Source organism: Pinus tabuliformis, chromosome 3_1 (genome assembly GCF_031772625.1).
Source record: "Pinus tabuliformis cultivar Carrire ecotype Pingquan chromosome 3_1, CPIR1, whole genome shotgun sequence".
NCBI classification, from domain to species: Eukaryota; Viridiplantae; Streptophyta; class Pinopsida; order Pinales; family Pinaceae; genus Pinus; species Pinus tabuliformis.
This window is the reverse complement of record NC_142301.1, coordinates 109,507,731-109,579,819: the sequence shown is the minus strand read 5'-3', so window position 1 is coordinate 109,579,819 and position 72,089 is coordinate 109,507,731. Positions and strand designations below refer to the sequence as shown.

The following is a 72,089-nucleotide window of genomic DNA, read 5'->3' as shown; positions in this document are numbered from 1 at the left end:
AAGGTTAGGATTAATAAGTAAAATAATATCAATGGTTAGTTAAAAATAATAATAATAATAATAATAATAATAATAATAAAAAAATTAAAAATAAATAAATAAATAAAAATAAATAATAATAATAATATTACTAATTTATTTATTTATTTAAATTAATTCATTATATATATATATATATTAATTAATTAAAATCATATTATTAGGTTGTTAAGTGACAAGTAACTTAATGGTTAGTTTATTTTTAATTATTATTATTTATGGAAATTAGTTAAAAATATATAAAATAATTTTAAAGGTTGGTTAAAGAAGTAATTTATTTTTATTTAAATTATATACATATATATTAAAATCGTAATAATAGGTTGAGAATTTTCATTTATTAATTTAATAATAATTTATAATGGTTAGTTTAAAAAAGTAATATAATAGTTACTTATTAATAATCAAATATATTTATATATAATTTATAATAAAAATTATAAAGTTAGGATAAAATACTATAGAATAATTCAAAGCTTAGCTTTAAAAAGGTAATTTATTTATTTAATTAAATTATTTATTAAATATTGTTAATGTTGCATATATACATATATATTCTAAAAAAAAAAAAGGGAGGGGGAAGAAAAACCGACTAAGAAGAGAGTGTTGGAATCCAGCACCTACTGATTTTCCAGCCATCATCTCTATTGAGATTGCTCGGCTTCTTTTCAATCTCAATAGCTTCCCTCAATTTACGATGGTGGAACTGAGCGACTTTGGCAACAACCTTGGCCTCCTCAATACACACCTGATGCTTGGTCTTTTCCACATGCTCAGCTAATGCTGAAGACTTGGATCTCCCATGTCTCAGGTCAGCCGCATGTTCGCAGATCCTTTGACGGATGGAGCGCCCTTTTGTCCAGATCCTTGATGGTGAGGCTAGGAAATGGTTCAGAGAGTTACTCCATGGGTCCATAACAGGCATTGAAGCATTAGATGATGCATTTCTGAAGCACTGGGAGATAAAAAGGACTTGTTGTATTACCATACTGAGTTTGGTAACCTAAAGAGGGAAAATGGGGAATCATTGCCTGATTTTAATAAAAGATTCAATCGTATGTATAGTAAGATACTAGCTGAGGTAAAGCCTACCCCCAATTCTGCCAAACTCACCTATGCCAATGCTTTTGACTCTGATTTTTGCCTGATATTGAGAGAAAGAAGATGTGCCACTCTAGCAGATATGCAAGATGTAGCCCTAGAAGTAGAATCTAATATTATGGCTGTAGAAAAGCTCAAAACACATGCTGATAGAAGGAGGCAGAGAGGTGAGGCTTCTTCTTCCTCTACCTCATCTTCAGAGCCTAAATTAGATAAAATGACTAAGATGATAGAGTCATTGGCTGCTGAAATATCTAAGCTAAAGGTTGAGCAGAATTTAGGAAAGACAAGGCAGCAAAACACATTTGCTCCTAGAAATCCGAATCCATTCAGAAGAGTAAATGAACAGTTGCAAATCATTCAGAGGGGTAAAGAAACAAATGAAGAACAAAAGGTTAAAGCTCCTTTCCAGAATGTAGTCATGGAGGAGGAACAGTTTGAAGATGAGGATGAAATTCACTGCATGGAAGATAAAGGCAGTGCTGCATTTTTGACATTGGCCACATATGAAGAATCATTGCTGCAGGAACAAGACAGTCAGGAGTGGGACAGAGAAGCTGTTCTACAAACTGAGGAGAAGCGGAGATATAATCTGAGGTCAAATGCAAAAAATGTCAAAGAGAATCCTGCCCAAAGAGCTGTTGTCCAAACAGAGGCACAGAATATCAGACAGAGAAGACCAGCAGTTGATCCAGTCATCCTTAAAGCACCAGTTCAAGAGGTAAGAGGTTTTGATAAGTTACCTTCCTCTTTCAGCTTTGAGTCAGAAGTCCATAAATTAAAAATATTTGTGCCTCTGGTAGAGTTGGTAAAGAGTGAAGTGTTTAGAGAGCCTATCCTTGAAGCTCTTGAGCTGAAAACCACACAAACCTCCACCGACTCCGTCAATTTGCAAGATGACAAGCCTGCTGTTGTGCTTAGCCCCATGATTGAACCTGCTGATAATAATTCTCCGTCATTTTATGTCTCCTTGACCATTCATGACAAAATCCTCCACAATTGCCTGCTAGACACAGGGGCCAACCACAATTTGATGCCTAAAGCTGTCATGGAAGAGTTAGGCCTTGACATCACCAAACCATATCATGATTTATTCTCATTTGATTCAAGGAAAGTGAAATGCCTAGGATTAATCAAAGACCTGGCCATCACCCTAACTCAGCTACCCATGAAGAGTATGATGATGGATATTGCGGTACCAGATGTCCCTCCTAAGTTTGGCATGTTGCTGTCTAGAGGATGGATTAAGAGATTAGGTGGGACATTACAGAATGATCTATCTTATGCCACTGTCCCAGTCTTTGGAGGAGAAAGCAAGAGATTGTACAGAGAAGCACAGTTGGCATACATCATTAGTGATGAGAAGAATCCTAGTATTCATCCCATATATGCTATGGGCACTGATTTTGGAGCATGTATTCTCCAAATCAAAGAATCTCAGAAGGCCTCAATGCAACTCAGGAAACAAGCAGTTCAGGCCGAGGAAGAGCAAGGAAGTCAAGTTTGGGAGATGTTCTTTGATGGAGCATGTTCCAGGGAGACTGCAGGAGCAGGGGTGGTGCTGGTATCTCCAGAGCAAGAAAGCACACATCTGTCTTTCAAGCTGGCTTTTCAAGTCACAAACAATATAGCAGAGTATGAGGCTCTGCTATTGGGCCTTAATGCAGCAAAAGACAGAAGAATCAAGAACATAAAGGTGTTTGGAGATGCTGATTTGATCATTCAACAAGTAAATAAAACATTTCAGGAAAAACACCCAAGGTTGAAAGCATACAGAGATGAGGTATGGAGACTCATAAATTCTTTTGATAATTTATGTATTTCATATATCCCTAGAGCCAAAAACCAACTTGCTGATTCCCTTGCTATGTCTGCTAGCATGTTTATCCCTCCCATGCCTCCCAGAATAGTTTATGAAATCCAAATGAAATATAGGCCATCCTTGCCTGATAATGTCCAGCATTGGAAAGTTTTTGAAGATGATGATGAAATAAATAGGTTTCTGCAAGTCATTGATGAATTTGCTGAAATGCAAATTGACCAAGGAGATGAAGCCTTGGAAGAAAGCCCTCAATCCCAGCTTAGAAATAAAATTGGAAAAAATAGCATTGTCCAGCTTCCCAGCAATCATATTCCTAAGGGTTTAATTCCTCTAGAAAGACTGTTTGACCAAAATTATGTACCTTACAAGGCTGCCCAAAAAGAAGACCAATATGTTGTCTGTAAGCATAATATAGGGAGTCCAGGTCAGCCAAGATATGTAAATCTGTCCACTCATCTATCTGTTTTCCAAAATTTTGAATACTACAATTTAATGAAGCAATTCGCTGATGTGTTTACCTGGGAATATAGCGACATGAAAACCTATGATAAAAAGATTATTCAGCATAAAATCCCTCTAGAGAAAGATACCATCCCTTTCAAGCAGAAACTGAGACCAATAAATCTTATGCTCCTTCCTTTGATTGAAAAAGAAATTAAAAAGTTGTTGGCTGCCAAAATCATAGTCCCTCTTAGATATTCAAAATGGGTAGCCAACTTGGTGGTAGTGAGGAAGAAAAGTGGAGAAATCAGACTGTGTGTTGATTTCAGAAACTTAAACAAATGCTCTAATAAAGACAACTATCCTCTACCCAAGATGGAGCATTTGCTGCAAAAAGTCTCAGGAGCCAAAGTAATGTCTTTCTTGGATGGATTTTCAGGGTTTAACCAGATTGCTGTGCATCCAGATGATCAAGAAAAGACTGCATTCACCACTCCTTGGGGCACTTTTATGTATGCCAAGATGCCTTTTGGGTTAATGAATGCTGGAGCCACCTTTCAGAGAGCTATGGATATAGCATTTGTAGGAGAGAAGGATAAATTTGTCCTCATCTACCTAGATGATATAACAATATACTCCAACAGCCATCAAGACCATTTGCAACATTTGAAAAAGGTGTTCCTAAAGTGTAGGAGGTTTGGGATTTCAGTCAATCCTAAAAAGTCACAGTTTTCTTTAGAAGAAGGCAAGCTGTTAGGACATGTTGTTTCTGCTGCAGGTGTCCGAATTGACCCAGAAAGAGTAAAAGCAATACAGACTTTGGCTGTCCCAAGATCAAAGAAGGACATCCAGTCCTTTCTGGGCAAGATTAATTTCGTGAGGAGGTTTATACCAAATTTTGCAGAACTTATGAAGCATATTACCTCCATGTTGAAGAAGGGGTCAGAAATCAGATGGACTGATGTAGCAAGAAAATCATTTGATTCCATTAAAAAAGCTATTATGGAGGCTCCTACTTTAATTAATCCAGATTACAGCAAGGAGTTCCATATATTTTCGTTTGCCTCTAATGACACCATTGCAGCAGTTTTATTGCAAGCAGATGAAGAAGGCTCAGAGCATCCAATGGCATTTTTCAGCGAGACATTAAGGGATGTTGAGCTGAGGTATGATATTATTGACAAACAAGCGTATGCTCTTATCAAGTCTTTGAAAGATTTCAGAGTTTATATTCTTCATTCCAAGATAATTGCATATGTACCCTCTGCTGCAATAAAAGATGTCTTAACACAACCTGATGTCTTAACACAACCTGATGCTGCAATAGAAGGGCTAAATGGATCGCAAAGTTAATTGAATTTAATATAGAACTGAAGCCCACCAAGCTTGTCAGAGGTCAGGGTCTTGCTAAGTTATTGGCTGAAGAAAATTGCAGATCATTGGATATAGATTTCCTGTGCACAATTGCAAAATTTGGTCAGAAAGATGGAGAAGAAGAAGCAACTGAACCAGAGAAAAAGCAGCCGGTGGCAGAGAATCTAGCTTCTTGTGATTGGCATTCTGCAATAGTTAAATTCTTGCTGAAGCTAGAAATTCCTCCAGGTCTTACTCAAAGTCAAGTCAGAACTGTTAAACTTAAGGCAGCAAAATATTATATCCATGAAAATCTGCTCTACTAGAGGGATCCATCTGGAATGCTTTTGAGGTGTCTGGACAAAGAATAGTCAACAAAAGTTATGCAGCAGTTTCATTCCAGCATGTGTGGAGGACACCATTATTGGAAAACCACTGCCCATAAGATCCTCAGAGCTGGGTACTATTGGCCCACCTTATTTTCTGATGTATTTTAATTTGTTAAATCTTGTGACAGGTGCCAAAGATTTGAAGGAAATCAGCAATTGAAGTCCCTACCCTTGTAACCAATACATGCAAAAGGCCCTTTTCAGCAGTGGGGCTTGGATTTCATTGGAGAGATCAATCCACATTCCAATGGCCAACACAGATGGATATTAGTAGCCACTGATTATTTCACTAAGTGTATTGAAGCAATACCTACCAGAAAGGCTGATCATAATGTGGTCATGAAGTTTTTAATTGAAAATATCTTTACCAGATTTGGTTGTCCACATAAATTAGTCACAGATAATGCAGCAGCTTTCAGGGCAAAAGAATTGGTGGAAATGTGTGATTCAATGGGTATTAAACTGGTTCATTCCACCCCATATTACCCTCAAGGCAATGGTCTAGCAGAATCCTCTAACAAAAGCCTGATAAGGATAATCAAAAAGCTGTTAGAGGACAACAAAAAGAATTGGGATTCTAAACTCAAATATGCATTGTGGGCTGACAGAGTGACCATTAAGAAATCCACAGGGAATTCTCCATCCAGGCTGGTATATGGAACTAAAGATGTATTCGCAATTCAATTAACTCTCCCTGTGGCAAAATTCCTGCAAGAAGAACAGAATGAGGAAGAAGACATGGCACGAAGGATCATTGATTTAGCAGAGGTACATCAAATCAGAGAATAGCTGGTAAAAAATTTTGCAGCCCATCAAAAGAGGATCAAGGAATCTTTTGACAGAAAGACGAAATCAGATTGTTTTCAGGTTGGATATCTAGTTCTGAAGAGGGATGCACTAAAGGAAAAGAAAGGCAATCATGGGAAGTTTGATGCTTTCTGGACAGGGTCTTTTATCATTTCTCATATTCAAGGGAACAACACCTTCATACTGGAAAGTATGGGAGGAGAAGCAGTTTTTGATGACCCAGTTAATGGGCGGTTTCTAAAAATTTATGTGATTTAAGGTCTTTTGGCCTTAAAATTGTAAATATTTGATTTTATCAATCTTAGTGTAGGTTCAATCAGACTCCATACCCAATGGAACACTAAGAATTTTGCTAAATTGTTTTCATCATGAAGGCATTGATCTGCAGGTTCTTGAGACCTCACAGGGAGGATCTCATCCCGAGAAGGAGCCAATGTTAGCTCTCCTATAGCTTGAGGAGCTAAGGTAGACTCAGTTCTTGGTTTTGTTGAAATGAGATCCTTACTGGTTGCTTGAACCTTCCTGTTACACAGTAATTTGTCACTGCCTTTATACCAGTCTTCCCACTGTGTCATGAGTCCAAGTCATTCATGCTCATGCTCTCTGATGTTGCCAAATGACCCACTTTGCCAAAGTTTTTCCATCATCGCGACTGTTGTAAAAATAAACGCGCTGATGAGCGCTCCAAAACAGACCGAACGCGCTGCCATTGCGGAAGTACACGTGATCCCCGCGATGGTCAAATTTCATGAGACAACGCGACTATTTCTTATATTTGATCGCGCTAACATGACTTTCTCCGTTATGCAGTAGCGGTGTCAGCGCTCCAGTACAGTTATGTACCCGCGATGATCCAGTCTGGGCAAGTTTGTTCTAATAGCCGGCCTTCCAGATGACTCCAGACCTGGTTGTTGGCCTTGTAGATGTCGCCCTCCCTTCTCTGGCATGTCTGTTTCGTCATTTGAGCCACCTTCCTTGGAGATAAGCTCATCCTCCCACCATTCATGGAGACTCCTTCTCCTATTTAAGCCTCCACCATTGCTATGGGCTGCTAGTTTTTGGAGTTCATAGTGTCTGGAGTGTTGCTGATAGTGTGTGATCTTGATAGGTAGTTGGTGTGACAAGTGTGGGATTGTTAGAGAGCTTAAGGAAGGTTGTGAAGTGTTTTGATCTTTTGTGAACTTGTGAGTGAGAGAGTTTTGTCTTGGGAGATCTACCTTCAAGGGTGAATGCTTGAGGAACTTGCTGGCTGGACGCTCTTGAGAAGGATTTGACGTCAGAACTATGGTTGTATTCTTCTTTGTTTATCAATAATAGACGACTATCATTATGGTTCCACTCTTATTGTCTTTATGATGGTGTTTGAGTTATATCCTTTCTGACTGATGTATAGTTGCATCTATCGGATTTTATGCTTGTGTTTGTATCATTCTTTGCATGTGCAGGTGTTCGTGCACGAGGATCGTGGGGACTGTGACCGGCCAGAGCAAAGGAACAGGAGCGTCGACTCTTCTACAAGTACTAGCGTTGGAATCCAGGTAGGCCTTCATCATTGGTCTTTAATTTGCAATTAGGAACCTGCGTGTTAGTGTTGTTTGATTGTTGCTAGCCCCTATTTGGACTAGTAGGGATCGCCTCTGTCCGCAGAGGGGATTTACCTCCACCACAATTTGGCGACTCCACTAGGGAGTTTACCTTGTTGTTTTATTTGTAAACTTTAAGACGGAGCCTGAAGCACGGCCAGATATCCTTCGAAACGCTATTGCTCTGCATTAGCGAAGTAGATCAAAGCCACTTCAGTCAATCTCCGGTTTGGTTTACGAACTGAACGGCTTGGAGCTGGCCTTTGTCCCTTTTTGTTCATTCTTTCCTTGAGCTTTTTTTTGGTCTCTTTTCAAAATTTGGGGATTAGTTCTCTGTTTCTTGGTTTCCTGGTTTGGTCTGGGAGATGCCTTGTTTGTTTAAAAATTTACTGTCTTGGTTTGGGAGTTTTTGGCTTGATTGTGGTTGTTTTTTAGCATCATCGCGGTTTATAATTAAACAGTCGCGCTGTCATCGCGTAGCCCTTTCTGTGACCTCATGTTCATCGCGTTAATACACCAAACAGTCGCGACGGTTCTGTAAATCGGACCATCGCGGGAAAGGCGTGTACTTCCACGCTGACATCGCATTGTTGCTACGCGTAGTTTTTTATCAGCGCATTGTTGCAGTGTATCACCCGCACTGATTCCTATAGAATTGAATTTCTTCAATTCTGCCTCCTGAACCTGTTGGTATTGCTATCCCCTGCTGTTCTCACTTGGTTTATGACTTGTTTTTCACTGTCTGGAGATTGAAGCACTCTCTTGTGAGTTTTGTTGAGCGAATCTTGCCTTTTTGCCTTGTGACCTAGTTTTATTATTCCAAGTTTGTTGGATCAGCTTTGCTTGGTCACCCGTTTGTAAAAGTTCGTTTACTGCTTGCTATTGGTTTGATTGAGCCTTCCTCTTTGGCTTGCTTTTGCTTGGTTGTTTAAGTGATCATTGTTGAACCAATCCTGACATTGTTTCGATTTCTTTTCACTACCTGGACACAGATCACAATTGTTTGGGGTCAACCGGTTTTTCACATTTGTTTGTTATCGTTTCTCAAAGTTTGTTTAATGCACTTTGCCATCAACAAAAAAAATCTCTTTTGCTTTGTATTAGTTAATGAGAATTAGAAGCTTTTCATTTTGATTAGTGATTAGTGATCTTGAAGAAAAGTTTGTGAATTTCCATTAGCTGCATTAGGGAAACTATTTGTTGTTTCGTGATCATTTCGTTTGCGTGAAAGCCCTCAAACCCTCTTGTAACTAGCATTCATCGAATGGAATGACATATTTTGGCATATAGTTTGCATTTAGGGAATTTTGAGAGATTACATACGGTAAGGCCTGAAAACCGAAACCTAATACAAGATCAACCTTAAAATGAACTAAATGAACCTAAAAATGCATTGGAACATAACGCACACTGTTTAGAGGTCTAGGCTAGAGACGTGCTCCGGCGTCGTTAAACCTAGTCACTTTTGTTTCACTTAAGGTTGGGTGATTCCTCCTTCCGTGACGCAATAGTGGTCTAGCACGGATTTGAGCTCCCATGTACCGTCGAGTATATGGGGAGACCCCACTAGGTTATCATCCTTTATCCATAGGAAGCCGTGTCTGCCACCTTACAAGCCATAACGCACCGAACACAACATTCGGGAAGATTGACTGCCATACGAAAAGTCCTTGGTTTTCATATGACTGCCAAGGTGTATATGCAGTTTTACGGATTTGTTTGGTAAACCTTTCTGCCTAGCTCTCCAGATTAGTCACTTTCGTTCCTTTTCAGACTCTCTAAAAGAAAAGGTCCATCTGAGCACTTGTCACTTCAGGCTCGTTAAACACTCGAAGGCAACTAGAGTCATCTTTTGGTCCTTTTCTCGACTCTTAAAAAATGAAAAGGTCAAGTTATGTCCTTGTGTCTTAAAATTTATTCGGCCACGATTAACATTTACCCGGTTAGATCTTGTTTGCATTAGTTTGAGTAGGGTCCTTTCTCGTTAGTTTCACTAGGATTTTTTGAAGTTTTTCATCCTGGAGGAATCATCGATCCCGTCTCCCGTGCCAAGTGACCAAGGGTCTCCTTCTTCTATTGCTCCTGAGGTACTGGTTGTGAGTGATACTCTCCCTATTATTCCGAGTATCCAACCGATTAACTCTCGCGCCCCAGACGACGAGGCTTACAAATTTCACTAGAACCCCATTTGGGAGCCTTACGAAGACGATATTCCTTTTACCCCTCCTGGTGTTTCGACCCCAATGTCTTCCTCTGACATGGATGATACATCTCCCAGAGCAAGTGAGACACCTACTTTGTCGAGTATCAAAACTCCTATCCCGGCCACATCCCCGATACCCTCATGCTATAAGTCTTTGAGGGATAATATGGGTACTAGGATCCCCTCTTCAAGTACCATTAGGATCACCATATCACTCCCACTACGGGATCTTTTGTTTCACAAGTTCACAATACACCCGTCACTTCAGTTCCAACGGTTCCGACTGTTTTTGTAGCGTATTCAACACCGGTTGTTAGTGCCGTTACGACATCCTCGACTGTAACTACTATTGCTGGTCCGTCTCACGGCCCAGTAAATAGTGGTTAGCTGGCACAGACACCCAGATTTGTTCATCCTGCACTTAGTGCCCCACCTTCTTCTGGTTCCATTCCAGCAGGGGGGGCACATGATCAGTATTCGCATGCCGTCCAGAATCTGGGCACGCAAGGTCCATATCATTATTATGACCCTATAGGGAATCATTTGTATACTTCCTTGCCATCTCAGCCTGCGGTTGAGGTCTCAGTTCCATTGAGCGTCGCTTGGGGCACCACTGGTTATGGTGGTGGCCAAGCGCCCCGTCCGGATCAAGGACAGCCTTACCAAGGACCATCGTATCAGGGTCAGCCATCTTACATGCAGCCTTCTTATGGGCAGCAGTATTATGGGCAATCCTATCCAGGGCAGCCTGGAGGCCCACAAGGACAACCCTTCCAGGGACAACCTTCGGCCTATGGTGGTCCGTCTTTCACTTATCTTGGGCAACCCTCTGGAAATCCGGGACAACCTTATATGCAACAAGGAAAACCTGGAGTCCAGCAGGGATACCCTTCCGGTCAACCCTATGGGAATCCAGGACAACCTTATATGCAACAAGGACAACCTGGAATCCAGCAAGGGTACCCTTCTGGGCAGGGTGGTCAGCCTTACGTGCAGCAAGGCCAACCCACTGCCCAGCCTAGTCAACCATCTGGACAAGTTGGTCAACCTCAGGGTCAACCAACCGTCCAGTCCGCTCAACCATCTGTTCCGCAAGGACAACCCTCGGTTGTACAAGGACAACCTAACACCCAGCAAGCTCAACCTTCTGGGCAGGTAGGTCCATCCCCAACTCAACCACGGCAACCTTCCGGCCAGGTGGCCCAATCTCCATCCTCTCAAGGACATCCTTCTGGGCCTGCTCAACCGGGCACTCAAATGGTGGTTGCTTCTCAAGCTCAACCCGGTTTTCAGCCCCAAGCTGGGCCGTAGACTCAAACTGGTCTTCAGATGCAAGGTGGGTTTCAATCCCAACCTTCTTACCATGCACAGCCTAGTTCCCAGGCTCAGTATGGAGCTCAGCAACCGTATGGTTACCAGCACCCCCAGGGGCAAGCTCAATTGGCCCCATACCAAAATTATCAACAAATGCAGGTCACTCCTTATCAGAATTACCAGCAACAGTATGTTGCTCCTGCAGGTCAAGTTGGTAACCAATGGGGTGCTGGGGGGCAGATCCAGAGTCAACCGTCCGGTTATGGCTACAACCCCTATGGACAGAATCCCTACGGACAGAACCCTTATGGGCCAGGCCCGTCCGGACAAAGTCCATGGGGGCAACCACCACCTGGTTGGAACTCTGGTATTACCTCTTATCCACGGCCACAGATGTCCTTCAATCCTCAGTTACCTTTCTTAGCAACATTGGAACTGCCAGATGTGTCCAAATTGACTAATGATCCTATTCTTCATAATCCATACTGGCCACCAGTTCCAACCAAGATACTCGGTGATTGTCCCAAATTCGATGGCAAAGCTGGAGAGGACCCTCAAGCCCACGTCATGACTTATCACCTTTGGTGTTCGTCAAATTCATGGCTTGACGATTCCATCCGGCTTCGCCTTTTCCAAAGGACTCTCACCGGCTTGGCTGCTAAGTGGTACATTGAGTTGAATCGCGGGTCCTTTCAAGATTTCAACTCATTGGCAATGGCATTTCTAACTCACTTTCAGTTGCCCATTCGGTATGAGACAGGAACGCATCTCCTTACGTCTCTTAAACAGGACAAGGCCACGCATATATCCGATCATATACATGAATGGAGATGGCGCCGCCGTTTGATCAAGTTCTGGATTCCTGATCAGCTCCTGACCGATTGGTTTACAACCTCCTTTGTCCCTGCAATCGCGCAAGACATTGCTATGGGAGCTTGTGTAACTGAAGAGCAAGCTATCGCGCGTGCTCAGTACCTCGACTTAGTTTATTCTCAGTCAAGTACCTTATATGATTATTTTCCTGATGCCCCGAGGCCCGGAACATCCAAAGCTCCGCCAAAGCCATCTGTTGACGGTGTTATTGGCTTTGTAAATACATCTTCAAAGAAATCATCCGTGAACCCTGGGAAGCAAAAATCAAATGCTTCAAGCAAAAACACTTCTCAGGGTGTATCTAATACTTCCGAGGTCAACGCCGTCCAGTCCACCACGGCGGATAAAGCCTCGAAAGGAAAAAACAAGGGGAAAGCGAAGGATAAATCTGAGTAACCCAGACAGGACTCCCCTAAACCTCCACTCGAGGAAGGAGCCAAACGTAAGCCGAAGTATCCTTATCTTATCTGTGATGAGGATCACTATACCAAAGACTGCCCAAGGCGGTCCGAAGTTAGTCATTTATTGAAAGGCGCTCCTGGGATTCCTGCGGTTCTGAAAGAGCCTTTTCCCTCACAGCAAACGCAAATGGTGGCTGACCCATCCTCGTCTTCTTCTCCCTTTGGTTCCCAAGTGTTCATGGCTGGAACGATTCCCGTTCATATTATGAATCGAGCAAAGGAATATCCGTCATCCGCCAGGAAGGAGCCTGAGGTCCCCTCAAGCACTCCTCCGTCTAGTTCTGGTCCGCTCCACATCGAGAGACCTAGCACTGAGACACCTATTCGACCCCTCCTAAAGGTGTACTCTGGAGATCATCTTACAACCCTAATGCTCGTGCTACCCAGCACTATAGCATCGTTGAGGACTTAGCTCAGGCTCCGTCAGCTATGTCCGCTTTAGAAGTTCTCCAAAGCTGCCCCCCCCAGAGGAAGTCCTTGCTATCGGCCATCGGTGGCATCGACCCGGCCGACTCGGATTTGATCACATTTGATCTTGAGAGCCATGTACCGAGATTGCCTCACCAGATTGCCTTCCTCATTCAGGTCATCATCAATTCGAAGACAATTCATCGTATAGTTATTGATGAAGGCGCGTCAACTTGCATTATGTCTGTTGCTTGTTGGAAGGCTATTGGGTCTCCAACTTTGAGTCAGTCTCCAATGATGCTGGAAGCCTTTGACGGAAGAGAATCTCGCCCTTACGGTATCCTCCAATGATTGTCGATTACTTTGGAAGGGAAGACCGTTGAAGTGGAAGTTGAAGTTGTCGATGCTAACCTTACTTACAACCTCCTTTTGGGTTGGAGCTGGACATATGCCATGCGTGCCGTGGCTTCGTCCCTCTTTCGTGTCATTCATTTCCCTCATCAAGGGAAAATTGTCACGGTAGACCAGCTCTCCTTCTTCGCTTCCTCTTCGGAAGGTAACATACCTTTTGTGGACCATACCTCCATTCCTATAGAGAATGTGGGAGTCGGGCTCTTTAAAGACCCTGCCCTCATGGGTGTCTTCTCACTCCCACCTCCGAATCTTGCCTCGATCGGTTTGATATCCACTCATTCTGGTTCCCCATTGCACACTGTCACTACCCTCGGCCCCTTTGCCAAGGGGGGCATTGCTTATCTAGCCGGTAACCCTCGCTCAGCCGGGGGGCATGGACAGATCATCAGTGCCATTGATCATTTTACAAAACAGGCTGAGACGACGCCTACACTATCTAGGCCGGTCACACAGCGATGCAAAAGGGTAAGTCTCGAAATGGGCTTGACTTGAACGAGTATCATGCGTGCACTCTATTTTTGTACATAAGTGTGTTTTTAGTAGGTGTGTTGTGTGTGTGTGATTTTTAGTTTGCATAAAATAAAATCCATTTCCAAGCATAGTTTGCATATGTGTTGTCATGTGTGCTTTTAAGCTTGCGTAAAAATAAAATATGTGGGTCGTGTGTTATGCAACTGATACATTAGATTACATTTGTGTTAGACATTTGCATAGCATATAAAAACATCATCACATGTAAAAGATCCATCCAAAATAGGAATATGTATGTATATATATATATGTATATATATATATATATATATATCGTGTGGCGCACCAAGGCGCTCAAAAATAAGTGTACATGTCTAAATAGGGCCTGTGTTCTATGTACATCTGAGACACATGTCTATCAAAAGATCACCAGTAGGAAATAAAGACCTAGATATCTACTGTGGCGAGTTGTGCTCCCTATACTGCACAGCCACTCGTGCCACCCACCTCAAAAGATGGTGCATCCTAGGTTCTACTCCCACTGTATGGATCTGGGATGCTATGGGGACCTCCTCTATCCCCATGTAATCTGGAATCCCTGTCAGCAAGCCCTCAAGGTTCCGTATCACTGTCTCCATCGTGTCATCTCCCGGAGGAGCCAGGGCTAGAGCTCCAATGCCCTGCGCGTCCCTCCGCACCTCTGGAGCCAGGCCAAGGGGTCTCACCGGTCCTACATCTGCATACCATAGCGTTCGTCATTAGGACATGTACATGAAAAAATCAAAAACATCATAAAAATCAAAAATCAAAAATGAGATCAAGTGTCTTACCACCGTCATCCCACTGCTCTCCAGCGGGCAGCTGCATGTCAGGGTCTCCGCGGAAGTCCAGGCCGACATACGACCAATCTTCCACGAAGATCGTCTGTCGCTCCAGCCACTCTCGGAAGTATGCCCCCCATGCCATTGGTCGCCACCACCTCCTCGTGGCATGACATGGGCCCATCGTGTGGCCCTCGTCTCGCATGGCCTAGGTGGGTCCAAAACCATGTCCTGCAGCTGCAGTGCAGGCACCCGCTCCAGCATGAGCGGGAGTAAGATCGATCCATAGCCAAACTGTTTCGTCTCACCGCGACGACAGTTGGTCAGTTGCCTCTTCATGTTTGCCGCTACTGCCCCTACCCAGTTAAACATGGTGGGATTTAGACATTCGAGGGCCAGTCGGAGATGGGTCTTCGAGGCCTCATGTTGGGCCTGAGAGCCCGCTACCCGTGTCACCATGAAGAGCATAGCTCGAAGGATTATGTCCTCCACCGTAGGAATTGCCACCTTTCCGCTCCGCGACTTGCATGCCCGTGGGCACGCCTAAGCCATTAGCATATCTAAAGTATCACCACCGGGTCGCTGCCCCTCCAGAATAGGCCTCTCACCTCGACGTGACAACCCGGTCAAAAAATAGATGTCTGTGTAATCAAACTCAATGTCTCGGCCTCGGATAATGAACTTCCCATCCGTGGGATTCCAGGCCCTGATCAAGAGTTCCAAAAGGTCAGGCTGTGCCCGCAAGCGTGGAGTTAAGAAAAATTTAAGCAACCCGCACCCCCGCAATGCATTTCGGCACCCGGCATCAGCAAAAGCCGCTATATCATCGTTATCGTGAGCACGTTCCTGCCAAACGAATGCCATTATACCCTGCATAATCAAAAAAATTCATTAGCACCCTGCTTGCAAAGTTTCATACGTAAATTTTATTAAAAAACTTGTTGCGCGGCGTCAGCGCGACTGTTTTTAAAACAGTCGCGCTGATAATGGGCGCCTTTGTTATTTTTCCCGGGTCAGCGCGGAAGTACATCACTTTTCCGCGCTGATCCGGGCGCGGCCTGTGGAAGTTTTTATCGGTCATCGCGGACCCGATAGGGAAATCCGCGCTGACCGAGAGCGGAATGCATTTCAAAAAATCCGCTCAAACAACCACATTCCACCGTTAAAATGCAGGAAAAAGACTTCAAAACAGAGCGTAGGGCAAGATGTATCTACCTGGAACTGATTTCAGGACGGATGATGCACGTACGGGGTCGAATTTCGCTCACCAACCTCAATGCTCCAAGTCGCTCCACAAAGCCTCAATGGTAACAATGGTAAAAAAATTACCCCCCTATTTATGGTAATTTTTTAAAATTAAATATTATTTTCCATAAATATGGGTTTTTATCATGGTTTTTACTATATGCTTGGTTCCAATATGGTTTTTTACTATGTTTTTATGCGCATTGTTTATATTATCTCGAACGGGTTTACGTGTGCAGTGTTCCTTGTGCAGGATCTTAGCTGGTGGAATTATGACAGTTCTATACGCACTTGGTCCCGAAACGTCGTCTTTAAGCTCTTTTTCGACGTGAAACAAGAAAAGATAGCCGAGTCTCCCTCTCAACTCGTTAAAAGAAGTGAGAGGCGGTCACCTTTAAGCTCTTTTTTCGACCGTTTAAACTTAAAAAGATCGTCGGGTTTTTGTCATTTCGAACTCGTTATTGGCTACAAAACGACGTGCTTCTGGCCGCTTTTTTACTTTTTCGGGTCGAAGTCACTACTTACAAAAAGAACTCCTCGATCATACTGGTCGGGCGATTCTTTCGGGCATTGTTTTATACTTTTTCGGGCTCAAGAGACACAACTTTACGAAAAAGGACCCCCCTGGAGTTTCCTTTTCTGTTGTCTTTTCAGACTCTCTAAACAGGAAAAGACGCTGAGTTCTTCCTTTGTTAGACTTGTTAAAACTTAATGACATTAGATTCTATCAAAATGACGCCTTTCAAGCATATGCTATCCCCGTCAAGCTTGTCATCAAAAAATAACCGGGGTACTCACTAGCAATGGTGGGGAAAATGGAACCACAATTAATGTCGTGTCGGCAGTATGTCGCTCTTGAACATGGCACTTGTCTACATTCGTGTCTGGGTGGGGACATCTCATCTTGTTTTTACACTTGCCTCCGTGGGTTTGAGTTATCCTATTTGACCTCTCATCTCCTCATTGCCTTGTCACCATGACCCCTGATCATTTAATGTCAAATACTGCCAAGTCCACTATCGTGTCGCCGATATGTTCAAGAGAAGTTGACCTCTGTAGAATACTCAACCTCCCTCTGATACCTCACACAAAAAATTTTATCCTTCTCTGTCTCGTGTCGACGATGTGGGAAACATTATGGCCCACCTTCGATCAAAGTCACTTCCTGTCGACTTCAGCTCATTATCCAGGCAGTTGACCTAGAGACTCCCTTCAAGTGCCTTGGAGCCTGCATGCCTCAATGGCAGGTTCTTCGTGTTCGACGCGAGGTTTTCATCATTGGCCTCCGATCGAATGATTCTGTGGGTGTTCGACGCGAGCTCACTGATTCACACGCCATAGATTGTACCTAGAGTACCTTGAGGACCATTGTCATTATTGGTGGTACCTCTCGCGTCTGTTAACAGTTTTCATCATTGACTGGTAATCAGACGATGTTCTTGCATGTTCAACTTCAACTCCTATATTCGCATGCTTGGACTTGTACTTTGTTCGGGTCGAGATGGAGCGCAATACCCTGGATTTTGTCTGTTGAGATCCAGGTTGCGATTTTGTGGATTATTATGATCATTACATGACTCGTTGATTGATGGCTACGACCATACCTGAGTCTTCATGGATGGCTGTGACCATACCTTTATTATCATCATGGTCTCATTAGCTGGGTGGCTGCGTCCATACCACAGACCCATTCCGTATGTCTTTTGGATGGCTGCGCCCATGCCTAGACTACATGTAATTGATTATCAAAGATATCAGTTGTACTTGCGTGCAGGTTCTTCCCGGTGGTGTTCCAGTTCAGTCAGTTTCGTAAAGCATTACACCCCTCCCACTCTCTCGAGCTTCATGCTTTAAGGGGCATCTGTTACACAGTAATTTGTCACTGCCTTCATACCAGTCTTCCCACTGTGTCATGAGTCCAAGTCATTCATGCTCATGCTCTCTGTTGTTGCCAAATGACCCACTTTGCCAAAGTTTTTCCATCATCGCGACTGTTGTAAAAATAAACGCGTTGATGAGCGCTCCAAAACAGACCGAACGCGCTGCCATCGTGGAAGTACACGTGATTCACGCGATGGTCGAATTTCATGAGACAGCGCGACTGTTTCTTATATTTGATCGCGCTGACATGACTTTCTTTGTTATGCAATAGCGATGTCAGCGCTCCAGTACAGTTATGTACCCGCGATGATCCAGTCTGGGCGAGTTTGTTCTAACAGCCGGCCTTCCAGATGACTCCAGACCTGGTTGTTGGCCTTGTAGATGTCGCCCTCCCTTCTCTGGCATGTCTATTTCGTCATTTGAGCCACCTTCCTTGGAGATAAGCTCATCCTCCCACCATTCATGGAGACTCCTTCTCCTATTTAAGCCTCCACCATTGCTATGGGCTGCTAGTTTTTGGAGTTCATAGTGTCTGGAGTGTTGCTGATAGTGTGTGAGCTTGATAGGTAGCTGGTGTGACAAGTGTGGGATTGTTAGAGAGATAAGGAAGGTTGTGAAGCGTTTTGATCTTTTGTGAACTTGTGAGTGAGAGAGCTTTGTCTTGGGAGATCTACCTTCAAGGGTGAATTCTTGAGGAACTTGCTAGCTGGACCCTCTTGAGAAGGATTTCACGTCAGAACTATGGTTGTATTCTTCTTTGTTTATCAATAATAGACGACTATCATTATGGTTCCACTGTTATTGTCTTTATGATGGTGTTTGAGTTATATCCTTTCTGACTGATATATAGTTGCATCTATCGGATTTTATGCTTGTGTTTGTATCGTTCTTTGCATGTGCAGGTGTCCGTGCACGAGGATCGTGGGGACTGTGACCGGCCGGAGCAAAGGAACGGGAGCGTCCACTCTTCTACAAGTACTAGCGTTGGAATCCAGGTAGGCCTTCATCATTGGTCTTTAATTTGCAATTAGGAACCTGTGTGTTAACGTTGTTTGATTGTTGCTAGCCCCTATTTGGACTAGTAGGGATCGCCTCTGTCCGCAGAGGGGATTTACCTCCACAACACTTCCCCCTCCGCCTTATCTGTCTCCCTTTCACCTCCATTTCCCGGGTCACTTGTTAAAATCCATATCATGCTCTTAACCCCGAGAGCGGAGCTCAAATCGTCATATAACCTTATTCATGTGACTGCGTGCGTTCACCAACTTTTCCCCGTCGTCCGATCGTTTGCCGCGTGATTCGACAGCAGTCCCAACCACCGCTCCTTCAAAACGCCCACACGTTAATCCGCGGGGAAAGTGGTTTTCCTCCACCACGTGTCGCACAATAAATGGGATCGCGCCCTACTGTATGATTACCAACCATTTGTCAACGTCAGTGCGAGCAATACCGCTCACTGCCAAAACCATCCTCCCCGCTCGTAACCCCCACGTACTTTCGATTCCCGATAACCGTTGGATCGGCTTGCATAACATCCTACGGCCTGCGTCTATCCCGATCCCACATCTCCCGATTCCTCTTGCAAAACGATCCCCGCCATCGATCTGCCCAATCTAATGGCCGAGCTTCCTCCTCATTCCATCTGCCATGCAGTCTTCGCGTCCTCAACCATTCCGTACTCCCGAAAGGACGTAGGTGTCAGTATTCAGTGCTGTGAGCAGTTATTCCTCAACAACTGCATTCAACAGGAAGTATGACTTAGAGAGAAAAGGACAAGCCTCGAGCAGTTAAAAGCATTCAGCAGTTATGGGAATTCATTCACACAACACTCCACCTGCCCGAGAAGGACAACAAAGCATCCAAGAAGATCAATTTTGTTCATTAAAGCAGGCAGATTGCATCAGAAACTCTATCAGACAGTTAAAGCGGTTGGTGGTCCATTATGACCACTCCACGCATAGAATAACAGAGAATTTTGTAATGAAACTCTATATATACCCAGAACATAGATGTAATGAGGGTTGATGGTTGTTGTTTTGATGTAAGGTTCAACTTCTGGAGACTGTAACTACTGTGATACTTGCAGCATCTGGTCTTCATTTTCAGCTAATACAAGCTTCTTTTGTTGTTAATTGCTCACTTTCCATTTCTACTCTGTTCTAGGCTGTGCCTGTTATGCATTTTTCATGTTCTCTTGATGTTTAGCATTAGAGGGGCTGTCATCCCACCTCTATGTTAGAATATGGTATGTATCATTGAATGCGTTATGCAGGTTTCTATTTACTTAGTGCCAGAGAGCTATCATCCTGTCTGTGCATTAGGAAATAGATTTTCAGACCTCTTTACTGGTTGCAGCTGGCCATCACATGGTCTTGTGCATCTGTTGGTGTGGTCAGTATTCTCCATGTTCACCTAATCCTAAAACTGTGAGTAATTGGTGGTCTAAAGCCTGGTAGTCTAAGGGTGTTCACCCATGTCTGGAGTTAAGCATAGTAGAAATGGTTATCTAGCTTGGACAAGCATCATTCCTTCCATTCATCCATTTCCAACATATTGTTGAGTTTGTAATGTTCCTGAGCATCTCTGAGATACAACCTAGAAGAGTTTCTTGGGGTGATAACAGAGCTCTTTGGAAAGATAGAGCAGGTATTGACATTTGGATTTGAACTCCACATGATCATCAAGGTAAGCTCCCTCATAATGTTAGATTATGCTCATACAAGTTAGCTTTTGATTGCACTAACAATGCAGTGGAGTATGAACCGTTGATCACAGGTTTAAAGATCTTGAAAAGGTTAGGTGCACGAAAAATTTCGGTGTATGGTGATTTAGAACTTGTGATCAAGCAAGTTAAAGGTGAATATCAAGCACATCATCCGCGAATGAAACAATATAGAAATGTGGTTTTAGATATTCTTAGGATGTTTCCTGAATATACACTTTCAGTTGTACTAGGAGTCAGAATCTTATGGCGAACTCATTAGCTACAGCTGCAAGTAATTTCAAAATCCCTATCTTTTCAAACAAGAAATTTGAGATTCATGTGAAGCAACAGCCCTCTATTCCTGACAACTTGAGATATTGGCAAGTATTTTGGGATGAAAAGCATGTGAATAACTTTCTACAGAGTGAAGGAGGGTTTGAAAACTATTCTATGGATGAAGATTACGACAAGGATGATCAAGTCATCAAGGCAACCCAAGTTGACATAGTACAACTGAAGGACAACAATATTTCGAAAGGTCTTGTACCTTTGGAAGATTTGTTTGATCAAGATGATGTAGCAAGGAAGCCTACATTAGTACCTACAGAGAAAGGTGTTGAAGACGTGAACATCAGAACAACAAACAAACCAAAACTGATCAAGCTGTCCAAAACATTGTCTCCTGAGGTAAAAGAGAAATACATTCATTTATTGTCTGAATTTTCTGATGTTTTCGCTTGGGATTATGCAGACTTAAAGGAGTACGATAAGAAAATAATTCAGCATACCATCCCGATTAAGCCCAATCAAAAGCCCTTCAGACAAAATCTAAGAAGGATTAACCCAAGACTACTACCATCCATAGAGAAAGAAGTTAACAGACTTTACAAGGTAGGCATCATTATTCCTATCATATTTTCCGATTGGATATCAAATCTAGTCCTGACGAGAAAGAAGACCGGAGAGATTAGGCTCTGCGTAGACTTCAGAAACTTGAACAAAGTATCTCTGAAAGATAATTATCCGCTTCCCAAAATGGACCATATCCTTCAGAGAGTTGTGGGCGCTTCCCAGCTGTCACTTTTGGATGGCTACTCCAGTTACAATCAAGTTTTAGTGCATGAAGATGATCAGGACAAGACAAAATTCACCACACCTTGGGGTACATTCAAATATGAAAAAATGCCATTTGGTCTCAAAAATGTAGGGGCCACTTTTCAGCGTGCCATGGACATAGCCTTTTCAGATGAAAAGGATGTTTTCTTAGTTGTATACTTAGATTATGTAACAATATTTTCGCATTCATATGATGAACATTTGCAGCATTTAAGAGTCATTTTTCAGAAATGTAGAAAGTTCGGGATCCCTCTCAATCTTAAGAAAAGTTTATTTTCTATGGAGGAAGGCAAACTTCTCGGTCACATCATTTTGAAGGACGGCATCTAGATTGACCCTTCACAAGTAGAATCCATTCAACAAATTGACTTCCCTCGCAACAAGAAAGAAATCCAAGCATTCAATGGTAAGATGAATTTCTTACGCAAATTTATTCCTAATTTGGCTGAACATCTTAGAGAAATGACCAATATGTTGAAAAAGGATAATGAGGTGAAGTGGTCTGAAGAAGCCCGCAAGTCCTTTCATGTAGTAAAGCTTGCCTTAACCACAACCCCTGTTTTAATCAGTCCGGATTACTCCGATGATTTTATTATATTTTCATTTGCTTCTAAGCATACCATGGCAACAATACTAATGCAAAAAAGGGATAAAACCGAGCTGCCAATAGCATTTTTCAGTTGCAATATCAGGGATGCAGCCCTCAAGTACAACATAATTGAGAAATAGGCCTTGGCTTTGGTAAAGGCGATCAAGGATTTCAGAGTTTACATTTTACATTCCCATACTCTAGCTTATGTGCCTAATGCAGCGGTAAAAGAAGTTCTTGTGCAAAATGACCCGGAAGGTAGAAGAGGTAGATGGATAGCAACATTATTAGAATATGATCTTGAGATCAAGCCTACCAAGCTGATCAAGGGTTAAGGCTTAGCCAAACTCATGGCCGAGTCAAACCTTCATGCTCTAGATATCAACCTTGTAGCAGCATTGTCCGACAATCAAGAAGAAGTGGATCTCATTCAGGTATCTAAAATATTTCTATCATCCCCATGATATTTTGATATTATTTATGTGATTCAACATCTAAATCCCCCTCTAAACATGTCTAAGTCTAAGATCATGTCATTAAAGTTAAAGGCTTCCAAATATTGTATCATGGACAATGCACTTTATTGGAAAGATCCTGGAGGTGTGTTGTTGAACTGTTTGACTGAAGATGAGTCTAAAGAGGTGATAAATGATTTCCACAAAGGGGATTGTGGGGCTCACTTATACTGGAAGAGGACGACCAAAAAAGTATTGAGAGCGGGTTACTATTGGCCTACACTTTTTGCAGATATCTACAAGGCAGTGATGAGTTGTCATGAATGTCATGTTTTCCAAGGTAAAAGAAAGCTTCTTCCTTTACCTCTACAACCTATATCAGTTAATGCACCTTTTCAGCAGTGGGGCCTAGATTTCATAGGTGAGATCAATCCATCATCATTCGCACAACACAAGTGGATATTGACAGCTACAGACTACTTTACTAAGTGGATCGAAGCGATCCCAACCAGGCAAGCAACAGATTCAGTTATCATTCAATTTTTAGAAACTAATATCTTGTCTCGTTTTGGTTGTCCTAATAAGATTATCACAAACAACGCGGAAACATTCAATTCCAAAAAGATGACTGAATTTTGTGACAAATACAACATTAAATTGGGACATTCTACAACATATTATTCGCAAGGAAATGGTCTGGCGGAGTCCTCCAATAAATCCTTAATCAACATCATCAAGAAAATTTTGGAAGAAAACAAAAAGAATTGGAACACAAAGCTAATCAATGCATTATGGGCAGATTGGGTGAGTAGTAAGAAATCTCTTGGGCTTTCTCCTTTTCAGATTGTGTATGGAGTAGACATTATTTTTCCTTCATCATTAGTGGTACCGGTCATGAAATTGTTACAAGAAGTGAGAAGTGAAGAGAATGATATTCAATGCCGGATCAATCAAATGATTCACCTACAGCAGACACGTGGTGAGGTATTTCAGAACACCTCTAAGCTTAATGAGAGAATAAAGAGAATATATGACCAGAAAACAAAGGAAGATGATTTCAAAATTGGAGATGTGGTGCTTCGTTGGGATGCCAGAAATGAAGACAAGGGTAAGCACGGTAAAGTTGAAAACCTATGGAAAGGCCCTTATCATATTTCAGCTTTTTGAGGAAAACATTCTTTCTTGTTGGATGAGATGAATGGAGAACCATGCTTAGGAGGACCAGTCAATGGTAGGCTCCTGAAGCATTATCTTTTCTGAATTGTCCTGGTTTCATTGTACATACAATTTAATTTTCTGCAAGTGTGAAGTAGAAGATCAATGGAGTTCGGAGCCTGAAGTGAAGGCCATGGAGCTTCACTGATTTTATGCCATTTTTAGTATTCAATCCTTAGTCATGTAAGTCAGTTTTGAGTCAGTATGAGTTATTTGAGATGACAGAATTTAGTCATGCATTTCAATTTAAGTTTTTGACTGTATTGGCCCATATGGTTAGGCACTCGGTCTACAGTGTTCTTGACACCTCCAAGGAGATGCCATCCCCGAGTAGGGCTGATGTTAGAGTCAGTATTTGCATACTGCCATCAGTGATCAAATCTCCTCTTCGCATATTCATATTAGGGTCTCGCTCACAAATTTTTATCATTCCACCTAGGTCCTTATTCAAAAAATTAACTCACTGATGGTAGCCCAAGTCAAAATCCCACTCTCCCTTAAAAAATCAATATTTGTTGGCCCACTTTCATGTGTCTTACTGAGCATACATTCATTTTAAAATCTCATTTCATCATGCCTTATGTCAGTCAAGTCTACATGAAGTCTCCTCACCCAAGGCTTTCATTAGGTCTCTAGGTTTCATTTTTTTCAAGGTCCAATAAAACACCATTTGACTGCATAAGGCCAGCAAAAGCGTGAGAGTGAAAGAAATAATATCTTTTTTCATTCAAAAAAAGGTTTGCAACATGTAAATATGGTTGCCAAATCTCTAACTTTCATTTCAAAAGCAAAAATTTTGTTTCAGATTATAATTTTATTTCAAAAAGGGAGATGTAATAATTTTATTCATTTATGTAATTTTATGTTTATCATATGTAATAAGTCACTATTCCTAGCTGTTTACTCAAACTCTATTGCCAATATCATCCAAGCAAAAGTCAAAAGTGAAGATTGCCAAAACTTCAGCATCATCCACCTGCAAAGGAAAAAGTCAGAAAGCAAATTAGCAAAGAGGTCAAAAAAGGTGAAAGGAAACATTAGAAAGTGGGTTTTTAATCTAAAAGATCAAATTCACTCAGCTATAAAGGACTTCTTGGCTTCAAATTCAGCCTCATTTTCCTCTTACCACTGATTGAGCAAATGATGCAGGAGCATCCGAGCACTCTTCATTAAAAGAAGAATCCAAAGGTGAGAAGGAGGAGACGTGGAAAAACGTGCAAACCAGGGGACAAATTCTATTAAAACAGGGCTAAAATGATGGAATGGATAAAGTCTCCAGAAGACTTCTTTAATGTAATTTAATCTACCATGTATGCGTATAGAGAGATTTAGAGGTTTGTTGAGCGATTGTGGGAGAAATTCATGGATCGTAAACGATCCCTCCCTTTTGTAACTTCTTATATAAGAGAGTTTGTATAAAGAGGTGAGAGACAGAGCGACAGATAGAGATTTGTGGAACCAGAGTGTAGATTCAATGTAATCGAGAGGGGGAAGTGTGACTAAGGCTGAAATGCCTTAGGTTGTAATAGAAGTATATATATATATATATATATATATATATATATATATATATATATATATACATATATATATATATATATATAATGAAAATATATGTGATTTGTGTGAAATTTGTGTATTTGGATAGTTATGCCTTTCTAAGTTATTCTGTGTTGTTGGAGTGTTGATCGACCATCGATCACTAGAAGGATCGATGGTGATCAAATGTTAATCGAATTATTGTTATATGGGTGTCGTATGTGAAAACAGAGTATGGCAGAGGAACTATGTTTTAACGTAGATTCCATCAATAGCGAATGAGATTAAGTCAAAGAAGGAATAGACGGAGTAATGCATAGGAGTTGTCAAATCTTATAGATCGACGATTAGTATTAACGATCAATGGCGAAAGGCAAGGTGAAGACGAGAACTGATCTGGATCGTCATATCTACAAATGGGTGAAATCAATGGATATCAAGAAAAAAACTAGACCCGATATCGATTAAATCACAATTTAATATTTCCATCGGCTCCATCCAAAGGAAATAGGCACGTGGAAAAAGCGGACCCGAACATTTATAGATCGTGGAGCTGTCAATGGTGGAAATTGAAGAACAACGAAAAGGCTTGGGAAAGAGCGGACCCAAAAAGTTTATGGATGCAGGTTTATTCTATTTGAGATCTGGACTTAGGCATTCATGGTTAGGTTTCCATGTAATTTTGTGTATCTGCGTTGACTGTTGTTGTACCGGTTTTTTGGCAAAAGTGCCAATTAACGCTTCCAATAGAAATGTAAGCCAATAACCCACAGGTCCACTATCGATATTTTGGAAATGAAAGGGATATTACATTAGGGAAATTTCTCCTTTCATCCTGACGCAGGATAAAAACCCGCTATACCCACAGTACGCACATAAAAATTCATAATCTCATTCGTCCCCGGAATTCCTATGACCTGCTTGGTCAAACCTTCATAAGCTAAGGTTTAAGGCCCATTCATTTAACCTCATGCGGAGACATTTCATTAGACTTCCTATAGTCTAATTCTTCATTAATCTTTCGATCAGGACTTTATAACTCAACCCTTCATCCTTTATGTCAACTTTGTTTAATTCTATAACTGCACATGTTAACCAAACCCCACTATATGTGCCAACTCATCCTTTATCACAACCTTTCAACTCAATAGAATATGCCTTCGGAACTCCCGACTTGCGATATGCAACTGCCTTTCCCCACCGTTAATTTCACTCATCAGATCAATGGCTCTCGCAATATCACATCACATCAATATGTGCTTTCATCGCTTCTCGCAAGTGACATGCGACAACACAACTGGACTTCAAATAAATTAAAGCCGCACCTTGAGTCCACTCTCCACAAATATTTTTGCTTCAATCTCCACCGTTGATCTTACCTTCAATCCGATGGCTGTACTTTTTCTCGATCAACAAACTAATCCGGTGCTTTATAACCATTGATCAAGATTCTCTTGATCCGATTATCCACAGTGATATCAGGTGGATCACTTAACCGACGTTTAACACTTTTAAGGAGCCGATGAGAATTATAAGTTCCCGATCTAAAAACATTCGGGTCCGCCCTTGTAGTTAACGTTCGATCTCTTTATGGCCCGATATCCGTTGGATGACGAAGGCCGTTAAATCCTACGATCTGCAGCCCTTCAACTAGCATGCGGGTTATCAACTCACTTAATCCCACAGTTGACTGTGATGTAAGCATTGACTTTTACAATCGACGACCAAGATTAATTGCGGGACTTCAATAGCGATCCAGCTTCTGTACACTCTCTACCCCCATTGCTCTTTACTTTGGTTTTATGTCGTTTCTTCAATGTCTTTCTGTAGACTTGGCTTTCTTCAGGGTTCTGGTTCTTCGTTGTTCTGTCATAACTCTCTCTTTCACTTAACTCCACTCGCGCCTTTATGCTCCTCCACCTTCACTATAACACTTAAAGGCTTCCTCCGATATATACAAAGCCGTAACAAAAAATCTATGGTTCTCTCCTCGAACCTCTTGGTGATTAACAATTCTACCCAACAATTCTTTTGCTGGAATTGTTATCTCTAAGACAACTCTACCCACAATTGCAACTGTGGAGCTGCCTCAACGACTTCTACCCAACCGCAGTTGGAATTTGTTCTGTTACGCTTCTCTGTATTTCGCCTCTGATTTTGCCGAACTCTACATGCATAATATACGATACAAAATATCTAATTCACACACAAATTATAATTCAATCACACAATACACATTGTACAAACTCTGAATCGAGTTGTTTGTATTAATAAACGAGTATTTACACAAGAGTCTCTCTCTTTGGCCTGATTTTATGATCAGTGGCCTTTATTCTCCTGCCCGTATGCTTACAATCTGACTCTTCGACTCACTAACTACTCTTTTTCTACTCCTCTAACTACTTCTCTAACTACTAACTCTCTATGCTTTTTAGGCTTACATTTATACAAAAGGTTCTGTTGAACTAATTCTAGTTCAGATCCTTAATATGCTGAACTAACTCTTCAATATCCTCTAAGTCCACTTTTGACTCTTACTTATCCCTAAGAATCCTCTCTAGCTCCTCGAATCATGAAACCACTTTCTAGTTCAAGACTTATAATTGATTTCTAACTCCCTCATCATCATTAATCACCCATGTTCTCCTACATTCGAGAGCATTTACAAATATCCTCACAATATCAAATTAATTCCTACTTTAACCACTCAAAACATTAATAATTACATACATAGGAATCCAACTTCCTTGAAAACACAAGACCCCCTAAGTCAACTAAACATAATGAAATTGCTGAGTTGTATGCTCTTGCATCAGACTCCCAAGGTTAAAATAATCATGATCTCTTGATCATGTGCTTTTGTCCTTTGTCTCCCTGGATCCCATACTTTGTTCTATAATTTTCCTTTGGTTGTTGATGTTGTTTGTTGTTGTTCTCCAGGTTTCCACACTTTATGTTGCTTTTCTCCACTAGCTGTGCTTTCACAGTCTGCTGCTTCTTGGTCTTCTTACTGTTGTTTTCTTCTGAGGTACCTTCATCATCAATATTATAATTCTTTCAATCTCTATGTCCATTTTATCCTTTGACTGATAATTACTTTGCCAATTGTTGTTGTACTCTGTCCACTCATCTTCAAACTGTTGTTTACTGTCTTCTCTTTGAAGTTGTTGGACTCTTACTACCGCCCTTTCATCCATACCCTCTTGTTGCTGTCCAAACAACCTCTGTTCAATATCTGTAAATTTACTTTCAAAAATTAAATTGTCCTCCAATTTCCCTTGTACTTGATTCCTCTCAAATACATCACTATGTTATTCATCAGTTCCAACATATTTTCCTTCCTCTTCCTTGACAACCCTCAGTAATTGTCCTTCACTTTCTTGACTGATTCTAACAATCAATTTATCTTCTTCAAACATAGTATCTTCATGCTTTTCTTTTTCCTCATCAGCATGTCTATCCTGGCAACTTACAGTCTTCTTCAGTTCTAAAACTGACTCCTCGATTTGAAACATGTATCTCTCATTTTCAACAAATCCTGTAATCATAAAACAATTATCAGAATTAAAAATACAAGGTCTCATTACCTTTTCCTTCTCTGGCAACATCTCACTATGTTGCTCTGAGTTTTCCTTCAATTCCTTTGTCAACACATCAGTATGTTGATTTAAACTCTCCTCTGTATCATCTGTTTCAATGATATCTCTCTGCTCTGGTTCACAATAATGAAGTCCTCCTTTTGTAATGTCATTTTGTTGAACTTCCATTACTATCTTCTTTTCCTTATGATTGTCATTCATGACAATTTCTTTGTCTTCCTTTTTCAACAATCTATCCTGAGTATATATCCTCTGCTTTTAAAAACTCCCTTCTTTGTTGGACTCTTTCCTCTTCCTCTCTTGCATATCCTTTGCAATATTCATCAGGTTCTTTCTTCCCTATTAGTGCTTTCAGCCATTTCTCTAGTAGCTCCAATTCTGTCTCCCATTCACTGATCCTTTGATGAGAGTTTAGTCCTTCTTCTTTATTGACTGCCTCAACAGTTTCCCTAGTTATCTCCACTGTGCCTATCATCATGATGGAATGATGATCCTTTACTATGTTTTCAGCTAACATAGTCTCTTCCTGTTGTATCCAGTCAAATTCTTCTTCTTCTGAGAAATTTTCTTTGTCACCTTTTACTTCTAGATCTTCATCTATTCTGAAGACATCTTCAAAAGGTTTCTTTTCTCCTGCAGTACCTGCAATCATACACAAACTATCAGTTTTAAAAACATAAGACCTTGTGGTCTCACTTGATGCTTCAGTCATCATATCTCCTTGTTGTTCTGAATCCTTCATATGATTCATAAGATCTTTCACAGATATCCAGTCTTCATCTTTACCCAAAACTTCACCCTGTCCTGTTTCACAAATGGAAACTTCCATTCTCAGCTCAGACTCTCTGAGTTTTTCCACCAGGCTCTTCTCTTGTCTCTATCGTAGCCTTCTCTATAACTTATGCCACTTCACTGGCTGTTTCCTCAAGACCCAACCTAGTCTTTAGCTTTCCTCAAGTATCATCCTTAATACATTGAGTTGTTCTTTCATCTCAACAATCTCTTTGTCAATTTCCTCTTGACTCATCCTCTTGCCATTTGCCTTGGCATCCTCCTTCTTCACTTTTCTTCTACTGTGGTCTTCCTCAGAACCTCTGTTATCTCTGTTATGACTATCAATAGTCATCTTCTTCTCTATATTCATGAGTTCCTCACTCACTTACTATGAGCTGCATTAAAGCCTCTGCAATAGCAATTCCTCCCTGCTACCACTTACCTCACCAAGCTTTCCTTTGTACTTGGTCTTTTGGCAAGCACTTGGTTCTCTATTCTCTGGAACCTCTTTGAGCACTTCTCTCTGCTCCTTCTAGGCTTCAACTCATCTGCATCTTTTAAGAACACAATTTTCCTCTTGTACTTCAATCACAAATGAAATACTAGGTTCTGACCACCTCTTCTTTCACTCAGAAACTCTTACCAGCTTTCTTCATTCCTTAGCAATTCTCCCACATCCTTTGTGGAATTGACTTTGTGAGCTGCAACAATACCTTTGCAGTAACAAGTCTCCTTCTTGCTACATATGTCTCACTAAGCTTCTCTCCTCTGAGCTCAATATTTTAGAATTTCTCTGGTTTTTTCCTCTGGAAGCAATTGAGCACTCCTTGCTCTAGGTTGCTGCAATCTTCTCACCTTCCCTTGTTGTCACCTGCATGGCTTCACAAGCAGTGTCCATCTATTCTTCACATTTGAGTGAACCTCCACTTTCCTCAAGAAAACAAACATCATTTTGTTTTCTTTATTCTTCTGCAATGTCTTCTTAAGAGCATCACTTACTCTCATCTTATCTCATGCCTTTTACTTGTCAGATTCAAATAACCTAATCTCCTCTTTCTTTTGCAATCACGCTTGTATTCTACACAATTCTGCTTTAATTAAAAAGAGCTTTAACTAGCTCTGATACCTCTCTAACGCAGGATACAAACCTGCTATACCCACAGTATGCATATAAAAATGCATAATCTCATTCGTCCTAGGAATTTCTATGACCTACTTGGTCAAACCTTCATAAGCTAAGGTTTAAGGCCCCTTCATTTAACCTCATGTGAAGACATTTCATTAGACTTCCTATAGTCTAATCCTTCATTAATCTTTCTATCAGGACTTTATAACTCAACCCTTCATCCTTTATGGCAACTTCGTTTAATTCTATAACCGCGGATGCTAACCAAACCCCACTATACGTGCCAGCTCATCCTTTATCGCAACCTTTCAACTCAATAGAATATGCCTTCAGAAATCCCGACTTGTGATATGCGACTGCCTTTCCCCACCATTGATTTCATTCATCAGATCAATGGCTCTCGCAATATCGCATCACATCAATATGTGCTTTCATCGCCTCTCGCAAGCGACATGTGACAACATAGCTGGACTTTAAATAAATTAAAGCCGCGCCTATAACCTCCTCGAGTCCGCTCTCCACAAATATTGTTACTTCAATCTCCACTATCGATCTTACCTTCAATCTGACGGCTATACTTTTTCCCGATCAACAAACTAACTCGACGCTTTATAACCGTTGATCAAGATCCGCTTGATCCGACGGTCCACAACGATATTGGGTGGATCACTTAACCGACGTTTAACGCTTTTAAGGAGCCGATGGGAGTTATAAGTTCCCGATATAAAAAAGTTCGGGTCTTCCCTTGCAGTTAACGTTCAATCTCTTTATGGCCCGATATCCATTGGATGACGGAGGCCGTTAAATCCTACGATCTGCTACCCTTCAACTAGCACACGGGTTATCAACTCACTTAATCCTGCAGTTGACTGTGATGTAAGCATTGACTTTTACAATCGAATGCCAATATTAATTGTGGGACTTCAATAGCGATCCGGCTTCCGTACACTCTCTACCCTCATTGCTCTTTACTTTGGTTTTATGCCATTTCTTCAATGTCTTTCTATAGACTTGGCTTTCTTCAGGGTTCTAGTTCTTCATTGTTCTGTCATAACTCTCTCCTTCACTTAACTCCATTCACACCTTTATGCTCCTCCACCTTCACTGTAACACTTAAAGGGTTCCTCCGATGTATACAAAGTCGTAACACAAATTATATGGTTCTCTCCTAGAACCTCTTCTTGATTAACAATTCTACCCAACACTTCTTTTGCTGGAATTGTTATCTCTAAGACAACTCTACCCACAATCGCAACTGTGGAGCCGCCTCAACAACTTCTACCCAACCACAGTTGGAAGTTGTTCTGTTATGCTTCTTTGTATTTCGCTTCTGATTTTGCCGAACTCCACCTGCATATATATATAATACAAAATCTCTAATTCACACATAGATTATAATTCAATTACACAGTACACATTGTACAAACTCTGAATTGAGTTGTTTGTATTAATAAACGAGTATTTACACAAGAGTCTCTCTCTCTGGCCTGATTTTCTAATCAGTGGCCTTTCTTCTCCTACCCGTAGGCTTACAATATGACTCTTCAACTCACTAACTACTCTTTTTCTACTCCTTTAACTACTTCTCTAACTACTAGCTCTCTATGCCTTCTAGGCTTACATTTATACAAAAGGTTCTGTTGAACTAATTCTGGTTCAAATCCTTAATCTGCTGAACTAACTCTTCAATATCCTCTAAGTCCACTTTTGACTCCTACTTATCCCTAAGAATCCTCTATAGCTCCTCAAATCATGAAACCACTTTCTAGTTCAAGACTTACAATTGATTTCTAACTCTCTCATCATAATTAATCACCCATGTTCTCCTACATTCGAGAGCATTTACAAATATCCTCACAATATCTAATTAATTCCTACTTTAACCACTCAAAACATTAATAATTACATACATAGGAATCCAACTTCCTTGGAAACACAAGACCCCCTAAGTCAACTAAAACATAATGAAATTGCTGAGCTGTATGCTCCTACATCAGCAAACCCCAAGATACCCTTTCCATAGTTCAAGGCAAAAATCAACAGAACAGAGTCGGTGCTGCACGTTTCCTTCTAGCATTGCGTGTTTCCTTCTGTCTCTGCGCGTTTCCTTAAGGCGTTGTGTGCTTTCCTGAGGCGCTGCGCACTTTGCATTGGCACTATGCTTTTGTCCAGGAAGGCTCCAATTACCTCCTCAGCTCCTCCAAGGTCCATTCAACCTAAAAACAAGTAAGTAGCTGCTTGGGAAGGTGTTTGTCTTCCTCCTCTAGTCACTCCCTAAGTGTTTGAAAGGTTTAATTGAAGATTTGGTTTTAGTTTATATCTACACCCTAGATCTCCCCCCCAAAAAAAAACTTCCTTGCACTCTCAATCCTTTTCATACACTCCCCTCCACCTTCCTTCCCTTTCCTAAACCATTTTATCCCAAATACCCTCTAACCCTTTGTCCCAAAACCCTAAGTCCTAGGTGATACAACTACCTAGGCTCTCAAACCCCCTATATTGCAAACAATTTCCCCATCCCAAAAAGCTATCATACTATTACCCTATATTCCCCTCCAAGACATATATTCCTTCACCCATCATCTTCATAGTTTCCCTTCCCCATTTACTATTTCCAAAAACCTACAATCCCACTACCTCATACCTCCCTAGGGTTTGATACTAAACACCATGGCAGATGATGAATACAAACCTCACAATGAGGAAGAGGAACCTGGTAGAGAAGAAACAAAGGTCAAGAAAGCTCACAGAGGAGGCCAAATACATAGGTTTGAGTCCACAGATCTCAGGGAACTCTTAGCATCCCCTATGACTATGACATCCTTCACATGGCTAGGCTGTTATGATTTTTGTGAGCAAGTTCAGGCAGTCCAACACCATCCTGTGTTGACTAGGTTGTTCATATTTAAACTCCAAGACAACCAGGTCACTCTAGCAAGTATCACATTTACTCTATCTACTGCCATTATATCAGCTGCCACTGGTGATCCAAGTGGATGTTGGTGGCCACCCACCTTGTTATAGACATTTTTGGGCATTGCAACCCCAAGCATAAAATTTCCATAAACCAAGGGCTCCTGAGTCCCTAAAAGTGTTGTTCCAACCCCTAATGGAACAAGGTCAACTGATTACAGCTTCTCCCAGAAGTTCTCCATGAAAAACTACTCAGAACTGGTCAAAACAGGATCATTTCACCAGATCCATAGGCAAAGTGTGTTGCATCTCACCTAAGTACACTCAGTGGGTGCGTTGCATTTCAAAAATCCCTTCTATGGGGTGCGATGGGCGAGAAGAGACAAATGGCAGTGTCAATCCGCAAGGTGGAGAAGCATGGAATCTTCCAGAAACTTCTCCTGTGACACTTGCCATTCTAAATTTGACCAAGGATGAGTAAGAGATCATCAATCTCCAAGTGGAAGCAAGAACTATCAGAGGGAAGACACTAATCAAATCACAAGCTGACTCATCTCCCTTACAGATATCTATATATGGATCCCTCATCCCAGAGATCCAGGGGCTGGAATTTTGCATCTTGTAAGGAATTGTTTTTGGTTTCTTGAGGCAACATCATAGTGTTGGGTGATCTAAGATTTGCATGAGGTGAAGAAGGGCTTACTTGCTGAGAGGATGATGCTGGGTCAGAACAACTGGTTGTAACTCTCTTGGCTCTTTCTTGATTATCAATAAAGCTATTCAAGTTTTCCTCCATACTCTTGTGTAATCTATGTTTTGTGCATTTGTATGGTCAATTTATATCTGATCCTCGATTGTTTATGATAATAGATCCATGTTCTCGTATAGTGTTATGCTGCTTTGATTCTACAGGTACTCTGTAGAGCTGGGTATACAAGGAAGCAAGTAGCAAAGGACTATCGGAAGAGAGAGGAATTGAGTAAGGAACCTAGCGCAAGACATAGGTTGGTCTCCTTTATTCTTCTCTCATCTATCTTTCATAAAGGAAAACGAAAGTAGTTTTACTTTGTTTGTTTCTAAGGTAGCTACCACACCTTAGTGGGATTAGCAGTTCTGCATAGACACTTTTCCCTGTAACAAAATGGCGACTCCGCTGGGGAGCGACTAGGTTGTTTGTCTATCTACATTTGTTTACTTTATAAACTTACAGACGGAGCCTGAAGTCGAGCCAGGTAGCTTTCAAACTGCATTTGCTATGCAAATGCAAAGTAGATAAATGTCGCTTCAGTCAATCTCTGGGTTTTGTTTATGAATTAAACAACTGATTTACAAACTCTCTAATTGCCCTTGTGGTAGCTCTAGTAACCTCCTTAGATCTACCCTTGTTGTTGATTTACTGATTACCACTTGCTCGGCGAAAATCCCTGAACTGAACTGCAAACTGTGACCTGGAACCCAAGCAAAGTCTCATTTCTAGTCTAGCGCATTGTCTGTTCTGTGAATCTAAAATTCAGTGCACTTCCTGAGTGTAGTAGGTGCGCTGCATTTCAAATTCACTGTGTTACAGGTGCGCTGATCAGACTACGCATTGTTCCTGAATTTTGGTTTCTGTTCACTCTTTTCAGATCTATTCAAGAATTTTGCTACCTGTAGTCAGTACACCTCTGTTTGAAACCCCTTTCCTTGCTGTTATTCCGCCTCCATTGTGCAAAGAACTGTAAATGTTTTTGTGTATTTGTTGAGTCATTTTCAATTCTCCTTTGCAAAAAAGTAACGTAATTGTACTGTCGTTTCTTGATTTGAAAGTGTCGCAAGTGTCGTTTTCAGTCATAGAAGAGAGTCTGATTGCTCTTGATAGTCGATTACCCTGTTACTGTTGTATTTGATCTGAATTAGTAGTTTTTCTAGTGTCGAAAGCAAGTCTTCATTTCCAAATCGCAAAGTGTTGTCATTGTCTTCATTTTGATTTTGAAAAGAAACTTGTTAGTAATTGTCGCTTGAAAAGTAATTCAGATTTGTGCATTAGCTTTCTTTTTATCATTCACATATTAAGAAGGCTGAAAACAAATACATGCATGTGCATTTGCATTTAGACTATTTGATTGGTTTGATTTAGGACAATGCATATAACGTGTGCTCTTTGCTCTTTGTTGAAAGAATTTTGTCTTTCTTTCCTTAGTAGCTAGGATTTTCATTGCACAAAGAAGATAAAAGACTGTTTATCATCTTAGATTGCATTTTAGGAATTGTACATCTACATCACGCGGTGAACCTGAAAGGCAAATTTCTTAAGCAAGATCAACTATAAAATAAATTTAATGAATCTAACAATGCTTTGGAACCTAACGCACAACATCTAGAAGTCTAGGCTAGAGATGTATTCCGGCGTCGTAAAGCCTGGTAACTGTTGTTCTCACTGTTGGTTGGGTGATTCCTCCACTTTGAGATGATAAGTGCTAGTACGGACTTGTGCTCCCACGTACCGTCGAGTATATTTTGGGAGACCACAATAGGCTTAGTCCTTTATCCATAGGAAGTCGTGTTTGCCGCCCTATCGATCGCAATGCACTGAACACAGCATTCGGGAAGATTGACTACCGTACCGTAAAAAGTATTATGCAGTTTTGCGATTGGTTTGGTAATCCCTCTGCCTAGATTTCCAGAGCAGTCCCTTTCGTTCCTTTTCAGACTCCTTAATGGAAAAGGTCCATCTGAGCACTTGTCACTTCAGTCTCATTAAAAATCGAAGGCGACTAGAGTCATCTTTCGTTTTTTCTCGACTCTTTAAAATTGAAAAAACAAGTTGTGTCAAAGCGTCTAAAATTTATTTTAAACGGAATAATCACCACCTTTCCTACGTTGGTCTTGGGTTGAGAGAATGGAGTCCACCAACCAAGGAGTTCCCCTTGGAGGAAATCCTAGTCCCTTCTCCTCTTGGGGAGATGTTGGTGCACCCCACATGGCCACATTGTCACTTCCAGGATTGACGATTGGCTTGCCCGTATGGCTTTTCTCAACCTCCGTCGTTCAGAACACCGCAATTCCTGAACAATCGAGTCAGCAACTAGACAATTCCAGAGTTACCCCCCAACCCTCTACTTCGTCCAATTCTTCCTCTCCTCCTTCCTCTTCGCTTGATGGGGCTGGTAAAGCCAAAAATCAAGTATCTGAGAAGAAGAAGGAAAAGAAGAAGAAAGAGAAGAAGAAGAAGGAGCCAAAGGCGAAAGGGGGAAACCAAGCGTCGTCTAGCGAAAATCCACACACTGCACCGACCAAGCCTAAATCGCCATGTGTCATTTGCAAAGGAGACCACTATCATAGAGATTGTCCCTGCATCCCTCGGATCTTAAGGGACTGGTCTCCTTGTTTGCACAACACGGTGTCGTCAACCTCTGATGTTCATGTTGAAAACACACCGTCGACTAGTGAAAGTGAAGTCCCTGGACAAAAAGGAAAGTACAAATTTCCTTGTAAACTATGTGAAGGTGATCACGCCATCCACCATTGTCCCTTCTTAGATGAGGCTAAAAGAGTTTTGGACGATCGTCCGGTTTCACCGTTACGACTTCCTCCTGGATATAAGAAACTCTTGCCGAGTCCATCGCTAGTTGAAAATCTGGCTGACCCGCCCAGGTGGTCAGCCGAAGCATCTATCATTGAAGATAAACCATCTGAACCCATACCAGACGAAAGTCAAAAGGTCGAGGCGGCAGTTGACCCGGTCTTGCCTTCAGAGGTTCCATCTTCAGATGATACAATCACCAAAGAGAACAAGGATGACACCGTCCAAATTCTTTTCGTAAGCACAGACTCCGATGAACATGGGGGCAATTTACCCATTCCTTTACCGTAGGAAGGAAGTTCGTCAGAGTCGTACCCGGCCGTCTATTCGGTCCCACCTCCAAGCAACCTAGTTGTTTCCTTCGACTGGAATCAGCTAGGCAGACCCCGTTTACCGGCTAGTGTACCATTCTGAATCATTGCTCAAGTATATAGAATGGTTATGGCCAGTACCATCATAGATGAAGGGGCTTCTGTGAGTATCCTTTCCTCGACTGCTTGGAAAGCACTTGGTTCGCCATCGCTTTTTCCTGAGATGAGAAATCTAACAGGCTTTGACAAAGGAACCAGTCGACCGTTAGGGATCCTTCCCAATGTGCCCATAACATTGAGAGGGAAAACCATTCAAATGAATGTAATGGTAGTCCAAGGACCCCTAGATTATAATCTACTCCTTGGACGAGACTATATTTATTGCATGGGAGCCATTGTCTCATCACTCTTTAGAGTAATGTGTTTTCCGAGTAATGTATTTTCCGCACGAAGGAAGAGTGGTCAAGCTCGTAGACCAGCTTTCATTCCCCGGTTCATGCATAGCAAATAGTCATATACCATCCTTGAATGCTCTTTTCACGCAAGGAATGTCTCATCAATCCCCAGTGCGTCCGCCCGATGAGCGCGAGTGATTCGGGGGACATGACTGAAACCCAGGGGGCATGCACCCTGGTCTGCTTCGGCAGGAAAACTTCAGATATAGGATAGGTTTCCGCGAGAGATATATGACTAGTCTGACACTCCTGTCCGTGATTGGAAAAGGGGGTTGGACTGGAATAAGATTCCCTTGTCAAAGTTATGTGGGTGGAGACGCCTGTGCCACTCGCCTTTGTCTATTTCGGTAGACATCACCGAAGAAGTATTTTGTTTGCAGGACAGATAAAACAATCTTTGGTAACCTGAAAGAGGTAGGCCTTTCCCGATAAAACGAATGTCTTGTCAGTAGAATAAAAGGTGACCTTGAAACTCTATTTTATACCTGGGGGCATGCAAACCTTTTGGCGTGCAAGCGAAGAGCGACCATTTATTTTTTAAATTTGTAGGTCCTCTAACCCTTTAAACTCGTAGGATTGGTCGTTTCCTAACTTGCATAAAGAAAGGATGTGGGGCAAAACTTTAAAAAATTTTGTTTTCATATATGAGACATTCTTATTATATCACTGGATTAATTGAGCAGTTTTAACGCGGACTTCATGCTCGTTAAAAAATAAACATAAGCAATGAGCAAATGTTTCCCCCAGCGTTTAAGCTCAATAAAAAATGAACCATTTCCCGGTAAATAATCATCATGAATGTAGTACTTCAGCCTTTAAAGCCTTGGTCGTGTTCCCATCATCACCTCCACTCTGTATTGGCCGATCATTCACCTCCATTTGATTGTTTACCCCTTTTGAGGAACAGCGGCGAAGAGTGATCCTAATAGCCATCCTTGTAACACTGCCGTGATTGGAAAATTCCAAACCTTACTTGGAATCAGCTGCTACCCAATTTTATCACTCGTTCCTCAAAGATGAGTCTCCTTTAAGCTCTTTTCAACTGACTCGTAAAATATGAAAAGATTGTCGAGCCATTGGCCTCTCCAACTCGTTAAAGGGACCGGAAGTGTTATCCCTCCTTTAGATTTTAATCTTTTTGGACCTGAGGGATTATTACACAAAAAGATCGAGCGCTTGTTTTGTTCGGCTCGTTAAAAGTATCGAAAATTCATCCCTTCTGTATTGTTTTATACTTTTTCGGACTTAAGGGATTAGATGATGAAAAAGGGATTTTGGAGTTTCCTTTACGTCTCTTTTCAGACTCTCTAAAATTGAAAAGGACCGAGTTATCTTTGTCGTTAAACTCGTTAAAACCTAATAGCGACAAACTTGTCCATAGCAGACAAGAACGAGTTTCACTATCGCTAGGCTCGTTAAAACATAGCGATGGGTTTGCCCGAAGGGCAAATTATAGAACAAGCATATGTTATCCTCCTCAAGCTTGACAAAAATAAAGAGGTACTGGTCAGCAATGACTGGGGAAAAATTGGGAAGAAAACTTGAAGAAACTTTGTTGGTAGAAATTCGCTCTTGAACATGACACTTTCACTCCGCATCCAAGTCGGGTTGGGTTGTTTCATTCACCGGTCACATCACCATGGTCCCATCATGCCATCCACATTTGGGGTTAATGCTACCAATCCATCACGTCAGTGTCGCCGATATGTTCAAGAGAAGTCACTCAGAGAATTCACCTGTGTCTCACCCGCTGCAATACATTTACGCTCCATTCTTTCATGACCACCACCCTAAACCTTATATCACCAGATCGTTTTCACCTCCATTAAAATCATTTGATCCATTCTGTGTCATTGATGTGGGATTCATTAAGGCCCTCCTATGACGGGTCGCTTCTTGTTGACATCAGCTCATTATCCAAGAAGTCAATCTAGGAACACCCCTTTCAGTACTTTGAAGCTTGCATGCCTCAATGGCAAGTTTCTCACTTCCGGCGACATGTTTACATCAATTACCTTCGACCGAAATATTTTGTATGGTGTTCGACGCCAAGTCCTTTATTCACACCACGTGAATTGTACTGCAGTACCTTGAGGATCATTATCATTATCGGTGACTCCTCTCGCACCTATTAACAGCTTACATCATTGGCTGGTAATCAGGCGATGTCTTTCCGTGTTCGACTCCAGAACATCTCTCACATGGATCGACTTGTACTTTGAGTGAAGATCGAACGAGATCGAAGACCCCGGATCTAGTTTCATCCATCCGAGCTGTGATATATATTCAGGAAAATAAAGACATCAAATGTACATCATTGCTGCACAGATAATCATCCAATCGAAGGGATGATGGCTCTACCAGAATCATCAGTCTACACTCAGACGATTGTCTGTCCTATGTACATGAAAATGAATTTATAAAGTTGAGCATGGGAATGCCCGCCTCAGCTAGATCATGAAAATATTATGAAGATAATGTATTGTATTGTATCTTATTACAGGTCTCCTCCCAGCTTGAAAGAACTTCGGATCCTCATGATAAAGCATTTCACCCGACATCAAAAAAAAAAAAAAGATTAACGACCTCATGCTTTAGGGGGCAACTGTTATAGAAATTTTTGGGCACTGCAACCCCAAGCATAAAATGTCCATAAACCAAGGGCTCCTAAGTCCCTAAAAGTGTTGTTCCAACCCCTAAAGGAACAAGGTCAACTGATTACAGCTTCTCCCAGAAGTTCTCCATGAAAAACTACTCAGAACTGGTCAAAACAGGATCATTTCACCTGCTCCATAGGAAAAGTGCGTTGCATCTCACCTAAGTACACTCAGTGGGTGCGTTTCATTTCAAAAAGCCCATCTATGGGGTGCGATGGGCGAGAAGAGACAAATGGCAGTGTCAATCCGCAAGGTGGAGAAGCATGGAATCTTCCAGAAACTTCTCCTGTGACACTTGCCATTCTGAATTCGACCAAGGATGAGTAAGAGATAATCAATATCCAAGTGGAAGCAAGAACTATCAGAGGGAAGACACTAATCAAATCACAAGCTGAATCATCTCCCTTACAGATATCTATATATGGATCCCTCATCCCAGAGATCGAGGGGCTGGAATTTTGCATCTTGTAAGGAATTGCTATTGGTTTCTTGAGGCAACATCATAGTGTTGGGTTATCTAAGCTTTGCATGAGGTGAAGAAGGGCTTACTTGCTGAGAGGATGATTTTGGGTCAGAACAACTAGTTGTAACTCTCTTGGCTCTTTCTTGATTATCAATAAAGCTATTCAAGTTTTCCTCCATACTCTTGTGTAATCTATGTTTTGTGCATTTGTATGGTCAATTTATATCTGATCCTAGATTGTTTATGATAATAGATCCATGTTCTCGTATAGTGTTATGCTGCTTTGATTCTACAGGTACTCTGTAGAGTTGGGTATACAAGGAAGCAAGTAGCAAAGGACTATCGGAAGAGAGAGGAATCGAGCAAGGAACCTAGCGCAAGACAGAGGTTGGTCTCCTTTATTCTTCTCTCATCTATCTTTCATAAAGGAAAACGAAAGTAGTTTTACTTTGTTTGTTTCTAAGGTAGCTACCACACCTTAGTGGGATTATCATTTCTGCATAGAAACTTTTCCCTGTAACACACCTATCGCACTTGGACCCCCACAACTGTCTCTTTTAGTTTTTCAATTTCCTTAATTGTAGCACAATTTACTATTTTTCGCAGTTTTTCGGGTCCTGAACTTCCGAAGTTGTTTTGAGGCCATAAACGACATTTTTTGGGAAAACTGGGAGCAACCTAGGTCATCGACCAATGTTGCTCACTAAAAAGTTGTAGTCCTCGGATAGATCTTTCTAACGAGGTATTGTGTGCATCAAACAGAGACCGTATGCCAAAGTTATGACCTCAGGAAGTTGATGTACCAATTTACCCAAATAGGGCCCATAGTTTGGCGCTTCATATCCTAGGGTTAGGTTTTTGGATGTTTAGGGTTTTCCATTATCTCTCAACAATAAATAGGCCTTCGAGCCTCATTATAAGATAGTTCAAAGGTATGTAGCCGCCACATATCTTCTTAGAGATAAGCTACCATCGCCCTAGCTGGTTATATCCATTTATGTTTGTAAGCATATTTCAGTATTTTACATTAATGAAATGAAGTATTATTTCTGTTGCATCTCTGTATTTATGGTTATATATGTAATTCGTTGCGTTCTTGTTTAAATCTAGATCAGTGGTATCAGAGGGGTCTGCTCTTTCTCTATTTTTCTTTGCATGTCCCCAATGACGTTGAGATATAAGGAGTTAGGGCTTGAATTGGTCGAACCTTTGCAAGACCAGCCTGACAAATCCCGACAACCTCCCATGGCGGATGAAAAGAAAGACGAGGGGGAAAGAGATCCTATCAAAATCTTGCTCGAAGAAGCCCTCGAGCGACAAAGGACCGCAACGATGGAAAACTATGCCTAGATCCTTCAGCGACCCAGGGGCGACTCATTTGCTTCCAACAGCTACTCTGGAAATGCTAGACCCTTTAAGGTACAAGTTAACTTTGAAATCCCCATATTCGAGGGTCAGATAAACACAGATGTCATAGATAAATGGTTAAATCTGCTAGATGGTTATTTTTATGTTCATGATTTTTCCAGTCGGGAAAAGATCACTTTTGCACTTCTCAAAGCAGCCCCCCACGTCAAAGATTGGTGGGAAACCTACTGCGAGCAAAAGGATGAAAGTACAGGCTCACTATTTTCAGCCACACCCACTTGGAATTCTTTCTGAGATACCATAAAGGAGAAATACTACCCTATCAAGAGCTATGAGGACAAATACATAAATTGGACCACGCAGCGGCAGGAAAGGGACTAAGATGTGTCGGAGTTCACAAATATTTTTCATACCCTTCGCACAAAGTTGGGTATCAAGGATTCTGAGCTGCATTTGGTACTCAAATAACGCGACTACCTACACAGGTACATCCAGGACGAGATGGAGTTCCTGGACATCTCCTCGCTCGGCACGACATACTGATACGCTGTTAAGATCGAGCAGAAGTTTAAACAGAAGAAGCGAGACTTTGGATCTGCGAATCCGAAGCAAGGGAAAGGCTTCCCCAAACCGCAGAACCAAGGACAAAGCCAAGACGGTGTGACCCAAGACAACCCATCGAAGCCGCAAGAAAAGAACAACACCACGAAGTCAAAGAAGGACACATGAAAGTGGTGTGAGTTCCATAAGAGCCCCACTCATAACACAAGTGAGTGTCGGACTAGGTAGTCGCTAGTGGCTGAGTTGAAGGCTTCAGAATCATATGCATGTTCTAACCCTGAGTCAGAACCCGACAAGGGGAATGGCAAAGGGAATCAGATCATTGATGCGGAGCCTAGTGCCACTGTTGCCACTGCCAAGATCTAGAAGAATGAGCCTGAAGATCCAGAGGAGGGGGAGCGTATTTTCCACTCACACATGTGGGTGAAGGGTTCGTCGCTGTAATTCATTGTCGACAGTGGCAGCCAAAAGAACCTCATTTCAGCAGAGGTCATGAAGCGGTTGGGCCTATAGACTACACCACACCCGCAGCCATACAGTGTCGGGTGGCTTCACCAAGGACGAGATCTCCGAGTTCGCCAGCAGTGCTGCCTTCCCTACAGCATCAAGCCCTTCATAAACAAGGTATTGTGTGATGTTGCACCTCTTGATGTTTGTGATGTATTGTTAGGCCAACCATACTTGTGGAAGCGACATGTTGTGTATGAGTCAAGGCCTCGCGCGGTTATTATTTCTTTGGGTAATACAATATACACGATATCGGAGGTAGCCTCGCCTACCACCACTTATTTGATCTCTACTAAGAAAGGCAGTAAGATTATCTCCTAGACTAGGAAATTTATTTTCTTTCTGGTTCGCTCTCAAAGTATAGGGAAGATCGCAACCACATCCGTGGCCCCCGGGAAGGGTTCCTCCACACAGCAGAAGCAGGTGGATACAGTCATGAAAGAAGACAAGGACATCTTCTCCTCACCCACAGGGGTACCGTTGCCCTGTCAAGTCAAGCATTCATCCGATCTGACTCCCAGAGCACCTCTACCTACCAGGCCGATCTATCACCACTCCATTGTAAAAAATGCCAAGTACAAGAAGTGACATCGAGTGCCATGCAAGTTTTAGGTGGGCGACAAAGTATGATTACATTTGCAGAAAGAATGCCTTACAAGAGCCCATCGGAAACTTAGACCACTCTGATATGGTCCTTACACCATTACCAATGCCATGGGAAATAATTCTTTGGAGCACATCATTCCCCCATTCCTTAGCTTGCACCAGGTGTTCAATGTGGACCGCCCTCGACCATACTTCCCACCATTACTAGACAGAACAGAGATTGTAGAACAGCTCACCAGGGATCAATTTCAGCAAATTATCCAAGTGGATGTTGGTGGCCACCCACCTATCCCACTTGGACCCCCACAACTGTCTCTTTCAGTTTTTCAGTTTCCTTAATTGTAGCACAATTTACTATTTTTGGCAGTTTTTTCGGGTCGTGAACTTCTAGAGCCGTTTTGAGGCCCTAAACGACGTTTTTTTGGGAAAACCAAGAGCATTGCTCAAACGTTGTAATCCTTGGATAGATCTTTCTAATGAGGTATTGTGCGCGTCAAACGGAGATTGTGTGCCAAAGTTACGACCCTGGAAAGTTGATGCACCAATTTACCCAAATGAGGCCCATAGTTTGGCGATTCATCTCATAGGGTTAGGTTTTTGGGTGTTTATGGTTTTCCGTTGTTTCTCAACCATAAATAGGCCTTCGAGCCTCATTGTAAGAAAGTTCAAAGGCATGTAGCTGCCACATCTCTTCTCAGAGATAATCTACCATCTTCCAGCTAGTTTGTTTCCATTTCTGTTTGTAAGCATATTTCAGTGTTTTACATTAATGAAATGAAGTAGTATTTATGTTGCATCTCTTTATTTATGGCTATATCTGTAATTCGTTGCGTTCCTGTTTAAATCCAGATGAACTGGGATCCCAGATGTTGGGGAAAAATGGTTTAAACAAGGTGATTTGGATAGGCATTATTATGAGCCTTACATGAAACCAAGGTACCAAAATGAAAGAAGGGTCTATTTTCCTTTTTCACACCTCCTTGAAAGATATGCCCCAATGATGAAGATTATTATGAAATGTTTTTCATGTGAAGGTAAAATTTCTCAGGTCTATCCTTATCATATCCGACTTTTAATGCATTTCACTAGGGTAAAAATGCTCAATATACCCTACTATATTTTCCGGAGTGTTGAGAAGATGGCCTACATTGCCCAAAAGAGGGAGTACAAAGATCAAATGAAGAGCCTATTTCATCATTCCCTCATTAAAATCATAGTCCTTTATCATCTCAAGGAACTCAACATTGCTTGGAGCACCTTCATAGCTAATCCCATATTCACTCATGCATCTGCTCAGAATGTTCAAAGCATCCCTTCATCATCTCATCCTTCCACCTCCATTCCTCCATCTCAGCCCATAGATCATTCATCCTCATCTGATGAGTCAGCCACACCATCACCTCCATCATCACCATTCCATGAGCATATTCATTCACCTAACATAGATGAATTTAGAGAGCAAGAGCACATTGAACATGTTGCGGTCAATAAACCTAAAGGGACTGATTTCAGCATTTTGACACATATTTATCAAAGGGAACATAGGCAAGTGTTTTCCCCACAGATTGTGGGAGGGGCCTTGCCTTCTTCATCAGCAAATCAGGTACATAAGGGAAAGGAGAAGATGACAGAGATAGAGATCCAGTAGCAAGAGGAGGACCTACATGAGACAAAGCATGATTTTCACTTAGTTGACCTAAGTGAGCATGTTGACAATGAAAACACAAGCATTGTCATCAAAGAAAAGGATGCACTCATAGGGGAGCTCTAGGTCAACTTGCAGAGGGCAAAATACATCATTTCGTACTATGAGCAGGAAAACAAGCAGTTTGAGACCAAACATGAGCTCATGGAGGTTTAGCTCATCAAGGCAAAGAGGGAGGCTGAAAAGGCTAAGGCTTTACTTGATGAATCATATGGAGAATATAGTGACTAGCTAGAGGAACAGGTTTGATGAGCCCCAAATTGGGTAACTTATTGAACTCATTTTGCCTAATTATCCTTATTCAGTCCTTGTTCAATCCTCCATTTTTCATAGCTTATGCATTATTTTTTAGTATGTTTATGTCATTTGTACGAATAAGGGTGGTCACTCTTCCTAGGTGGCTAACACGTGCTTATTTCAGGTTTTTTTGACACATGTTGGAGCAAAACCAAGCAATCATGGGCTAGACGACAGCCAAGCTTGAGGTGAGAATTCGTAGGGGGGTTGTCTATGACATTAAATAGCCCTTCCTCGGGATCTTCACCCCCAAACTCTGAGCTCACAGGCCACCAAAACCGGACCTTGAAGGCAGCCAAACAGATTTTAGAAAAGGGACTGTCTACTAACAGTTGGACAGCGAAGTCCCCCAAATTTAGGAGGCCTGCTAGGGCCCTCGTGGTGTATAAATGATAAGGCCTCAGCCTTCATAAGGGACTTTTTGAAACCATTGCATCTTTTTGCACTACAGGGCTGTCAGCTTTAGCTCGTTTCCTTGTAGCCATTTTGGCATAACTCTTGACTAATGACTATTTTTTTATAATGATAAGCAGTCCTATTTCATATCAACTCTGAGTTTTCTATAGGAGTCGTAGCTCTCAGGGTTGGGCCCAACCTGAGAGCCTAGGGCCTCCTTTATGTACTGTTATCTTTCCTTTAAGCATCGTTGTTTTCCTTTTGTGCATTTGCAAACGTATTTCTGTTAGGCAGATTAAGTTGTGTTGATTAACTAGGTCACTGTTTATGAATAGAATGCTTCAAATGTTTAGAATAGATTGGTAGGATAATAACAGGAAAAAGGATCCAAGAAAGGGTCAACAAGGTTTCACCTCTGCCTTATTGGATCAGGGGCTGGAATTGAAGTAACCGTGCTGTCCCAAACAAAAACACTAGTTTGCTTTACCATGCAATCCTTAGTGTACTGTTTTCATTTGCAGAAGTTGGTTATGTGTTCAGATCTCTGAAATGTTTCATTGCATAGTTGATATACATGGTTCTCTTTCAAATAAAGCTGTTGTTCATTCACTTTATTGTTAGTTAGATTAGATTAGCTAGGACTTTGATTACTCGCAAGACTTTGTTGATTCAGTTGAATGTATACGGTGCAGAGCATCTCTACCACTCTTTCATCCACCTAAGCTTCATCAGAGCCATCTGCTCCATCTCCTAGCTAGGTTCCTCATCTCACATCTGTCCTCTTGCCCACGTAACCCTACCTTTTTGTGCAATCATTGTTTCAGCCTTCTTTGAGCCAATTTAGCCATCTACACCTTCTCACCACTCCATCCACCAGTCCCTGGGCCACTTTAGACCCCTATCCTACCTCCATATCCATTCATGCATCTTCCCTCACTCACCCATCCTCCAAAATCCAATTTTTAAACATCCTATAGAAATTTCCGAACATCCTGTAGAACCCCTGCAGACTTTCTGTAGAAGCTCACAAATGAGGTTTTTGATAGCCAAACTTTGTGAAACTCTCTGGAAGGGTGTTAGGGACTCCTTAGACACCCTCTGAACCTTCCCAACCTCTTCCAAGCATTTCTTCTCCTTGATCAACCCCTGCACAGTCAAAGAACAGTGAAAACATATGCATGATGAAACTGACGACTTAATCAAAAATACAAAAAGATATTTTCTTCAGATAGAGGTAGTCTAGACACATGTATTTTAACTTCATAGAAGTAATGGCATCTCTTTCAGTAGTTTGCATTCTCTCCTTTGCATCAGTAGGACTAGCTGGTAGAATTAGGGTTTGCTAGGGTTTGTGTTTTCCTTCAGTTTTCCAATCTCTTTTCACAAATAGATTAGCTCCCTTCGAGTTAGCTTTCATCCATCAATTAAAAAGCTTCTTCTAAGAGCTCATAGAAGTTGGCTTAAGCTCCTAGCAGACTTGTGCCAGCTGACCAAGTGACAGCTGCGGCAAGAGCTAGTACTTGTGCATACAGCACCGTCGCTTCCAAGTTTGTTACAAACTACCGGGTTGATAAAAGTAAAGACGGGAGTCCCAGGAGTTGCAGCATTATTGCTGCAATACTGGAGCCCACCATCTTTTTGGCGCCGTTGCCGGGGAAGCGTCAGAGTATTTGTGATTGCTGCTTTTCTTCTATTTTCCTACTCTCGCCTTTTGCTAAGTAGTTTATTTCATTTCCATTCTGCAATTTCATTTCTGCAAAAGTAAACTAGACATTTCCTGCTTTCGTAGATTAACCTTTCAATTCTGCAAGCGTAGAATAGAATTTCAATTCTGCAAGTGTAGTCTAGTATTTCCTTCTCGCAATTTGATTTCAGCAAAATAGATTAGTCTTTCCCTGCTTTCATTTCAATTCTGCATTTTCATTTCTGCAAGATAGATTTTAGTTAGTTGCAATTCCATCTGTTTCAGTTTTGCAGGTACAAGCAGAAAAAAGCAAAAACAACCAAAAGTCCTTTCATGCCTCGTAGGAACAGAGATAATACCGGAAAATTCCTACCCAACACCCCCACCACTTCACTAAGTCACCCTTCACTCTTCTTTGGTGGCAGTGATCCAGAAGAACCTATAGGTGAACCTCCTGAGATATACGAAGATCCTATAACAGAAGAAGAGCAAGAAAATATTCCTTGTGAGACTATGGCTGACAACAGAAATGGTAGAGACGATGATGAAAGAATAGAAGGTACCTTCCCCATCCGAGAGACTAACGGGGACATGAAAATGAAGAACATAAGTCCCTCAGCCTTACCTCATTTCCATGGATTGACCACTGAAGACCCTGATACCTTCCTGTTTGAGTTTGTTGTCCTTTGTCGAACTTATGACTATACAGAAGACGAGCAAAAGTTGAAACTTTTTCCCTCCACCCTCAAGGATGCAGCATTGCGCTGGTTCATGGGGTTACCTGGAAATAGTATCACTACTTGGGCTCAGATGCAGCAAGCCTTTAACAACAAATATCGGGATTACTGTAGGTCAAAGGAAACCAAGGGGGAAATCTTTCGGATGACCATGGGAAATGATGAGTCTCTAGAGGACTATGAGGAAAGGTTCCAACTTAGCTATAAACGGGCCAGGTGCACACTTGACCCTGAATCTCTAAAGCTGGTTCTGCTCCGAGGAGTCCCTGAAGACCTTCTAGATACCCTTCACATGCTAGCTGGAGGAGATATTTACCAACTACCTTATGAGGATATAAAGACTGTGTTTAGAAACCACTCTAGGGTAGCCCAGAAAAGAGGTAGGGGGAATCCACTTTCAGCTAGTACTACCTTCTCCAAGCATGAGTTTGCTAATCAGCTGGAAGACCTCAAAAGTGAGGTGAGACAGACCATTGCCATGCAACTTGATACGTTCTGAATCCAACAAAAGAAAGAGGAAGCTGAGAGGGCTTTGGCCATTTTCTGTCCCAGATGTACGAGGAAGCACCCTAAGAACGAGTGTCCATTACACTCAGTGGAGGTATGTTTCGTTTGTGAGGAGAACCACCCTACAAACCAATGCCCAACCTTGCCCGGATTCAAAGCCATGTACCAAGGGACTGAGGCACCCACTGAACCTCTCTACTTCCTCAACCAAAGGCGACCGCATGGACCTAGACCTTACCAGCAGGGGATGCAAGGGACATCCCAATATTATTATAGCCCCAACCAATCTGCTCACATGCCTTCTTGGGGTCCCCCTACTCATCCTTCCTGGTCTGCACCTCCTCCGTGGTCTTATCCACCTCAATACCATTCTCAACCCACTGCTCATTCGTTTCACTCACATGTCCAGCCACAGCCTCAGTGGAATGCACCTCAACTGGGGTGGAGGCCCCAATACAACTCTCCTCCCGCCATTCTGCCTCCACCACTAGCTCAACCACAACCATTACCTCCTGCTCCTCCAAGACAACCCCAGATGCCTGCCCAACCGAACCCGAACCCCAACAACCGACAGGCCCAGCAGGTATACACTGGGGAAACAACATGTCCTACCTATGCTGTGGAGATCCAGGAGATCAACCTGCGATCCGGAAAGACCCTTCCAGATCGCCAACCTCCTCCCCCAGAGGACGAGGAGGAGAAACATGAAAGTGAACCCAAAGCCATTCCACCCTTTCCTGAGCGACTAACAGTAACCACACAACCAAACCTAGAGGAGACTGAACTTCTGGGGGAACTAAAACAGTTGTGTGTGAAAATACCCCTTCTCTAGGCCATCAAAGATGTACCGATATACAACAAATTGATTAAGGAGAAGTGTTTCAGGCACCCAGGCAGGAGAAAGAGAGATGCCTCAATGATCAATGTCAAGGAAAACTGTCTGATCTAATGTTGGGGCAAGTAATCTGTCCAAAATATTTGGACCCTGGGAGTCCTGTAGTTGATGTCCACATCAATGGCACCATTATCCCCCATACCTTGATTGATCTAGGCTCTGCCATTAATGTGATGACCAGGGACACCATGCTTAAACTCAACCTTCAGGGTTCCTTAAGGAAGACTTCGACAGTCCTGCAATTGGCAGATCGCTCCACCGCGACTCCCGAAGGAATTGTGGAGGATGTCTTCTCGGTTGACTCTTGGGATTATCCTGCGGACTTCTTAGTCCTTCAACCAAAGGCAATGCTTACTGGATGCCCCCTCATTTTGGGAAGGCCTTGGTTAGCCACTGCGGATGCTTACATCAGTTGCCAAGCTGGAAACATGACCATCAAAAGTGGTCCTATGTCCAAGCAGCTAGTCCTATACCCTCCTGCCCAGCCCCCGCTAGAACATGACTTACTGCTCTGGCTGGAAGAAGGAGAGGAGGATGAGGTATACTCTGCACCCTTGTGCACCATAGAAACCACTAGGGGAGGTCCTCAAACCGAGGATGATTTGATTGAGACCTTGATTCGGAATCCACCTCCCAGTGCACTGTCCTTAGAGGAATTGGTGGAGGATACCCAAGCCAGCACCTTAGTCAACCTCTGTGTGACTGATCCAACCTCTCCCAGAATTAAGAATGTGGAGTTTGGCGCCAGAAGAACTTTGAATATCAGCTCCTCCCTATCTCCTTCCCAGGAGAAGGAGTTGTGTAGCTTACTGAACAAACATTTATATGCTTTCGCTTGGAGCTATAATAAGATGAAAGGAATCCATCCTTCGGTCTGTACCCATCACATCTACATTAAAGAATATTGTAAACCAGTCAGGCAACCTCAGAGGAGAATGAATCCAGCCCTTAAGGACATTGTTAAAGAACAATTGCAAAAATTGTTGGATGCAGGATTCATCTATCCTATCTCCGATAGTGAGTGGGTCTCGCCCCTAGTGCTTGTGCCCAAGAAGAACGGGAAGTGGAGAATCTGTGTATATTACCGAGAACTTAACAAAGCCACTAAGAAAGACCATTTCCCTTTGCCTTTCATAGATCAGGTGTTGGATGGACTGGCAGGGAAGAAGTTTTTCTCTTTCCTAGATGGGTTCAGCGGGTATAACCAGATCCAAATCAGCCTAGAAGACCAAGATAAAACCACCTTCACCTGTCCTTGGGGTACCTTTGCCTATCGTGTCCTTCCCTTTGGGCTATGCAATGCTCCTGCCACTTTCCAGAGAGCAGTATTGAGCATCTTCTCTGAGTTGGTCCATGATTCGATAGAAATCTACATGGATGACTTCATTCCTTATGGGTCCAACTTCTGAGAAGCATTGACCAAGTGCATTGAGATGAACCTGTCCCTCAGTCTTGAAAAATGTGAATTCCTGATGACTGAAGGGACCATGCTAGGACATACCATTTCTCGCCAAGGACTACAGGTGGATCCTAATAAAATTGCTATCATCAAAAGGGTCCCACCTCCTCAAAAGGTAAGGGATGTTCAGAGTTTCCTAGGCTTAGCAGGATATTATCGAAGATTCATTAAAGACTTCAGCAAGCTAGCCTCGCCTTTGTTTGGACTCTTAGGGAAAGATGTTGAGTTTAAATGGACTGAAAACTGTCAAGGGGCACTGGATGAGTTGAAAGAAAAGTTGGTGTCCACCCCGATCTTGAGAGGTCCAAACTGGGCCCTACCTTTCCGCATCCACACTGATGCCTCGAACAAAGCCATAGGGGCAGCCTTAGGACAAATTGAGGAGAAACTCCCATATGCCATATACTTTGTCAGCAAAAACTTATCCAAGGCAGAATTGAATTATACTGTAACTGAGAAGGAGTTCTTGGCCGTGGTCCATTCCCTGAACAAGTTCCGACACTACATCACTGGCTATCAAACATTTGTACATACTGATAATGCTGTAATTATATATTTAATGAATAAACCTGATGTGAATGCTCGTATAAGTATTATTAGATGGTTACTTTTGTTGCAGCAATTTGATTTGATTATCGTTGACAAATCAGGTAAAGAAAATGTTGTTGCTGACTTCTTGTCTAGATTGGATTTGCCTGCAGGTGAAGAAGGAACAGTGGATGACCAGATGCCAGATGAACATCTGTTTGCTATCTCAGTACTCTCTCCATGGTTTGCTGATATAGCAAACTACCTGGTCTCAGCACAGTTCCCTCCGCATCTATCCTCAAAGGAGAAGAGCATAATTGTGAGGAAGAGTGCCTCATTCACTTGGATCGGGGGCAACCTGTTAAAACTTGACCCCGATCAGATCTTAAGGCGTTGTGTAAGGGAGGAGAAAGTCTTTGACATCCTCCTAACCTGTCACGATGGGCCCTGTGAAGGACATTTTGCAGCCAAGAGGACTGCCTTCAAAATTCTACAAGCAGGCTACTATTGGCCCACTCTCCATCAGGATGTCAGAAGATATGTCAGCTAGTGTGACCGATGTCAGAGGATGGGGAAACCGACTCCAAGAGATGAAATGCCTCTCCAACCTCAAGTGACCTTTGAGCCATTTGAGAAGTGGGGCATGGATTTTGTGGGTCCTATCAACCCTCCTTCAAAGCAACGGTCTTACATCATTGTGTGCACCGACTATCTGACCAAGTGGGCAGAAACAAATGTAATCAAAGCAGCAACAGAAGAAAAGGTGGCTGAGTTTCTAAGAGAAAACATCTTCTACAAATTTGGCTACCCAAGAGAGTTAGTCACCGATCAAGGAAGCCAGTTCACCTCCAACTTAATTGAAGACTTGCTCGCTCATCACAAGATCAAGCATAGGACTTCCATCCCATATCATCCTCAAGCAAATGGGCAGGTGGAAGTCACCAATAGAGCATTAGAAGGGATTTTGACTAAGGTGGTGAGCAGCAGCAGAAAGGATTGGGCAGATCGCCTGGTTGAGGCCACCAGGGGCTACAACACCACTTGGAAGACCACAACTGGTTTCACGCCTTATGAGCTGGTCTACGGGAAGAAAGCTTTGTTGTCCATAGAGTTCGAGTACAATACATTGAGGGTGGCTGCTCAGCTGGACCTAGATCTCAGCCATGCTCAACGTGAGAGATTATTGCAGCTGAAAAGGTTAGACGAACAAAGAATGCAGGCCCTCCTCCATTCAGAAGTAGTTCAACTCCAGAGGAAGATATGGCATGACCGACACCTTAATGAGAAGCAATTCCAGCCGGGAGATTGGGCCCTGTTGTATGACTCAGGATACAAGGATTTCAAAGGGAAGCTGAGGACAAGATGGTTAGGACCATATACAATGGAGAAATGTAACGACAATGGTTCCGTCCTTATCCGGACCATTGATGAAGAAGCCATCCCCATGCTCGTCAATGGGCATCAACTAAAGATCTACAGGAAACCTCTTTCGAGGCAAGAGTTCATCGAAACTGTGGAAAAATCAGTGCTAGTAATAGAGAAGGGTTGTCATGCGGAAAGAGTCAATTTTGCGGACAAAACCGACCTCCCTAGAAGCTAAGGCTTTCTAGTGACAAACAAGACAATTAAACACTACCTTTCTCTAAATATGCATTTATAATACAAGTAATCAGGTTTTTATAACATACCTTTAGTCCAACGCTTTGTAGTAGTCCAACCTCGCCGATCCGGATGAGCTCCTCCTTCTCTTCGAAACCTGCATTCACTAACAAGCAAAAGATTACATAGCACCTGAATAACTTATAAAATAAAACATATTCATCATACAGACCAAGGAGTATATGAAACAAATCATGTATAACAATCTGTTGAGAAAAGTGAGCTTAATTGTATTAAGTGGAAACAAAAGAAACCATTACAACCTGAGCCTTGGTGTTGTGCAGGTCCCTCCTAGGGTCCAGCAAGAGTTTTCCTTTACTTTGATCAGCTCACCCACTTCCAAATAAGGCTAGGAAAGGATGGGAATCTCTCCTCTCAAGCTCTATAAGGGAGTCCTAATTCCAGCAGCATCTACCCTTAGGAATGTTCAGCTTTCAACCTCCCCTCCTTCTGGACCAATGCCTGTATTTATAGTGCTCTAGAGGAAGTTAATCAGGTCCACCATCAATGGGATAAGCCCCTCTTTGAATGGGATAGCTCCCCTCTTGATGGGATAAGTTCCTCTTTCATAGGGATACATGAACCATCTGGAGGCGCTCAATACACGTCAAACAAGCTTCTAGAATGCTCTAGAAATGACCACAAGTAACTTTTTTGAAGTGAAACTTGCGCCTTTTGACCTTTACAGGAGTACGCACCCACCCCTTTACAGACAGAGCGTACAAGTACGCAGGTATTGTGAACTTGAGGTGCGTACACGCAGGTAAGGCTAAGAGAAACTACGTACCCAGAGATATATAGATTTTTAAAGACTTTCTCTCTTTCTTGGAGTTTGACATGAAGAGCAGAGGTATGAGACTTGCCAAGGAGGATAGTATGACAGTTGATAGAGCCATACTAACTGCAAATAGTCATGGTGACAAATTTTAGTGTAACAGATTGCCCCCTAAAGTGCGAAGCCTGTAGTAGATTAGGGTTTCATATTATCTAGGAAGGGTGAAGTACTTTATCATTTCAAGGATTATCTTGTGGAGAGCCCAGTCGGAACCTGCAAATATTCAACACAAAATACATATATAAGATCATATCATCGCTGAGGTAGGCATTCCCATACTCAGATTGAAAACTTTAACTAACAAACTAACTACTGCTCTGATACAGAAATGATTTCGCAATACATCATAATCATAGACTCTTGTAGACACAGTATGGACGCAGCCATCTGTTTATGATTAGTCTACTGTACAATGAATACAAAACTCCTTGCAGCCTGGATGGTGGAAACTAGATCCAGGGTCTTCATTTCTACTTCCCGAAATGGTATGATTCTATCCATGCGAATAAATGAGTTGATGTCGAACACGGTAGAAACCACTTGATTACCAGTCGATGATGTAAACTTTTAACAAGTGTGAGAGAGACCACCAGTGATGTCAATGGTTCTCAAAGTACCCAGTACAATCCATGAGATGTGAATGAATGTGTTGATGTCGAACATGTCACGGAATCCTTCGATTGAATGTCAATGATGTAAACTGTCGTCAAAGGCGAGAAACCTGCCATTGATGCATGCAGATTTCAAGGTACTGACGATTTCTAGGTCATCTTTCTAGATAATGTGCTGATGTCGATAGAAAGCGACCCGTTGCAAGCAAGCCCACAACACGAAATCATAGATCAAGTTGAAGAAATGTAGCTGTAAGGACTGACTCAGGGACGGTCGAGATGGATGACGGGTATTTTGCAGATGAATGGTTTATTTGTAGTGACCTCTTGAACACATAACGACACGACAGATGGCTTGGCGATAATTGACCCAAAGTTAATACCCGGAGCCGGTTGAATATTTTCAATGTGGTTTGATCAACTATTAGGCAAAGGATTTCCCAACCCAGGTGAATGAAAAGTGTCGTGTTCAAGAGTGGTGATAAGGCTTCTTCTGAGACAAAGGATAACAAATAGGCTCATTTTTCTCCCTTTTCCCCCACCATTTTTGGCAAGTACCTCTTTATTTTTCTACAAGCTTGAGGAGGATAACATATTCTTGATTATAAGCTCATCCTTCGGATGAGTCCAACTTAGTTTAGATTCGAACCCTAAGAAGGAGTGGTCTGTTCCTGTTTGTAATCGAACAGGTCCTTTACTGTGAAATTTTAACGAGTCCAGTATAGGAGAAACTCGGCGTTTTTCAATTTTAGAGAGTCTGAAAAAACTTAAGAAGACTCCAGGGTTGAACTTTTTCGTAAATTTGTGTCTTCCAAGCCCGAAAAGGTATAAAATAATACTTGAGAGAACCGCTTGATCTTTTACGACCAAGGAGTACTTTCATAATTAGTGTCTTTGACCTGAAAAGTAAAAAGCGATCAAGGACACGTCATTTTACTTCCAGTATCGAATTTGAAACGACAAAAATCGGGCAATCTTTTCCTGTTTTTACGGTCAGAAAAGGGCTATAAGGGGACCGTCTTTTAATTTCGTTTTAACGAGTGTAAAAGAAACGCTCGGCAATCTTTTCATGTTTTAGGAGTCAGAAAAGGGCTTAAAAGATGACTCTGAGGTTTCACTTTTTCGTAAGTTTTAACGAGTTCGAAAAAATGATAAAAATGTACTCATGGTTTTCACTTTTTGTAAGTTTTAATGAGTTCGAAAAAATGATAAAAATGTACTCATATGGCCGACTTTCAATTTAATTTACGAGCAGGAAAAGATGGAAAGAACTCGGCATTTTCATTTGTTTTACGAGAATGAAAGATAGCAAAATATTCTCGAGATTTTCATGAGTTTAACGAGTCTTGAAAATAACTGAAATTGACTCGAAATAGGTTTCATTTTTACAAAAGCTTGAAACAGAGAAAAACTATGCTTCAAAGTAGTTGCATTTTTACACAAGCTTGAAACAGAGAGAAAACTGTGCTTGATGCCCCCTAAGCGTAACTGCTAGAGTGCATGCCCCCCAGCTTCATTTCATTCAACTAAGTACAAGCTGGATGGAATGAAGGTTCTTGTACGAGATAATTTGAAGGACTTGACCTAAAACTGTAAGAAAATTATGCAAGACACTGAAATAACTAACCTAAATATACAACTTAACATTTATGAGATCTAGTCAAACTCTCGACTCAAGTTGAGGAGGATTTGTTTCATTTTTTAACGAGCTTAACACAGGAAAAGAACTATGCTCGGATTCAGTTTCATGTTTACGCAAGCTTGAAACGAAAAACTATGCTTGTTATAAGTTCACATGCCCCCAGCGTAATGACGCAAAACGAGGTACATGCCCCCCAAGCTTCATTGCATTCAATGAGGTGGATGGAATGAAGCTTCACTTTCAAAATCTTGTAAAGACTTGTGGGACTTGTTTCATTTTTTAGTGAGGTTGACACAGGAAAAGAACTATCCTCAAAAACCCTTGTTTCATTTTTTAACTGAGCTTGACACAAGATAAGGAACTATGCTCATAACTACTCTCTACAATCTACCTAACAAAAACTCTACTCTAAAAACCTTGATTCATTTTTTAACGAGCTTGACACAAGACAAGGAACTATGCTCTAAAATCCTTGATTCATTTTTTAATGAGCTTGACACAAGACAAGGAACTATGCTCATGACTACTCTTTACAATCTACCTACTTAACCTATCCTTGTTTCATTTTTTAACGAGCTTGACACAAGACAAGGAACTATGCTCAAAAAGTTCGCATGCCCCCAGTATGATGATGCAAAGTGAGGTACATGCCCCCCAGGCTTCATTGCATTCAACCAGATGGATGGAATGAAGGTTTACTTTCAATATTTAACTTGAAAAGGGAGTTGTTTCATTTTTAAGGAGGTTGACACAAGAAAAGAACTATCCTCATACCTGATTCATTTTTTAACGAGGTTGACTCAGTAACAGGAACTATCCTCATAAACCTACTTTCTACAATCTACCTACTTAACCTAAAATCTACCTGATTCATTTTTTAATGAGGTTGACTCAGTAAAAGAACTATCCTCATACTAGCCTGTTTCATTTTTTAACGAGGTTGATATAGGAAAAACTATCCTCGCACTCACTGACTCAGTTTTTAACGAGGTCGACACAGTAAAAGGAACTTTCCTCGTACTCACTGATTCATTTTTTAACGAGGTCGACACAGTAAAAGGAACTTTCCTCGTACACACTAATTCATTTTTTAACGAGGTTGACACAGTAAAAGGAACTTTCCTCACGGCAGCCTGTTTCATTTTTTAACAAGGTTGATACAGGAAAAAACTATCCTCGCAGCAGCCTGTTTCATTTTTTAACGAGGTTGATACAGGAAAAAATTGTCCTCGTGCACACTGATCATGGCTTCCAACTGGAAGAAAGACATGTCAATGGATGCACCTTGATCATGGCTTCCAAGAGATCTTCATCAGAAGGAAGAATAGTTCTCTGGAAGGAACACATGTCAAGGGACTCAAAAGGGATAAGAACATCGTGTTCAAATAATCCCATAGAGTTTTCCATGTCAATTACCGGATCTAAATCAAAGGAAGATGAGCAAACAGTAAGAGGCTCACTTACATCGGTAATTGAAAACATGGGACCAGTTGCCACATAATTAACCCGTGGCAGGGTAGATACCACTTTAGAATCAGGAACATTTAGGGGTGTCATATTATTGGTAGTTGAAACAAGACTAGGGAACGAAAGCTGGTCTACATTCACAATACTGCCATTGTGAGGGAAAGACATCACGCGAAAGATTGTCGATACGACAGCTTTCATTGCATAAACATAATCTCGCCCAAGGAGTAAATTGAAATCCAAGGGACCTCGAACTACCATAAGATCAATACAGACAGTTTTACCTTCCAAGGTAATAGAAAACTTAGGAAGGATCCCTAAAGGTTCACTAATGGTTCTGTTAAAAGCTTTCAGATTCTGCGTAATAGGCGCAAGCTGAGGGGAACCCAAAGCTTTCCAAACAGTTGAGGATAAAATACTAACATAAGCACCTTCATCTACCTGAGTACGATGTATGTCCCTACCACCAGCCTTGACAATGATTTGGAAAGGGATGGAGGAAGGAAGACGAGGTTCTGTTAGTCTATTCCAATCAAAAGAAAAGACCTCAGTACTTGGAGGGGGTTATGTAGAAACAGGTGAAATGCCCCCTGGCATAGAAGAATCTGATGTAACAAGAAGAACCTGAGTGGTATGAAGTTCACTCTCTAAAGGGAAAGTGGGATTGATCGAATGTGAAATTGAATCGACCACTTGATCAACTAATGGATCATCAACCTGAGTGACATGAGTTTCACTCTCCAATGGAAGAGTGTGATCGACTGTACTTGAAATTAGATCAATCACTCCGTCAGTTGACGGTAGGTTGGGAGAAAGTTTACGGTAGCCAGTTGGAAATTCTTGCTGTGGAACAGTAAGGTTTTCCAACAATGTTGAGGCTTCATCCATGTGAGGGAAAATGTGAGTTTGATGACTCCCTTTGCATAACTTACAAGGAAACCTAACTTTACCCTTTTTCCCAGGAACCTGACTATCACTGGTTGATGGATCAATGGAAAGTTGATGTGATTTTTCTGACCATACTTCCAAGACCTTTGGAATACCAGGACAATTGATAAGGAAGTGGTCACCCTTACAAAGCCTGCAAGGGTATTTGGGTTTACGATGCATGTTGGAGTTTTCCTCAACACAACTAACACTTACAGTTGTGGTTGGTTGGTTGACTTCTTTCTTATCTTGCTTCTTCTTCTTCTTCTTCTTCTTCCCTTTCTTCTTCTTCTTAGCCTCCTGGTTACTAGCATCAAGGCTTTTACCAGGCGAAGAGGAAGAAATGGAGGAAGAAAAATTAGGCGAAGAAGGTAAAGGGTCAACAGAAGGTTGGTGATGTTGAGATGGTGAACTCTGTTGAGGTGAAGCATCCAGTTGAGGTGGAACAATTGGAGTACTTTGGGCCAACGAAGTTGAAAATAACCATATCGGTAAACCTATTGTAAATCCAGGTAATGACAAAGTAGCCATATAAGGAGGACCAACATTTCCAAAGTAAGGAAAAGAACTAGGATTCTCGTTAGGAGGGGTTCCTAGGTTGGTAAATTACGGAACCCTTGCCATTATATTCAACTTCAGTGAATTTTATTAACAATTTAAAACTAAAATTAACAATTCACAATTCACACCTAACAATTAAAATTCACAATTCACACCTATGGTCTCTAAAAGTAAAAACAAACAAATTAACATGCGCTATCAAATCTAGGAGTCAAACCACACACAAACAGTAGCCTTTCGGACCGAAAACACTAGTTGGTGATATAAGAAATCCAACATCGCAGAATTCAGTACAGAAGTGGCGGGTGGAACAGTTACCCCGACAACCTGCTTAATGAATAGACTGGACCAAGTTCCTCCACTTTAACCGTCTCGAGTGAAGTGAACCCCCCAGAAAATCCAAGTGATTCTAGCCGACGTCTGCTCCAGGTACAGTGGGATCTTCCCTCCACCGTCACCTCGGGTAGAATCCTAAAGATAATGGTCACTAAGGTTACCAACAGCAACAAATATACCTGGGGGAACAGTTTACGACCCGATAGCACGCAAGGGCAGAGTAACAAGCTCAATCCCCTTGCCGGCTCCTTGACAATAATCCAAGGTTTACCGACAAGTGACCCAGGCTCCTCGACAATAATCCAAGGTTTACCGTTTGTAGTACGTGCGTATCTGGCGTCTTTCCCAATGAAGGAGGATTGATCCCCTCACTGGTTCGGACACGGTCTCGTGCTTCTCCTTTAAGAGGAGCTTTCCCGGAGCATAAATGTAACTATTGGATTTATCCTACCACAAGATGAGCTACTTGTTTGGTTTTACTGTCTTGGATAGTTAACTAAAACCTATTCCAAGACACTAGCCTAAGCTATGTTGGTGTATCAGAGCCCTAGAAATGTAAAAATTACTAGATGAATTTTAAATAAGCGCTGTGTTATTAAGGCTATTATTACTCAAATGGGTAAATGGATACGAAACCAATGGTGTTATGACCCGACTCAACTGAATGCAATCGAATATGATAATGTAATCTTTTCAATTCGATGAATCCTAACTAAAGTAAGGAGAGAGTTTCCATTCACTTCCAACAATGCAAAAAACTGATCACTAAGAGAAAATATAACAAATTCTCTAATGCACTAATTTCATCAAGAAAAACTAATGCAAATCAATTCCAAAATAGTTTTTTATTTTTTTATTTTTTTTTTGTGTAAATTCAAATCAAAGAAAAATGATCTAAATCTATGATTTATTTTTCAGAATATAAACTATGCAATTGTAATCTATGCACAATTCACTTGAAAAGTATGCAAATGTAATCTATGCACATTTTTCATTCATATTCTGAAAATGAGAATTCTAATTATGCAAATGTGATCTATGCAAGAGAATTCTCAAACACAAGATGATGCTAATGTAATCTAAGTGTTATCACAAAATCAAGCACTGAAGGCTGCCAATCAGTTAGACTCTGTGTAACTATTTCAAACCAGACTTTTGACTAAGGCTTAGCCTCCTTAGCCTGAGAGGGCTCTCTCAAAGGGTTATTGATCTTAAATATTGATGAGATGGCTAACTCTTGCAAAGTAAATTTAACATATAAATTGGCTGGACAGACCTTACAAAGATTTCCATTGGGCTCATGGAGTTAATCATCATTTCAGCAAACTATAAAACCACTCATTCATAGAAGTCAGGGCATGTAATGTTTAAGTACTCAAGACACCTCTCAAATAAACCTCAACTTACAAATACACACAAGAAATCAGAGCAGCAGAGTGAATTCTGAGTGATTGTGTATCTATAAAGCTGTAAAACATAAAGGATAAAACAAAACCACATATATCTTGAGCATCTGAAACAATGTATGAATCCTGAGAAGAAAAAGCAGTCATTTGTATTACTGAAAACCAGTTCTTACCTAAGCCAAAATAAACTTTGTTTCTCAAAAACATCCAACCCTAATTACATAAATTATTCAGCTATATATAGACACATCCTTCTAACTACTTAGAGCTTCCTCCTCCAGCATGAGGGGAGCTCGATGACTGCTACTAATTACCCCTATCTACCATTTAACTAACTCATTAAATACATTAAGTGCTGAGCTGTAATTACAAAGAGTCCCAACTAAACTAAAACTCTAATTCTATCCTCCTCGTAACATGATTCCTCCTTGCAGCTTTGACACTTGGCTTCCTCTTCGTTTGGCTGAGATGGCATGAGATGAGCAATTAATGTCCCACGTTGGCTTTGGATACTGAAGGCTTTGATCTACTCCGTGTTGGCTGAGAATATCCCTAAATTTTCGGTTCTGGTCCCCCATCACTTCGAATATGCAGCAGCATGAACTTTAAGTCTTTAATAGCCCAAGAATAAAGGGCATCACCCTGTTCCTGATATGCTGGAGGCTTCTCTGATGAACAGGTGTGCCAACCAAAACTTCTCGTATGCAGCTCCCTTAAAACCCTAATCACCGAGAATAAAGTGGCTTTATAACCAAAAATTTAAACTTAGGTTAAAATATTTCACCTTTTGTTAAAAGTACACCTGGCATATTTTGAATGGTTGTAGCAGCCTCCTTTGATCTCTTTCATGTCACCTAGGTGTTCTCTTTGCCAATTTCTGATTATTCCATCAAACTGTTTGCCTGCGTTTTTAAAACAACACCTACAGCAGTTTCGCAGTTTCGTAGCGCGCTGCGAAACTGCGAAACTGTTTTAAACAGTTTCTCTTTTCCCTGAGATTTTACTGCTCTACCACTTGATTGCAAAACTCCTGAACACCAATAGGACTGTAACTTTCACTGCTGGTATGCTTAGTACAGGTGCATGGATATTCTTCATGTACTGCACCAATCTCTGTCACAATACTTGGAGCTGGATTATCTGAGACTTCTCAACAAGAGCCTCAGTTCTCTAGTTTTGAAGCAATAATCCTTAAACACCATATCTGACATGTCCTGATTGTTGATACCATACCCTTGGATTTATCCTTGAGATCTTTGAACTTCACATTCCGCATATTCTCAAATGAGAAAACATATACTGAGATTAAAGTAATGAAATCAAGTTCACACAAAGACAGCAAATAAGATCAGTATCAGAATCGTTTGGGCAGAATATTAGTCTTTTGTGAGCAATCAATAATTGTAGAACTGTGCATGTATTGACTCCAGAAGAATCTGTAGTTGGAAGGATCATGAAGTGATCAATTGGGGCTTCAGGTGCAGTAGTCAGCCATCGTTGTACAGCACTTCCATTGAATAAAACATCAAACCAACATGCTAGGTTATGAACTCGAGCTCGCATTTGATCTGTGAACAAATCTACCTTCCGCCTAGTATTGATGAAAATCACATTCTGTGTGATTGCCAAAGTTTCATACAGGTCACACATTGTATCATGTTTCCCATCTTCTCGTTCAACATTGACATAAAACTGTTTGATACCCTCCAGAGTAGGCTCATCTCTTTTTCTTTTTTCCTGTTCTTTTTAGAGGGTCTCTCTCTTAAAGGTTCTTTATCTTTCTCAAGGAGTGTTGGTTGGGACTCGTCCTTCAATTCATTTGGAACTGTTTCTGATTTGACTGTTGAAGCATCCTTTTCAAATGAGAGAGAGAGCTGAAATTTGACTGATCGTGTTAGTACTGTAAAAGCTTCAGGAAGAGCAATGCCAGATAAAATACAAGCTGCTGGAGCCAGCACTAGCATAAGCCGAACCATTACACCAGAAAAGTACACAGATGTCACAATGTAGAGAACCAAAAAGGAGCTTGCATCGGACAATGGCAAGAACATGCAATGATGCCTGCAGGGACTAGAAATGCTAGTACATTTATATCCATAAAATATGAAGGCCAAGTAGGCGGTTGATGTTCACCGACACTCGCAATAATAGGAATATACTTGCTCGCATAGGTCGGATCAAGAAGACTTAGACTTCGTCCACTCCATCCCTTTGTGGGACTTGCTGCCACTAATGCAACCAATATTGCTACCAATGCAATAGACACAAACATTCCAACAGAAATTACAAGAGTTATTGCCACTTTGAACATCTTAGCCGACACAAAATATCAAAGCAAATATAGCTACGGCCTCATTATCATAACTGCCAGCCACGGATCGTGAGATGTATGAAGGCACCATTGCTAGAATGGCTGCTGCAGTGAGGCCTGCACCAACACCTTTAACTTCCTTTGTCAAAAGATATGTTGCCCAAGCTGCATTTGCTGAGAAGATGGGAGCAGTGAAGACACAAACGGTTTCTACTGAAAGCGGTATGTTGAGAGAATTAAATACCCACCACATTGTCCCTGCTGTCAAAGTGAGACCAGGATACACTGTTCCTCCAATGACACGTTCCAGTGGGTACCAGGTTCGGTCATCGAACCAGTTCCAAAAGTCGTAGACTCCACTCTTTGTGAGATACTTTGTAACTCTGTAATTGAAGTAAGGATCGAACCCATGAATGACGCTCTCATACTTGATAACCGAAAAAAACGGATGGAAAACGCGAGAATGGCCACTAAAATGAGGATGATCGTCGAATTTCAATTTCAAACTGCCATTCTCCTTCAGCATCACCATAAGAGCCGAAACAGGAACTTTGTTCATCTGCACTATTAAAACCTTCTCCATCTCCATGTGCAATAACAGCCACTGCCAAGGTATTTATAAATTTCCTGTAAATTTCCAACTTGGCTAACCGCCTCCTGACCAGGATACTGAAATTTCAGAGTAGCCTTATGCAATTGGGCAATACTGCCAGAAGCAACGAGCTTCTCTTCAAAGTTCTCAAAAACTTCATCAGTTCTACGACCAAAAGCCCTTTCAATAGTTTCCTGTGTGTATGAAAATTTATGTGCCGGTGCATTTGTGTGCAGTTTTGCGAGCTCCTTACACAAGTCTCTGGGTAAAAGATATCTATTTGCGCCATGATGAACCAACTTTAGTGCTTCCTTCAGCAGTGAACCGAGCAATCTCGTTCCTCCATTGAATAACAGCTACCATGGGACAAACAACAAGGGTGCCTTTAACCTGAGGTAGTACCTTGCAATTACTAAAGCTGTCACCTTCAGATTCAGAACTGATGACAAGCATACACGCAGGAGCTTGAGAGCATGCCTCCTGTAAAGTGCATCCACCCCAGAGCTATTTTGCATGACAGCTGCTATGGATTCGAACAAATCCCCAATTTTGTAGCGCAGCCTAAAACATGTTGCGCTACGAAACTACGAAAAGGATTTATGCGCTGCGGAAACACTTAAAAATTATTACATGAGCTACGAAATAACCTAAAGAGCTTTGTGAGCGGTTTTGAAATTTTGGCATTAGAATTTTCAGTGATAACAGTGGCTCCACTTGGGATAGTGTGCTCCTGTAGTACACTAAGAACTCGCAGGTCCAGTGCTTTATCCATTTATGACAAACTGAAATTTGCTCGACAATCATCTCTTTCCAGCTCCTTGGGCCTTCACCTCGAGCTTAAACTTGATGATCACTGTAGGAGAAAGAAATCTACATCTATTGAAAAATAAATGCTCAGTCAACCTTGAGCTTATTTGCATTTTCCTACCTACCTACCCTAACAATTCAAACTTCCTTCAGCTCAATCAATGTGAAATTTCCAATGTAGCCAATCATTTGTCTTATCTGATGTTTGATTTCTTTGACTGCATCGGAGTTCAGAGCCAATATGATAGTGTGATGACCGCTGCCACTGAAATTGTCTCTGATCTTTATAGGTAAACTGAAGCACTGGAGAGTAAAACTCTTCCATGTAATCAGCTATAGGATCCCAGAATACATGATCAGCTTGATTTTTCTTGTAACTTTCCGGCTGTGCAAACTGATCCTCAACAACAGTGTACATTTCCTCAATCGTAAAAGAGAAAGGAACCAGCATTGTCTCCTTGCGTTCTGCCATAGAAAACTTCTGAAAATAATGATCATGATTATGAAAACTATATGCCTGAATTTGACCTTCTACACCTTCAATTTCTTTCTCAATGTCCTCAGCAACTTCATCCAAAAATCTCATCTTATCCTCTGCCTTGCAGTCAAAGGATTTTAGATATGAGGACAAGGACAAAGAAAAATTTTCATCTATTTCTCCATTACTATGATCATTATTCCATTGTTTGAAACCTTGAATTGAAGGAGAGTTTACCACCACCTCTGACCTATCTATCCATTCCTCTAAAAACATAAGCCATAAATCTTGAAATGACTTAATGGATTTGATAGGAAAGCTTCCAATCCATTGTTTACATTTCCCTTGAAGTGAATCATAGAATAACATAATGCAAACATCCTCATGTTTAACTCTAAGAAGCTCAGCAAAATGACAGAAATCTGAGATATGCTTCAGAGTTAAACTCAAATCCTCTCCATTAAATTTGGGACCATTCCTTAGAAAATATGCATCCTTGGGAAAATGATTTGGGAAACCATGAATTCCTGAAAAATCTATGCATGCATACCTTGAGATAAGAATGGTAGCATCTGGGTCCTTCATAACTCCAGTGGAATCACCACGAACCTATGAATTTCGAATTCTTCAACAATGGAGTCGCCAAGGTAGTTTTGCAGCCTCAAAAACCTTCTGAGCTCCTGCTACCTTCAGAAGTTCAGCTTCATAATTTCGGGAATGAATAGACTTCAGACTCCCGGCAGACGCACCAAAATGTTATCACAAAATCAAGCACTGAAGGCTGCCAATCAGTTAGACTCTGTGTAACTATTTCAAACCAGACTTTTGACTAAGGCTTAGCCTCCTTAGCCTGAGAGGGCTCTCTCAAAGGGTTATTGATCTTAAATATTGATGAGATGGCTAACTCTTGCAAAGTAAATTTAACATATAAATTGGTTGGACAGACCTTACAAAGATTTCCATTGGGCTCATGGAGTTAATCATCATTTCAGCAAACTATAAAACCACTCATTCATAGAAGTCAGGGCATGTAATGTTTAAGTACTCAAGACACCTCTCAAATAAACCTCAACTTACAAATACACACAGGAAATCAGAGCAGCAGAGTGAATTCTGAGTGATTGTGTATCTATAAAGCTGTAAAACATAAAGGATAAAACAAAACCACATATATCTTGAGCATCTGAAACAATGTATGAATCCTGAGAAGAAAAAGCAGTCATTTGTATTACTGAAAACCAGTTCTTACCTAAGCCAAAATAAACTTTGTTTCTCAAAAACATCCAACCCTAATTACATAAATTATTCAGCTATATATAGACACATCCTTCTAACTACTTAGAGCTTCCTCCTCCAGCATGAGGGGAGCTCGATGACTGCTACTAATTACCCCTATCTACCATTTAACTAACTCATTAAATACATTAAGTGTTGAGCTGTAATTACAAAGAGTCCCAACTAAACTAAAACTCTAATTCTATCCTCCTCGTAACATGATTCCTCCTTGCAGCTTTGACACGTGGCTTCCTCTTCGTTTGGCTGAGATGGCATGAGATGAGCAATTAATGTCCCACGTTGGCTTTGGATACTGAAGGCTTTGATCTGCTCCGTGTTGGCTGAGAATATCCCTAAATTTTCGGTTCTGGTCCCCCATCACTTCGAATATGCAGCAGCATGAACTTTAAGTCTTTAATAGCCCAAGAATAAAGGGCATCACCCTGTTCCTGATATGCTGGAGGCTTCTCTGATGAACAGGTGTGCCAACCAAAACTTCTCGTATGCAGCTCCCTTAAAACCCTAATCACCGAGAATAAAGTGGCTTTATAACCAAAAATTTAAACTTAGGTTAAAATATTTCACCTTTTGTTAAAAGTACACCTGGCATATTTTGAATGGTTGTAGCAGCCTCCTTTGATCTCTTTCATGTCACCTAGGTGTTCTCTTTGCCAATTTCTGATTATTCCATCAAACTGTTTGCCTGCGTTTTTAAAACAACACCTACAGCAGTTTCGCAGTTTCGTAGCGCGCTGCGAAACTGTTTTAAACAGTTTCTCTTTTCCCTGAGATTTTACTGCTCTGCCACTTGATTGCAAAACTCCTGAACACCAATAGGACTGTAACTTTCACTGCTGGTATGCTTAGTACAGGTGCATGGATATTCTTCATGTACTGCACCAATCTCTGTCACAATACTTGGAGCTGGATTATCTGAGACTTCTCAACAAGAGCCTCAGTTCTCTAGTTTTGAAGCAATAATCCTTAAACACCATATCTAACATGTCCTGATTGTTGATACCATACCCTTGGATTTATCCTTGAGATCTTTGAACTTCACATTCCGCATATTCTCAAATGAGAAAACATATACTGAGATTAAAGTAATGAAATCAAGTTCACACAAAGACAGCAAATAAGATCAGTATCAGAATCGTTTGGGCAGAATATTAGTCTTTTGTGAGCAATCAATAACTGTAGAACTGTGCATGTATTGACTCCAGAAGAATCTGTAGTTGGAAGGATCATGAAGTGATCAATTGGGGCTTCAGGTGCAGTAGTCAGCCATCGTTGTACAGCACTTCCATTGAATAAAACATCAAACCAACATGCTAGGTTATGAACTCGAGCTCGCATTTGATCTGTGAACAAATCTACCTTCCGCCTAGTATTGATGAAAATCACATTCTGTGTGATTGCCAAAGTTTCATACAGGTCACACATTGTATCATGTTTCCCATCTTCTCGTTCAACATTGACATAAAACTGTTTGATACCCTCCAGAGTAGGCTCATCTCTTTTTCTTTTTTCCTATTCTTTTTAGAGGGTCTCCCTCTTAAAGGTTCTTTATCTTTCTCAAGGAGTGTTGGTTTGGACTCGTCCTTCAATTCATTTGGAACTGTTTCTGATTTGACTGTTGAAGCATCCTTTTCAAATGAGAGAGAGAGCTGAAATTTGACTGATCGTGTTAGTACTGTAAAAGCTTCAGAAAGAGCAATGCCAGATAAAATACAAGCTGCTGGAGCCAGCACTAGCATAAGCCGAACCATTACACCAGAAAAGTACACAGATGTCACAATGTAGAGAACCAAAAAGGAGCTTGCATCGGACAATGGCAAGAACATGCAATGATGCCTGCAGGGACTAGAAATGCTAGTACATTTATATCCATAAAATATGAAGGCCAAGTAGGCGGTTGATGTTCACCGACACTCGCAATAATAGGAATATACTTGCTCGCATAGGTCGGATCAAGAAGACTTAGACTTCGTCCACTCCATCCCTTTGTGGGACTTGCTGCCACTAATGCAACCAATATTGCTACCAATGCAATAGACACAAACATTCCAACAGAAATTACAAGAGTTATTGCCACTTTGAACATCTTAGCCGACACAAAAGATCAAAGCAAATATAGCTACAGCCTCATTATCATAACTGCCAGCCACGGATCGTGAGATGTATGAAGGCACCATTGCTAGAATGGCTGCTACAGTGAGGCCTGCACCAACACCTTTAACTTCCTTTGTCAAAAGATATGTTGCCCAAGCTGCATTTGCTGAGAAGATGGGAGCAGTGAAGACACAAACGGTTTCTACTGAAAGCGGTATGTTGAGAGAATTAAATACCCACCACATTGTCCCTGCTGTCAAAGTGAGACCAGGATACACTGTTCCTCTAATGACACGTTCCAGTGGGTACCAGGTTCGGTCATCGAACCAGTTCCAAAAGTCGTAGACTCCATTCTTTGTGAGATACTTTGTAACTCTGTAATTGAAGTAAGGATCGAACCCATGAATGACGCTCTCATACTTGATAACCGAAAAAAACGGATGGAAAACGCGAGAATGGCCACTAAAATGAGGATGATCGTCGAATTTCAATTTCAAACTGCCGTTCTCCTTCAGCATCACCATAAGAGCCGAAACAGGAACTTTGTTCATCTGCACTATTAAAACCTTCTCCATCTCCATGTGCAATAACAGCCACTGCCAAGGTATTTATAAATTTCCTGTAAATTTCCAACTTGGCTAACCGCCTCCTGACCAGGATACTGAAATTTCATAGTAGCCTTATGCAATTGGGCAATACTGCCAGAAGCAACGAGCTTCTCTTCAAAGTTCTCAAAAACTTCATCAGTTCTACGACCAAAAGCCCTTTCAATAGTTTCCTGTGTGTATGAAAATTTATGTGCCGGTGCATTTGTGTGCAGTTTTGCGAGCTCCTTACACAAGTCTCTGGGTAAAAGATATCTATTTGCGCCATGATGAACCAACTTTAGTGCTTCCTTTAGCAGTGAACCGAGCAATCTCGTTCCTCCATTGAATAACAGCTACCATGGGACAAACAACAAGGGTGCCTTTAACCTGAGGTAGTACCTTGCAATTACTAAAGCTGTCACCTTCAGATTCAGAACTGATGACAAGCATACACGCAGGAGCTTGAGAGCATGCCTCCTGTAAAGTGCATCCACCCCAGAGCTATTTTGCATGACAGCTGCTATGGATTCGAACAAATCCCCAATTTTGTAGCGCAGCCTAAAACATGTTGCGCTGCGAAACTACGAAAAGGATTTATGCGCTGCGGAAACACTTAAAAATTATTACATGAGCTACGAAATAACCTAAAGAGCTTTGTGAGCGGTTTTGAAATTTTGGCATTAGAATTTTCAGTGATAACACTAAGAACCAATCAAGTGCAAGTCGAGAAAATTGGGTAAGAGTTCCAAAGATCAAAAAATAAAAACACTCAAAGGCGATTAACACTCATACACAATTTAGTGGCGAATGAGGGGGAAATTTTTTTGCAAAATCAAAAGCAAAAAGATGCAAAATTGTGAAAGGACTGAGACAAACCTCCAAGTAATGACCAAAGGAAAACAAATCAAGAATTTCTCAAAAAGAGACTCAAAACACCCAATTGATGAAAGCTTAGAGCAGGAATGCCAATGAAATTAGCCAAGATGAAAGCTTCTGACAGGTGAACAGTGGATCTGGGCAGCAAAAACAAATTAAAAACAAAATCTAAGAGGCAAAAAAGGAAAAATTGAAATTTTCTCAATTTTGACAGGGTACGCAGGCAACCTGTTTGCACAGGTGCGTGTACGCTCTGTGCACAAAGCTGCAGTGCGTACAGGTACGCACTGTGCTTAACTCAGAGGGTGCGTACTGCTAGCAAAACCAAGAAAAACTAAAATCTAATTTAACCCTAAGCTATCCCACCCAAATGCATAGTCAAACAGCCAAAAACCAGAAAACAAACGACTTTTCTCAAATCAAAGTTTCACACAAAGGAAAAATCATTCACATCAATGGAGTTCCCCAGTGGAGTCGCCATTTTGTCATGCGGAAAGAGTCAATTTTGCGGACAAAACCGACCTCCCTAGAAGCTAAGGCTTTCTAGTGACAAACAAGACAATTAAACACTACCTTTCTCTAAATATGCATTTATAATACAAGTAATCAGGTGTTTATAACATACCTTTAGTCCAACGCTTTGTAGTAGTCCAGCCTCGCCGATCCGGATGAGCTCCTCCTTCTCTTCGAAACCTGCATTCACTAACAAGCAAAAGATTACATAGCACCTGAATAACTTATAAAATAAAACATATTCATCATACAGACCAAGGAGTATATGAAACAAATCATGTATAACAATCTGTTGAGAAAAGTGAGCTTAATTGTATTAAGTGGAAACAAAAGAAACCATTACAACCTGAGCCTTGGTGTTGTGCAGGTCCCTCCTAGGGTCCAGCAAGAGTTTTCCTTTACTTTGATCATCTCACCCACTTCCAAATAAGGCTAGGAAAGGATGGGAATCTCTCCTCTCAAACTCTATAAGGGAGTCCTAATTCCAGCAGCATCTACCCTTAGGAATGTTCAGCTTTCAACCTCCCCTCCTTCTGGCCCAATGCATGTATTTATAGTGCTCTAGAGGAAGTTAATCAGGTCCACCATCAATGGGATAAGCCCCTCTTTGAATGGGATAGCTCCCCTCTTGATGGGATAAGTTCCTCTTTCATAGGGATACATGAACCATCTGGAGGCGCTCAATACACGTCAAACAAGCTTCTAGAATGCTCTAGAAATGACCACAAGTAACTTTTTTG

General features: G+C 41.5%; 2 pseudogenes; both read right to left on the bottom strand.

Annotated features, from left to right (window-relative positions):
- Positions 1 to 14,921: 14,921 nt before the first annotated feature.
- LOC149186023 (dolichyl-diphosphooligosaccharide--protein glycosyltransferase subunit STT3A-like) lies at positions 14,922 to 65,216 on the bottom strand (annotated as a pseudogene).
- A 3,143-nt stretch (positions 65,217 to 68,359) lies between these two features.
- Positions 68,360 to 70,472, bottom strand: LOC149186022 (dolichyl-diphosphooligosaccharide--protein glycosyltransferase subunit STT3A-like; annotated as a pseudogene).
- Positions 70,473 to 72,089: the final 1,617 nt, after the last annotated feature.